At 51.5% G+C, this 72,089-nt stretch overlaps 1 protein-coding gene across 1 annotated transcript; it reads right to left on the bottom strand.

Moving 5' to 3' along the window:
- Positions 1 to 12,275: 12,275 nt before the first annotated feature.
- TEX264 (testis expressed 264, ER-phagy receptor) lies at positions 12,276 to 49,658 on the bottom strand. The gene is made up of 4 exons (XM_073564471.1): positions 49,270 to 49,658; positions 31,533 to 31,754; positions 18,454 to 18,610; positions 12,276 to 15,688 (listed from the first exon to the last, which is right to left on the bottom strand). Exons 1-4 carry the CDS (start codon positions 49,534 to 49,536, stop codon positions 15,408 to 15,410), a joined length of 927 nt encoding a protein of 308 aa, XP_073420572.1. The 5' UTR covers positions 49,537 to 49,658; the 3' UTR covers positions 12,276 to 15,407.
- Between the last annotated feature and the right edge of the window lie 22,431 nt (positions 49,659 to 72,089).

The following is a 72,089-nucleotide window of genomic DNA, read 5'->3' as shown; positions in this document are numbered from 1 at the left end:
CCATATTAATGTCTATGGATGTAGATGAGGACAGTGAATCCCCCGGAGGTGGATGTGGGGGGCACATACTTTCTCCATATTAATGTCTATGGATGTAGATGAGGACAGTGAAGCCCCCGGAGGTGGATGTGGGGGGCACATACTTCCTCCATATTAATGTCTATGGATGTAGATGAGGACAGAGAAGCCCCCGGAGGTGGATGTGGGGGGCACATTCTTCCTCCATATTAATGTCTATGGATGTAGATGAGGACAGTGAAGCCCCCGGAGGTGGATGTGGGGGGCACATACTTTCTCCATATTAATGTCTATGGATGTAGATGAGGACAGTGAAGCCCCCGGAGGTGGATGTGGGGGCACATACTTTCTCCATATTAATGTCTATGGATGTAGATGAGGACAGTGAAGCCCCCGGAGGTGGATGTGGGGGGCACATACTTCCTCCATATTAATGTCTATGGATGTAGATGAGGACAGTGAAGCCCCCGGAGGTGGATGTGGGGGGCACATACTTCCTCCATATTAATGTCTATGGATGTAGATGAGGACAGAGAAGCCCCCGGAGGTGGATGTGGGGGCACATACTTTCTCCATATTAATATCTATGGATGTAGATGAGGACAGTGAATCCCCCGGAGGTGGATGTGGGGGGCACATACTTTCTCCATATTAATGTCTATGGATGTAGATGAGGACAGTGAAGCCCCCGGAGGTGGATGTGGGGGGCACATACTTCCTCCATATTAATGTCTATGGATGTAGATGAGGACAGTGAATCCCCCGGAGGTGGATGTGGGGGGCACATACTTTCTCCATATTAATGTCTATGGATGTAGATGAGGACAGTGAAGCCCCCGGAGGTGGATGTGGGGGGCACATACTTCCTCCATATTAATGTCTATGGATGTAGATGAGGACAGAGAAGCCACCGGAGGTGGATGTGGGGGGCACATTCTTCCTCCATATTAATGTCTATGGATGTAGATGAGGACAGTGAAGCCCCCGGAGGTGGATGTGGGGGGCACATACTTTCTCCATATTAATGTCTATGGATGTAGATGAGGACAGTGAAGCCCCCGGAGGTGGATGTGGGGGGCACATACTTTCTCCATATTAATGTCTATGGATGTAGATGAGGACAGAGAATCCCCCGGAGGTGGATGTGGGGGGCACATACTTTCTCTATATTAATGTCTATGGATGTAGATGAGGACAGTGAAGCCCCCGGAGGTGGATGTGGGGGGCACATACTTTCTCCATATTAATGTCTATGGATGTAGATGAGGACAGAGAATCCCCCGGAGGTGGATGTGGGGGGCACATACTTTCTCTATATTAATGTCTATGGATGTAGATGAGGACAGTGAAGCCCCCGGAGGTGGATGTGGGGGGCACATACTTTCTCCATATTAATGTCTATGGATGTAGATGAGGACAGAGAATCCCCCGGAGGTGGATGTGGGGGGCACATACTTTCTCTATATTAATGTCTATGGATGTAGATGAGGACAGAGAAGCCCCCGGAGGTGGATGTAGGGGGACACATACTTTCTCCATATTAATGTCTATGGATGTAGATGAGGACAGAGAAGCCCCCGGAGGTGGATGTGGGGGGCACATACTTTCTCCATATTAATGTCTATGGATGTAGATGAGGACAGAGAAGCCCCCGGAGGAGGATGTGGGGGGCACATACTTTCTCCATATTAATGTCTATGGATGTAGATGAGGACAGAGAAGCCCCCGGAGGTGGATGTGGGGGGCACATACTTTCTCCATATTAATGTCTATGGATGTAGATGAGGACAGTGAAGCCCCCGGAGGTGGATGTGGGGGGCACATACTTTCTCCATATTAATGTCTATGGATGTAGATGAGGACAGTGAAGCCCCCGGAGGTGGATGTGGGGGGGCACATACTTTCTCCATATTAATGTCTATGGATGTAGATGAGGACAGAGAAGCCCCAGGAGGTGGATGTGGGGGGCACATACTTCCTCCATATTAATGTCTATGGATGTAGATGAGGACAGTGAAGCCCCCGGAGGTGGATGTGGGGGGCACATACTTTCTCCATATTAATGTCTATGGATGTAGATGAGGACAGTGAAGCCCCCGGAGGAGGATGTGGGGGGCACATACTTTCTCCAGCCGTGTATACTCCCTGTTTTCTCTCCGGTTCCTATCGGAGACATTACTTTGATTCTTCGCCCACCACTTTCCTTCTTCACAGCATCCGTGCAACTTTAATAACAGGGAAATAATGAGCAGCGGTGTACAGAGCAGCAGCGCCTGACTGCAGCAGGGGTGTACAGAGGAGCAGGGGTGTACAGAGGAGCAGCGCCTGACTGCAGCAGGGATGTAACGACGCTTCTGGGGGGTGCAGGCGATCACTCACCCCACACACTGCAGGACGACCCCCGGGGGACGCTGTGAGGTCACAGGCTGTAACGTGTGACATCATCAGTGCTGCATTATGTCAGCGGCGCAGTGTAGAGCGAGCGGCTCGCACCGTCTCCATGGGAACCGCATCCTTCCCTCCGGACACATTAAGCTGTTAGAGGTTTTTACTTTAAAAATCTTAAAGGGGAAAACAGAAAAAAGCTGACGATCCCGAGAGGCCATGGCGTGTGCGCCGTCATCCTCCCAAGGTCCGGCTCTGCGTACAGGAGGGGACAGCCGAATCCACGGTCTCCCCATCCACAGTAAAAAACATGACCCAAGACCCCCACATGCAGGACCTTTCCCAGCGGCATGGCCTGCCTCTACGGTAAGACCCGGGGCACTTATGCTGTAACGGCACATCACACCACCACTCGCTGGCTGCGGTCGGTCCTGGGATGAGAGGAGATCCTCAGCGCCCATCTTCTGGATCCAGGAGAGCACAGCTGGACCTGTCCTCTTGGGGCGGCCATACCTGAGAGAGATGGCAGCGGAGCACATATTCTGCCCTCTGCTAATCCTCATGACCTCCCTATAAACATGGCAGCTGAGGACAGACAGGGGCAGGAGGAAATAACATGCCGACACTCTTCTGCCCCTCCAGACCCGTCTTCTCCAGACTCTCCCCAATCAGACCCTTCTGCCCCTCAGACCATTACTTCTCTCCAAACCCTTCCGCCCAAAACCAGACCCCTCCAATGTCCTGTATAGCCAGTTTCCGTCAGTCTTCTGCAAGCAAGCTACCTCCAGGCCCCACTGCAGTAAGAACACAAGGATCAGCGGACCCTCCTTTCCTGTCATCTAGAGCAGGGTTCCCCAACTCCAGTCCTCAAGGCACACCAACAGATCATGTTTTCAGGATTTCCTTAGTATTGCTCAGGTGATAATTGCTTCACCTGTGCAATACAAAGGAAATCCTGAAAACATGATCTGTTGGTGTGCCTTGAGGACTGGAGTTGGGGAACCCTGATCTAGAGATGAGAGAACCCACTGCTTTGACTGCCGTTCATCTGTTTATGGCTCCTGAAGTGCCCCTGTCAGCAGAATTGTGCTCAGTGACTACAGGCAGTGTCAGGTCGGCGCCGTTATACTGATAACTGGTGATGAAATCCGTCTTGTGGTTTTTGTGGAATCTGGATTTGTAGTTTTCCGTTAGATATTCTCGTGCTCCGGGGCGGGGCTACGGCGGAGCTGTGGGCGGAGCGCAGTTTACATATTCATCCGTATGGTTTATGACAGGTCACTGATCCCCCCCCACTATTTTCCACACTGTATATCTTATGGTTTTGAAGAATTACATTCAGCAGGCGGCAGTGTCTGCGCTGCAGCATGATCAGATCTACAATATCCATTTAATTATTTTATTTAGTTATAGAAATGTTTTATTCTGCAGACATTTATATTTCAAAATGGCAGCGGCCGCGCCTGTGTAATAGCATAATTTGGAATGTGATAGCTGCTACTGTGCAGCTGCTTTTGCCGGCGCCATTTTGCAAAGGGGAAAAAAAAATTGTCTCCACCAAGATGGCGCCTGCGCAGGAGCATCTATCGGATAACTGTAATTAGTATAAGGCTGCGCTCACACGTCGCGGGTGTTTTCGCGGCGTTTTTTAACGTGCGATTTTGCAGCGAAAACGCAAAAAAACAGCTTCCCATGCAATCCTATGGGATTCCGCAATGCTGTGCTAAAGCTGCGGATTTTCCCACGGTGGAATCGCAGCGCGGAAAAATCTGCATCATGCTCATTTTGCGGAAATGCGGGGAATCCGCCCACATAGGAATGCATTGTTCTGCTTACTTTCCGCATGTGGCTGTGCCCACCATGCGAAAAGTAAGCAGAACATTTGCGGATGGTACCCACGGTCCAGAGGAGAGGAGACTGTCCTCCGGGCTGTGGGTGCCATATCCCTGTAAAAAATAAAAAATCTGGTTATATTCACCTTCCGAAGTCCCGCGCAGCGTCCCCAGGCCTCCATGATACACACGGCAGCTCCCGTTCCCAGTAATGCATTGCGATAATGACCTTTGCTGACGTCGCTGTCTCGAGATACTGTAGCGGTCTCGCGAGACCGCAACGTCAAAGGTCATTGCCGCAATGCATCCCTGGGAACGGAACTTGCCGGGAGCATTGCGGAGGCCTGGGGACGCTGCGTGGGACGCTGGAAGGTGAATATAACCCAATTTTTTTTTATTATTTTTAACATTAGATCTTTTTACTACTGATGCCGCATAGGCCGCCTCAATAGTTAGAAGTTGGTCACACTTCGTGAGCAACCTGTCAATCAGTTCTCCAAGCGATGCTACAGATCGCTTGCAAATCGCTAGTTTTTCCACCGGAAAATCGCGGGAATCTAAATTGCAATTTTCCCGTGGAATGGAATTCTGGAATTCCCGCGGTAACTTCCACTACGTGTGATCTTAGCCTAAAACGACACCAACCTGACCCTGCCTGTAGTTACTGAGCACAATCCTGCCGACTGGCTCCCATTAATAGGACCGTCCACTACATCCTTGGGAGAGGTCATCAGTAGTAAATCGGTGAGGGTCGGACATCCACAAACCGAATCGTGCAGCGGTCTGGGAAGCAGCTCTGCACATTATGCCCCTTCTGGGCTCCTGCCGCTCAGGTCACATTCACACTTTATCCGCCTCTAAGACTCTGAACATTCAGGAAGTTTCTTTTCCAATATACATTTTTTAAGACTACTGCAGGTGTAAGAGTAGAAGTATCCTGCAGATTCAGGTCCGGGGAAGACACCAATAATCTCTGATAACAAGCAGAGCCCAGATGGCGGAGTCGCTGACCCAGTAATTGGTGCAAGTTTCCCCTGTGAGATTCAAGTTGTTCGGTGAGGATTAGACGCATCGATTTCGCTCTGTTATTGTCCATGTAACAACAGTCATCAATGATTCAAACCTTCACCCCCAGCAGCGCGGCCGGCCTCTGTTCACACACAGCTTTATGCTGCGGCTGTTCTGTTTGCATCATTCACAGAGTAATCCATGTTATGCCACCAATAAATTAGGAAACGCCGGTGTCCAAGAGGCTCCTAAAGGAAGGACATTGTAAGTAACACCCTACAAAGCAACATAAAACTGCATTCAGGAAGGTGGTATGGAAAGAAGCGATACAAAAACATGACAAAAAACAATAGTCACTGTACATACATTACATTCCTGATCCCGAGTTATATCCTGTATTATACTCCAGAGCTGCACTCACTATTCTGCTGGTGCAGGCACTGTGTACATACATTACGTTACTGATCCTGAGTTACATCCTGTATTATACCCCAGAGCTGCACTCACTATTCTGCTGGTGCAGTCACTGTGTACATACATTACCTTACTGATCCCGAGTTACATCCTGTATTATACTCCAGAGCTACACTCACTATTCTGCTGGTGCAGTCACTGTATACATACATTACTGATCCTGAGTTACATCCTGTATTATACCCGAGAGCTGCACTCACTATTCTGCTGGTGCAGTCACTGTGTACATACATTACTGATCCCGAGTTACATCCTGTATTATACTCCAGAGCTGCACTCACTATTCTGCTGGTGCAGTCACTGTATACATTACATTACTGATCCCGAGTTACATCCTGTATTATACTCCAGAGCTGCACTCACTATTCTGCTGGTGCAGTCACTGTGTACATACATTACTGATCCTGAGTTACATCCTGTATTATACTCCAGAGCTGCACTCACTATCCTGCTGGTGCAGTCACTGTGTACATACATTACTGATCCTGAGTTACATCCTCTATTATACTCCAGAGCTGCACTCACTATCCTGCTGGTGCAGTCACTGTGTACATACATTACTGATCCTGAGTTACATCCTGTATTATACCCGAGAGCTGCACTCACTATTCTGCTGGTGCAGTCACTGTGTACTTACATTACATTCATGATCCCGAGTTATATCCTGTATTATACTCCAGAGCTGCACTCACTATTCTGCTGGTGCAGTCACCTTTCTACATACATTACATTACTGATCCTGAGTTACATCTTGTATTATACTCCAGAGCTGCACTCACTATTCTACTGGTGCAGTCACTGTGTACATACATTACTGATCCTGAGTTACCTCCTGTATTATACTCCAGAGCTGCACTCACTATTCTGCTGGTGCAGTCACTGTGTACATACATTACATTACTGATCCTGAGTTACATCCTGTATTATACTCCAGAGCTGCACTCAATATTCTGCTGGTGCAGTCACTGTGTACATACATTAAGGCTAGTTGCACATTAGCGTTTACGGCCGCGTCGGGTTGCGAACGGCCGCCACTAAGCCCCGCCCCCTTCCGCGCCTCCGCCGGTAGCTCCACCTACGGACGCATGACGCTGCATGCGTCCTCTATCTTTAGCACTGGGGACGCAGGCTGTGCGCAGTATGCGTTTGGCGGCGCATGTGTCCTTTTGACGCTGCGCCGACCAGCACCAAACGTAACAGGTTGCAATTTGGTGCGTTCGGCGCAGCGTCAAAAGGACGCATGTGCCGCCAAACGCATACTGCGCACGGCCTGCGTCCCCAGTGCTAAAGATAGGGGATGCAGGACGCATGCAGCGTCATGCGTCCGTAGGCGGAGCTACCGGCGGAGGCGCGGCTTAGCGGCGGCCGTTCGCAGCCCGACACTGCGGCCGTAAATGCTAATGTGAAACTAGCCTAAGTTAAGCAAGTTGAAGATGAAATGATCTAAAAGGCCTAAAGTTACAGATGACACATTTCCTTTGTAATTTAGGAAAAAACAAAATATATTTAGTCATTTGTTGTGAATTCGCTTTCTGCCCTACCTCTGGTTACTAGTGGAGCTGGTTATATTGACAGAGGGGTCGCGAGTTCTTTCTGGGCTCCCTCTGGTGGTTACTGGAGGTAATGGAGCTGATCTAATTAACAGAAGCCTGCCACCTGATAATGAGAAGGACGACTAGAGATCTGGAGTTTCTGACTGGATTTAAGACAGCCGACTCCCTCTATCCCTGCTGGTGATTTTTTCCTGCCTCCTGAGTTTCCAGCTCAGTCCCTGCATGCTCAGCTAAGTGTTCTTTTGCTATTGTTCACATTTGATCTGGTTTTGTCTATTTCAGTTTTGTGTGGTCAGCCAGCCCCGGGGGGGCTGTGCTGAATCTCCATCCATATGTTACTGCTTGTGCCAGTTTGTTTTTGTCCCTTATTAGATTGGTATATTCTGAAAGCAGAGCAAAAAGAGGCCAGAGTGCTGATATAGTGGGCAAAGTCGTGCGACTTCAGAATTTTTCTATCAGACGTGTTGGGCATTTTTTGCAGGGTTTTTTGCGTGATTGCAGACAGTGTCTTTCCATTCCTGTCCTGTCTAGTCAGTGTGGGCCCCATCGTTTGCTCAGTCTATTTTCCTACCTGCGTTTGTGTTTTCATCTTGTCTCACCGACAATATATGTTTGGGGGCTGTCTATTCCTTGGGGGTCTGCTCCAGGGCAGTTTAGAATTCCCCTTTCTTGCTTTAGGCTTATTTAGCTCTCCGGCTGTGACGAGGCACCTAGGACCACCGTAGGTACGCTCCACGGCTGCTAGTTGTGTGGATAGGATCAGGTGTCTGCAATCCGCTTAGTTACCAACCTCTCTGGTTTTCTGTGGCTTAGCTTGGTCTTGCTCTCCTCCTCGGTGACCCAATCATAACAGTCATCGTTTAAATTTTAAAAAAATCGCTAAAGTAAAATGGGCCAATGCAAAAGTTTGGAAACCCTGTAGCGCCCCTTTTTGCAATTATTACAGCTTTTTGCAGCAAGACAAGAGGTCAATTCTTGTTTATTTTCCTCCTTGGTGAATTCCTCCTGTTCTGTGAGATTCCTGCGCTGTCTCACTTCCTCTGCTATTTTGAGGTCTCGCCTCAGATTTTCAATGATGCTCAGATCAGGGGACTGTGAGGGACATTGTAAAACCTTCATCTTGCGCCTTTTGAGGTCGTCTATTGTGGATTGTGACAAGTGTTTAGGATCATTCTCCATGTGTAGCAGCCATCCTCATCCTCTTCTTACCTTCAGCTTTTTTACAGGTTGTTATATTTGCATCAAGAATTTGTAGAAATGTCATTGAATCCATTCTTCTCTCTACCTGAGAAATATTCCCCGTGCCACTGGCTGCAACACAACCCCAAAGCGTGATTGATCCACCCCCATGCTTAACCATTTCACGGCACAGCCCTTTTTTGTTTGTTTTCCGCTCGCCTTCTTCCCAGAGATATTACTTTTTTATTTTTCAGTCAATATGGCCGTGTGAGGGCTTGGTTTTTTGTGGGACAAGTTGCACTTTTGAACGACACCATTGGCTTTATCATATAGTGTACTCGAAAACAAGAATAAAATTCCAAGTGCGGTGAAATTGAAAAAAGTGCAATTCCACAACGGTTTTTGGATTTTTTTTTTGCTATGTTCAGCAAGTGCTAAAAACTGACGTGCCATTATGATTCTCTAGAGCAGGGGTCTCAAACTCAGCAGAGTAAATGGGCTGCACATAAAAAAATTGAGCTGGGGAGGCCGCATTCCTTTCAAATTAATACACCCCGTACACGTGCGGCTCAGCTCCGTACACCCCGTACGCACAGGGCTCCGCACACCTCATACGCACAGGGCGCCGCACACCTCATACGCACAGGGCGTCGCACACCTCATACGCACAGGGCTCCGCACACCTCATACGCACAGGGCGTCGCACACCTCATACGCACAGGGCGCCGCACACCTCATACGCACAGGGCGCCGCACACCTCATACGCACAGGGCGCCGCACACCTCGACCGCACAGGGCTCCGCGCCGCACACCTCGACCGCACAGGGCTCCGCGCCGCACACCTCGACCGCACAGGGCTCCGCGCCGCACACCTCGACCGCACAGGGCTCCGCGCCGCACACCTCGACCGCACAGGGCTCCGCGCCGCACACCTCGACCGCACAGGGCTCCGCGCCGCACACCTCGACCGCACAGGGCTCCGCGCCGCACACCTCGACCGCACAGGGCTCCGCGCCGCACACCTCGACCGCACAGGGCTCCGCGCCGCACACCTCGACCACACAGGGCTCCGCGCCGCACACCTCGACCACACAGGGCTCCGCACACCTCGACCACACAGGGCTCCGCTCCGCACACCTCGACCACACAGGGCTCCGCTCCGCACACCTCGACCACACAGGGCTCCGCTCCGCACACCTCGACCACACAGGGCTCCGCTCCGCACACCTCGAACACACAGGGCTCCGCTCCGCACACCTCGAACACACAGGGCTTTGCTACATCCACCCTGTAAACCCCTCCTGACCCCATGCGTAAACTTACCTTCATCCAGTACCCTGACAACGAGCACAGCTGAGTCCTGCATACACGGAGGCCCCTGATCATGTGACCCCTGACTCCTCCCCTCCTGTGACCTCATCACAGGTCCTGTGCAGTGTGCACACAGAACAGTCAATGCCATCGCCGCTCCTGAATACGTGCCTTCCCCCTGCCTCAGGGAGTGAGACGCGGTGCACTGCGGGCCGCAAATGCCTGCCTCAGGGACCACATGCAGCCCACAGGCCGCGTGTTTGAGACCTCTGCTCTGGAGGTTTGCCTTTTGTTTTGCTATGCCGTTTATCCATCGGATTAATTATTTTTATAGCTTGATAGATCGGGCGATTCTGAACGCGGCGATATCAATTTATTATGAATGGGGAGAACGGGGGGGCGTGATTTGAACTTTTAGGCTAAGTGCACACTTTGCAGAAATTTTCTGCTCAAAAATCTGAATCCCTTCCCAGAAACCGCACCTATTTTTCCGCTTGCGTTTTTTGCGCGGTTTTGATGCGTTTTTTTTCCGCAGCGGTTTAAAACCGCATGGAAGAGGCTCAAAACGGGGAAAATCCACAAAATTAATGAGCATGCTGCGTTTTTTACCGCGATGCGTTTTTTTTGCGGTAAAAAAACGCATCAACGTGCACAAAAAGTGCAAAGTGCATAGAAATGACTGTGCAGCTTATTTTTAGTGGTTTTATAGCGAAAAACGCGGTAAAAACCGCTAAAAAAAACGCTGTGTGTGAACACAGCCTTAAATTTTTTTTAAAATATTTTTTAAAAAATGTTTTTCACTCTTTGCACACTAATAGTCTCCATGGGATAATAGAAGCTGCAGTTTTCTGATCGCCTCTACTACATACAGGTGATCGGATTATCTGTGTGTAGCAGAAATGCTCACTTGCTATGAGCAGCGATTGTTGGGTGGCGCTCATAGCAATCCAATACTGACAACCACAGGGGTCTCTTGCAGACCCCGGGATGTCATGTCAAACCATTGGCAACCCACGGTCATGTGACACGGGGGCCTATAAGCGGGATTAGTGACATGCTTCTGGGGCAATCAAATTAAATGCCGCTGTTAGAGATTGACAGCAGCATTTAACTGGTTAACATCCGCGGGTGGATCGCGATTCCACCCGCGGCTGTTAATGGCACATTGTCAGATGTTCAAAACAGCTGACATGCGCAGGGAAAGATATGGGCTCAGCGCCGGAGCCCACATCAAAGGAAGGGACGCGACATGCGCCGTACATGTACGGCGCATGTCATGAAGGGATTAATGGTTCGTAAAAATGTTCTTTTCCTGACATTCTGTGCCCTTTTTCTCCATGCATAGCTTTGATAATTGTGTCCAAAAAGTTCTATTTTATGCCCATCAGTCCACAGGACTTGTTTCCACAATGCATCAGGCTTGTTTAAATGTTCTTTTGCATACTTTTGACACTGAATTTTATGGTGAGGATGCAGTAGAGGTTTTCTTCTGATGACTCTTCCATCAAGGCCATATTTGCGCAGGTGTCTCTGAACAGTAGAACAACATACAACAACTTCAGAGTCTGCTAAATCTTTCTGAAGGTCTTTTGCAGCCAAGCGGGGATTCTGAGTTGCCTTGCTAGCAATAATACGAGCAGCTCTCACTGACAATTTGTTTAGTCTTCCAGACCTTATCTTGACCTCCACTGTTCCTGGTAACTACCATTTCCTAGTTAAATTTCGAACTGAGGAAAGGGGACAACTTGAAAATGCTTTGCTATCTTCTTATAGCCTTCTTCTGCTTTGTGGGCATCCGCCATTTTCAGAGTGCTCGGCAGCTGCTTAGAAGAACCCATGGCTGCTGGTTTTTGGCACATGGTTAGAGGAGGCTGGGTTTTTATAAAGCTGGGAAATTTGTATCACCTGGCCTTTCCTAACGATGATAGTAAAACAGTCATAACCCTAACAGGCTAATGAAGGTCTGAAACCTCGGTCAAAGATATCTGGGCACAGAAATCTCCAGGGGTGCCCAAACTTTTGCATCGACCCATTTTTCTTTTTGTAATTTTTAAAATGTAAAAGATGACAATTATTTTATTGCCTAAAATACAAAGGGAATGTGTCATCTTTAACTGTAGGCCTTTTAGAGATATCTTGATCTCGCTTAACTGTTCACAAAAACAGTAATTTTTATCAGGGGTGCCTAAACTTTTACATGTCACTGTACATACAGTACACAGGTAATAAATAGCAGATCAGCTGGGTAATCACTATTGGGACAGTGGGCTCTAGAGTCACAGGAGTGCAGCTCTGATTACCGCCCATCCATAAACAATGGCAGTGCCAGGAGCAGTCGGGCTCTTTGCTTTACGGTCATCTTCCAGTTAGGAACCGTCCAGACGTCTCCAGCTCCGGTCCGCCATGTTTTCAATACTTGGAGTGATGGGAAGACGTTTCTATTGTCCGGATAGAATCGCAGGACACAGATGGCGCCTCACAATGAGCGGCACAGAACGCGGAGACGTGAACAGGTCACAGAATGAGGAGCGGTTTATTCTAGAAAGGCTACAATTACCGGAAATTATACAATTTCTGCAGACAAGCAATAATCAGAATAATAAAAAAAACAAAGAGCAATACAATCAAAGTCAATAAATAAATACAGACAAAACCGACGTGAAAACTGCGCCAATAAACAAAACACGAATGGAGGAAACTCGGCTGTTCAGACGTGAGGAGACACCGACGCTCATGCCGAGCGGCCAATTTATTGCTGGCGGTGCCCATTTATGCAACATAGCCGCTGCGCACAGAAAAAACCCCTGGGCGGGATCTACAGGAGCTGAAGTTGTGGTAGAACATGGCGCAAGGGTTACACAGCTCATGTGTTCGATCATGGCACACAGGTCCAGGACTACAGAGAAGAACCCGACGTGCGGCCATGTGGGTGAGCAGGAAGGCACATGGTCAGCATAGAACAGGAGGCCTCCAGGGAGACGGAGGGTCATCAAGGGGCTGAGCAGATGCCAGATTATCAGATATATCCGACTTCTGTTCCTGAGAGGTTATCCAGATTATTGATGGCCAGGAAAAAGCCTGGACACGGGGAGAGGAGAGACCAGGAAAAAGCCTGGACACGGGGAGAGAAGAGGCCAGGAAAAAGCCTGGACACGGGGTGAGAAGAGGCCAGGAAAAAGCCTGGACACGGGGTGAGAAGAGGCCAGGAAAAAGCCTGGACACGGGGTGAGAAGAGGCCAGGAAAAAGCCTGGACACGGGGTGAGAAGAGGCCAGGAAAAAGCCTGGACACGGGGCGAGAAGAGGCCAGGAAAAAGCCTGGACACGGGGCGAGAAGAGGCCAGGAAAAAGCCTGGACACGGGGCGAGAAGAGGCAAGGAAAAAGCCTGGACACGGGGCGAGAAGAGGCCAGGAAAAAGCCTGGACACGGGGCGAGAAGAGGCCAGGAAAAAGCCTGGACACGGGGCGAGAAGAGGCCAGGAAAAAGCCTGGACACGGGGCGAGAAGAGGCCAGGAAAAAGCCTGGACACGGGGCGAGAAGAGGCCAGGAAAAAGCCTGGACACGGGGCGAGAAGAGGCCAGGAAAAAGCCTGGGCACGGGGGCGAGAAGAGGCCAGGAAAAAGCCTGGGCACGGGGCGAGAAGAGGCCAGGAAAAAGCCTGGGCACGGGGCGAGAAGAGGCCAGGAAAAAGCCTGGACACGGGGCGAGAAGAGGCCAGGAAAAAGCCTGGACACGGGGCGAGAAGAGGCCAGGAAAAAGCCTGGACACGGGGCGAGAAGAGGCCAGGAAAAAGCCTGGACACGGGGCGAGAAGAGGCCAGGAAAAAGCCTGGACACGGGGCGAGAAGAGGCCAGGAAAAAGCCTGGACACGGGGCGAGAAGAGGCCAGGAAAAAGCCTGGACACGGGGCGAGAAGAGGCCAGGAAAAAGCCTGGACACGGGGCGAGAAGAGGCCAGGAAAAAGCCTGGACACGGGGCGAGAAAAGGCCAGGAAAAAGCCTGGACACGGGGAGAGAAAAGGCCAGGAAAAAGCCTGGACACGGGGAGAGAAAAGGCCAGGAAAAAGCCTGGACACGGGGAGAGAAAAGGCCAGGAAAAAGCCTGGACACGGGGAGAGAAAAGGCCAGGAAAAAGCCTGGACACGGGGAGAGAAAAGGCCAGGAAAAAGCCTGGACACGGGGAGAAAAAAGGCCAGGAAAAAGCCTGGACACGGGGAGAAAAAAGGCCAGGAAAAAGCCTGGACACGGGGAGAGAAAAGGCCAGGAAAAAGCCTGGACACGGGGAGAGAAAAGGCCAGGAAAAAGCCTAGACACAGGGAGAGGCCAGGAAAAAGCCTGGACACAGGGAGAGAAGAGACTGCGGAAAAGAATTTCAAACAAGCCGAACCAGGAGAATCTGCACATTGGATGAAAGCCTCCTTGGGTTTGGATTTTTGTTGAAACTACAGCACCAATTCATCAAAACTTGGGATTTGTCTTCCAATCATGGAGTAGGTTCCCTGGAGTAAAACGCAACAAATTAATGAAGAGGTGCACGCCTCTAAACAAAATCGTCGAATCGTTCAAGTACCACCACAAAAACTGCACTTCAGTCAAGGACGGACATACGTGGCAAAAACAGTGATGAATTTATGGGCTGCACTTGCCCCTGGTTTTGGAAAAGTAGAGAGAACTGGTGTAAAAAAGAGATGCTTTATTTGTGTAAAACTATGAAGCTTTACGTCAGAATTTGGGCAAAGAACAATTTGATGAGTTGAGGCCTTTGCGTCCTTCAAAAAGCTGCAATATCTCAAGAGTAAACATGGCCCCTGTAATAACCCGGTTGGCTTGCTTGAAGTCCATGGCTCGGCATGAATCCCTTTAATATCGGCACAGCTTAGACACCAGATTCTGTGAATCTGCCACCAGGGATCAAGCAGGTAGTGCGACATTCCTAAAACCCGGCATCAAGTGGCCCAGAATGATCAGGAAACCTCTAGAACAGTAAAGAAATTCCTTGGAGAATCTCCTCTCACAATGGTCATCTTTATAAGCTTAGGAACATCCGATAATCTAGAATATCTGATAATCTGGCAGCGTTCAGGAATTCTACCACTCACACGTGTGCCTATAGCTTTATGGTTCTGTGCCTTCCCCTCCATTCGGCCCAGTCGGGTCAGAGATTTCCGTGCCTCTATATCAGGACACAACAGGGGATCCGGGGGCTGCGTCTTCATCGTGTGCAGTTTAGTTCTAAACCTTCTTCAACCTTGAAGCCTGCTGACTCCCTGAGGATTAAATTGTCTCCTCTGTGCATTCATCAATACATGTGAAGCAAAGTGGTGTAGTCTTTACGTGACGCTCGTCTCCCTGGTCCACGGCCAGCGCTCCTTGCTCAGACAATATTCACCTTGCCAGAAAACAAAAATAAAAAGTTCTCTTGGATGGAAAGTTAGATCTTGAATACAGAAAAAAAAGTTAAAAATGAAACTTTAGTTTTTCTGCAAAAAACGTCGCGACTGTCAGTAACGTAAACCTCCCCGCAGGATGGGAGGACGGGAGTCATCTGCCGCCTCCGGATGTTCACGCTGGGAGGAGCGCACTGAAGGATTTACTAACGGCTATAATCTTGGAGACGTCTACGAGGACTCATTACTGCATATCTGTCCGTCATTCCTCTGCTCTTTCTTTATCCCAGCTCTCCGGCATTTCACTCCATTCTGTTTTTGTGCCCTGTTGAGCTTTAGCGGCCGCCGCGTTACCGTCCAGGTTCAGATCTTCGAAGGAAGACGCGCTGGCCTCGGAAGACGCGCTGGCCCCGCATTCGCTGGGGCTCTTCTCGCTGTCGGTTTGATCCTTTCGTTGGGGGCTTTCAGCCTCGGTCTCTTCCTGATTTTCCGACACCAGCTCCAGGCTTAGGGTGTCCTCTAGCAGGGGGTCCAGCTCGGCACCTGGGGAAATAAGGGGACATGATTAGACTCAAGACATACTGGCCATTAATCAGGGTCTTCCCAGCAGGCCCCGGACCCCTATACAGAGTTCCGTAACTTTATTATACACTGTAGCCCGATTCATCATTTGGGGGTTTTGGGTCATTGCTTGTCTTGTTGTTCTGTCGGATTTTGCACCAAATTCATCATGAAGAATTATTGGATTTTACCACATTTCAGCAAGTCTCAAATAATGAAGAAGCTAAAAATATCTAAAAGAACCGCAGCCACCTTGTCCTGAAAGCTTAGAACACAGAAGACGAAGACAAGAAAAAAAAATTGTGTAAAAAACAGAAAAATACCTAAAATTGTAAAGAGCTATTGTTCATCTGGGCCTTTGTAAGTCTGACTACAGTGAATGGGAAATTCTTCCAAATCTGTCCTGACCCAGGCCTGCTAATGAGGCGAATGCGTTTGTTACAGTGTATCGGTGGAGGAGAGAGTAATCAGCCCGGGGTTCAGACTGCAAAACCTCAGAACGACGTCCGCGCGTAGCACGACTGCACCCCGGAGATTGTCACATCTGCAGCACAATTGTGATTGGTGCAAATTGTAGCTGCAAAATTCACTTCTTTTCATTGGATACATTTATGAAGCAGATTTTATGCCACGTATCTAGGAATGAGTGCACTGACACACTGTAACAAAGCTGCAGCAGGAACCTTGGTAATGGAGAAAATGAAACACCGAGTCAGGTAAGAAGTTGCAGAAGCTTTCCTGACCGAAAAGACGTTTCTACACTTTGGCCTCTTTATCTTTACATGGGACTGCAAACATCCCCTATATTTCATTTCCTCCCCTGGCCGCAGACTCCGAGGAGGGGTCGTTAAGACTAGGATGCCTTTTTTCCCCCCACAACGGCTGCTCTCCTTCTCTTCTCTGATGTAACATCACTAATTTTAGTACGACTACCCCGTCTCTCGCTCACAGGTGGCCCCCAGCCCGGCAGATTATACCATGCCATTTATTGTGCCCTACGCCCATGTGGTGCGTCAGCTTCCAGCTGCCTAATAACAGACGCAGATAATAATAGAGGGCCGATGAGGGGTGTCAGCTCCACGTCCTGCCCGCCCGCCTGCACATTAACAAAATCTGCACCTCTCGTGCTGCCTGACGACCAGGACAAGTAATGACCTTGGCTGGGAGAGATGGCCGGGAGCCGGGGCAGAGGGCACCGTAACACGAGGAGGTGACAGTGACAGCTGGTACTGCCCACGGCCGCCGCTGACACTGCTCCAGGGAGTCATTAAGTGCAAAATAATGTTAACTACGGCTGACACAGCTGGAGGACTCTGTCTACCATCCTGACTCTGCCATGTCCAGACCCCCCATCAGGAGGGCGTCAGGATGCAAAGCATTGCACCCTGGGAGGTGCAAGCATGGCAGAGCGGGCAGGAGGCAATTAGGAGGCACAACCTTTATCGCCCTTGTGTCAGTATGTGCCCCCCATCCAGACAGCTGAGATTATCCCACCTATATCAGGTCTAACATGGCCCCCTGTACAGAGACAGCAGGGTGCACGCAGAGGGGACGGAGATCTACCCAATGTGTGGTCTGCGGAGCAAACTGCTGACCCCTCCGTGTTATCCTAGGACGCTCCAGAGTTTATCGGCCACGTGAGGCGACTATGGATCTTTTCCTTCCTCCTGACACACATCTCCTTAGTTCTCCGGCTTCTCAGCTCCCCGGATCTTCCCTGGACTGGAGCGGCTGCAGGACTTCGGATATTCCCCTGGAAAGTTGGTTTGGAGTCCCCGCTCCTAGCAAAGTACCAGGCTGCTCGAGGAAATACATTCTTTGGGTCCTATGTACAGCTCATGACACAGATAAACCAAACTCCTGCAAGAAACAGATCCGTCCCATGACTGACCCCACAGACTGACGGACCCCCGACACGAGAGGTCCTGGCCTAAGACGGGACTTACAGGGATGCAACCGAACCCCGCAGATACCTTAGATGGACCATGTGCAGCCTCGTACGGAGGCTCTTATCACGCCGGTGAGTCAGGTGTTGGAGAACTTTGGTCTCTCCGGACAAATGACCATTTTCATATCATGGATTTTTGCAGTTTGCTGCCTTCACAGTGGCACCTGTAATCTATACAGCCGTGTACACCATGACATGAATACTCCCCATGATTGTCTCCTCCGGAGCTGAAGTTCTCAGGATCAATGGCTGCACCATCATTGTGGATAGATGGCGCAGTACAAATGATGGCCCTCACCAACTCTGTGGACAGTGATACTAAGAGGTCGTCGTATTACGGGAGAGGTTCACTGTAACAGACATACAATCATGGCGGCATCTTAAGGGGGCAAGATTCCGTCTTCGCATTTAGACAGGAGGCCGGGGGTAAGCGGCACATGTGGATGAGCAGGGCGGCCACTTCTTCCCTCCATGGTGCCGAGTGCTCAATTTCTTCATGGCTTTCAGCACAAGGTTATGTGGAGCCCCGCCACAATGGGGGAACCAAGCCACAGTGAGAGGTGGCCCCTCTGGCAGACGTGGGGCGGCTGTGGGGGCTTTCATCTCCCTGTAGCTCCTCAGATCCATCAGCAGCAGTTGCTAAAATCGTTGTATATTAGCGGCCGACTTCCACATCATCAGGGTCTCCTCCTGCCCCACGATGCTGAGAACCATGGATTACATCCCTGCAGGTTTGGAGGAGGTGAGGCCCAGTCGCCATGACAGGAGTCACCTGAGGTGCTCGGTTTACGGCACGTACCTTCATCCTCGGGCAAGGGCGGCTCGCCTCTCTCCTTCCGCAGCAGCTCCTTCATCTCAGGTACGTAGAAGTCATCTTGGCGCGACAGGGGGCACATGAAGATTATCTTATCCCCTTTATAGATCTCCACATAAGGGTGGGCAGACAGCTTCCGCTCCTGGAAGAGAAGAGGGGGAAGGTCACCATAATCATATGTGGGCACATTATATACACGGAGACGTTCACATATTAAGGTCACAGACTCTCAGAGCAATCTGCATGGCGGCGGATTAAGGGTTTGCCGCAGCAGAGCATGGTCGTGCGGGGTCTCCCCCCTCTGCAATATCTCTCAGCTCCCCTTATGGCCTAATTAGAGGCGGCAGCCCCGCTGAGCCCTGCGGTGGTGCTGGAGCTCTACCCAGGAGAGCAGAGGCTTCGTCCTCTCATTAGCGGCCCCTTCCGCTCGGATATATGGAGGATGGGGATTATACGGGCTGGATCCTAACAACAGACATGGAGGAATGAATACGTCTATGAGACTCCACGATCAGGGAGCACGTCGCCACCTTTATCAGTATTACACGAGGATCTGTCTGCTGGCGTCTGGGTGACAAAATGGGATCAACTGGTGCAGAAAAACCGGAGAAGAGGGGGTGATGGAGTACTGGTGCATGCTGGGAGTAGTAGTCCAACTACAGCTGTAGAGGACAAGGGCCACAGATTGGACAAATCCACCGTGGGCTCAGAATGGATGACATCAGTATAATCATGTCATACATTGTCACGCAGCCATTATACACCACGTGTCAGGGAAGATGTGGCACCCACCTACTGTTTTATGGCACCAGTTATGTCTTGCCTCCATATTCGTTACAAAGACCCCCTGGTCCAGGACCCTCCTATACACCTTGGCAGTCTCTGCTGGAGCCGAGGTGACACCCACCATGATCGAGATCACTAATCCATCTGGACAATTCGGCCTAAGCCTATGGATACCAGCACGTCACCGCTTATCACATGTCTATGGCGGTATATATATATTAGTGTGAGAGTGGGGGGCCGGCGGCAGCTGTTCTCTCCTCGGTGGAGGAGACATCACTACTCACTGCAAACTTATTAAAATTTTATTCCCAGCTGGATCTGACTCATTAAAATACAAGTTCGATCCTGACAGGAGCAGCGGCGCGGGTGGCCCCACCATTGACGCCTGGGGAGGGCGGCAGACCCCTCTGGTGGTGTGAGAGATGTGGGGAAATTAGGGGAGCAGAAGCGAGAGAAGCGAAGGGAGCCGGAGAGAAAAAGAAAGGTGGATGCAGAGGGGCACTAAGGAGGATAGCAACGAGTGTGGGGGTGCAGGGGATGACGAGGGGGACATGGACTGTCCACATCTAATAGCCGTATTACGTACCAGAGGACCATAGGCACAGACTGTGATAGCAAGGAGCTCCTGAAACGAGGGGCGCATGGGGTCTGCAGGAGGACACATGTCTTATAGAGGGGGATCCTCTGTGTGGAAGGGTCTGCGGATCTCACAAACATGAAGAGCTTGTGCGGAGCGCCTTCCTGAGGTTAAGAGAGAGATTTAGGGTAACGCTGTCCCCCTCCTTTCTCACTCCCCGGGGACGGTTTCATCCTTCACTGTCCGCCGATCCTTCCTCCCCTGCTGCTACCAGAAGCCGCAGGAAAGTACAAAGATGGAAACAATAAGGAAGCAGTGCGGGGATCCGGATGGAAGCCGCAGCGCAGAATAAGTGGATGAGAAGATGAGGGACAAGCAAGAAATAACGAGACGAGAGGAAACGGGGAGACGAGGCAGGCAGGACAGCGCACGGCGGGGGGAGAGACATGAGCGATGCTCTGCAGCGCCTGCTCACACCTCCCCTCCTCCACCGCTCCCTTCTCTTGGTCTCATATCTCATTTTCACCTGAGAACAAACAGTAGGTGGCAATTTACACTTCCCTTCCCGCAGCCAGAAACGCGAGGGCTTCAAAGCGTTAACATGACTCCTCATAGAGACCGCACTCCGCAGGAGCGGCACCGGCGTCTCCCCATGAGCGTGGCATATACCAGACCTGTCCGGGAGAGCGCCACCGAGGAGGGCAGTGCAGTGCCACATGGGGACCCGTTGTACAGGTCCAAGCAGCGCTGCAGCAGCTGGCCAGGCATCATGGGGTGTATGCAAGTCAGGAGGGCGTGCAACTTTTATAACTGACCCCTGATCATGACAATCTCTTAAATGTCACTGACAAAAAAAGATTGTTAAATGGCAGCCATCATTTCTGACAGACGTTGCCCGGTACACCCTCACAATGAGATCGCAGGGAGCCAAATCGCTTGTTGCACACCACACTGCACGTGCATCGTGTGTACTGCACGTGCATCGTGTGTACTGCACGTGCATCGTGTGAACTGCACGTGCATCGTGTGAACTGCACGTGCATCGTGTGAACTGCACATGCATCGTGTGTATTGCACATGCATCATCTGTACTGCACGTGCATCGTGTGAACTGCACATGCATCGTGTGAACTGCACATGCATCGTGTGTACTGCACATGCATAGTGTGTACTGCACATGCATCGTGTGTACTGCACATGCATCGTGTGTACTGCACATGCATCGTGTGTACTGCACATGCATCGTGTGTACTGCACATGCATAGTGTGTACTGCACATGCATCGTGTGTACTGCACGTGCATCATCTTTACTGTACGTACATCGTCTGTACTGCACATGCATCGTGTGTACTGAACGCGCATCGTGTGTACTGCACGCGCATCGTGTGTACTGCACGCGCATCGTGTGTACTGCACGCGCATCGTGTGTACTGCACGCGCATCGTGTGTACTGCACGCGCATCGTGTGTACTGCACGCGCATCGTGTGTACTGCACATGCATCGTGTGTACTGCACATGCATCGTGTGTACTGCACATGCATCGTGTGTACTGCACATGCATCGTGTGTACTGCACATGCATTGTGTGTACTGCACATGCATCATCTGTACTGGACATGCATCATCTGTACTGCACTTGCATCATCTTTACTGTACGTGCATCGTGTGGATTGCACGTGCATCATCTGTACTGCACGTGCATCGTGTGTACTGCACATGCATCGTGTGAACTGCACATGCATCGTGTGAACTGCACATGCATCGTGTGTACTGCACGCGCATCGTGTGTACTGCACGCGCATCGTGTGTACTGCACGCGCATCGTGTGTACTGCACGCGCATCGTGTGTACTGCACGCGCATCGTGTGTACTGCACGCGCATCGTGTGTACTGCACGCGCATCGTGTGTACTGCACGCGCATCGTGTGTACTGCACGCGCATCGTGTGTACTGCACGCGCATCGTGTGTACTGCACGCGCATCGTGTGTACTGCACGCGCATCGTGTGTACTGCACGCGCATCGTGTGTACTGCACGCGCATCGTGTGTACTGCACATGCATCGTGTGTACTGCACATGCATCGTGTGTACTGCACATGCATAGTGTGTACTGCACATGCATAGTATGTACTGCACATGCATCGTGTGTACTGCACGTGCATCATCTTTACTGTACGTGTATCGTCTTTACTGTACGTGCATCGTCTGTACTGCACATGCATCGTGTGTACTGAACGCGCATCGTGTGTACTGCACGCGCATCGTGTGTACTGCACATGCATCGTGTGTACTGCACATGCATCGTGTGTACTGGACATGCATCGTGTGTACTGGACATGCATCGTGTGTACTGCACATGCATCATCTTTACTGTACGTGCATAATCTGTACTGCACATGCATCATCTTTACTGTACGTGCATCATCTCTGTACTGCAGGTGCATCATCTCTGTACTGCACATGCGCTCTATGTACCGTACATGCGTTGTATGACTGTTTCCTAATACTTTGTTCTGAGGTAAGCGGCACCATCGGAGCCCGACACTGGTTGGGTAAGAACGAGACTGACCCCCATTTGCCGCCATTATAGTCAATTATGCCCCCATCACATCCCGGGCGTCTGATACATCACATGAAATGCAGAAGAGAAGCGGCAACATCCATCAGCGGCTTTTACACATTGATGACATCTCTGATGACGAACCGGGTGAAAACAAAACTATTAGCCGAATCCCCCATGTAAGTCCACGAGGGGTTGAGACGCAGAACTCTGAAGGAAAAGTCAGTAAAGAGTCTCGAGAAGCTTTGATCTATGGGAGAAAACCTTTACCACCACCTACAGGCGACAGTCCAGTACTGCGCTGCCTCCAGTAGAACACTGCAAGTATATGAGATTATATAAACACAATGCCTTGCGAAAGTATTCGGCCCCCTGGAACTTTTCAACCTTTTCCCACATATCATGCTTCAAACATAAAGATACCAAATGTAAATTTTTGGTGAAGAATCAACAAGTGGGACACAATTGTGAAGTTGAACGAAATTTATTGGTTATTTTAAAATTTTTGTGGAAATTCAAAAACTGAAAAGTGGGGCGTGCAATATTATTCGGCCCCTTTACTTTCAGTGCAGCAAACTCACTCCAGAAGTTCATTGTGGATCTCTGAATGATCCAATGTTGTCCTAAATGACTAACGATGATAAATATAATCCACCTGTGTGTAATCAAGTCTCCGTATAAATGCACCTGCTCTGTGATGGTCTCAGGGTTCTGTTTGAAGCAGAGAGCGCATCATGAAGACCAAGGAACACAACAGGCAGGTCCGTGATACTGTTGTGGAGAAGTGTAAAGCTGGATTTGGATACAAAATGATTTCCAAAACTTTAAACATCCCAAGGAGCACTGTGCAAGTGATCATATTGAAATGGAAGGAGTATCATACCACTGCAAATCTACCACGACCCGGCCGTTCCTCTAAACTTTCATCTCAAACAAGGAGAAGACTGATCAGAGATGCAGCCAAGAGGCCCATGATCACTCTGGATGAACTGCAGAGATCTACAGCTGAGGTGGGACAGTCTGTCCATAGGACAACAATCAGTCGTACACAGCACAAATCTGGCCTTTATGGAAGAGTGGCAAGAAGAAAGCCATTTCTCAAAGATATCCATAAAAAGTGTCATTTAAAGTTTGCAACAAGCCACCTGGGAGACACACCAAACATGTGGAAGAAGGTGCTCTGGTCGGATGAAACCAAAATCAAACTTTTTGGCAACAATGCCAAACGATATGTTTGGCGTAAAGGCAACACAGTTCATCACCCTGAACACACCATCCCCACTGTCAGACATGGTGGTGGCAGCATCTTGGTTTGGGCCTGCTTTTCTTCAGCAGGGACAGGGAAGAAGGTTTAAATTGATTGGAAGATGGATGGAGCCAAATACAGGACCATTCTTGAAGAAAACCTGTTGGGAGTCTGCAAAAGACCGGAGACTGGGACGGAAATTTGTCTTCCAACAACACAATGATCCCAAACATAAAGCAAAATCTACAATGGAATGGTTCACAAATAAACGTCTCCAGGTGTTAGAATTGCCAAGTCACAGTCCAGACCTGAATCCAATCGAGAATCTGTGGAAAGAGCTGAAAACTGCTGTTCACAAACGATCTCCATCCAACCTCACTGAGCGCGAGCTGTTTGCCAAGGAAGAATTGGAAAGAATTTCAGTCTCTCGATGTACAAAACTGATAGAGACAAACCCCAAGCGACTGCAGCTGTAATCGCAGCAAAAGGTGGCGCAACAAAGTATTAAGTTACAAGGGACGAATAATATTGCACGCCCCACTTTTCAGTTTTGAATATCGACAAAAATTTAAAATAACCAATAAATTTCGTTCAACTTCACAACTGTGTCCCACTTGTTGTTGATTATTCACCAAAAATTGACAGAAAAGTTCCAGGGGGCCGAATACGAGGCACTGTATATTATATACATACTACCGTTCAAAAGTTTGGGGTCACCCAGACAATTTTGTGTTTTCCATGAAGACTCAGACTTTTATAAATCAAATGATTTGCCAAACGAATGTGAAATCTCGTCCGGACACTGACAAGGTTCGAAAAAAAGATTTTTATTTGAAATAATAATTTTCTCCTTCAAACTTTGCTTTCCTCACAGAATGCTCCTTTGCAGCAGTTCCAGCATTGCAGACCTTTGGCATTCTAGCAGTTAATTTGCTGAGGTAATCTGGAGAAATTTCACCCCATGCTTCCAGAAGCCCCTCCCACTTGTCGGTTTGGCTTGATGGGCACTTTTTGGTACCATACGGTCAAGCTGCTCCCACAACAGCTCAATGGGGTTGAGATGTGGTGACTGCGCTGGCCACTCCATTACAGATAGAATACCAGCTGCCTGCTCCTTCCCTAAATAGTTCTGGCATAATTTGGAGGTGTACTTTGGGTCATTGTCCTGTTGTGGGATGAAATTGGCTCCAATCAAGCGCTGTCCACAGGGTATGGCATAGCAAAATGGAGCAATAGCCTTCCTTATTCAAAATCCCTTTTACCTTGTACAAATCTCCCACTTTACCAGCACCAAAGCAACCCCAGACCATCTAACTACCTCCACCATGCTTGACAGATGGTGTCAGGCACGCTTCCAGCATCTTTTCAGTTGTTCTGCATCTCACAAATGTTCTTCTGTGTGATCCAAACACCTCAAACTTGGATTCGTCTGTCCATAACACTTTTTTCCAATCTTCCTCTGTCCAATGTTTGTGTTCTTTTGCCCATATTAATCTTTTCCTTTTATTAGCCAGTCTCAGATGTGGCTTTTTCTTTGACACCCTGCCCTGAAGGCCAGCATCCTGGAGTCGCCTCTTCCCTGTAGACGTGGACAATGGTGTTTTGCATGTACTATTTAATGAAGCTGCCAGTTGAGGCATCGGTTTCTCAAACTACAGACTCTAGTATACTTTTCTTGTTGCTCAGTTGTGCAACGGGGCCTCCCACTTCTCTTGCTAGTCTGGTTAGAGCCTGTTTGTGCTCTCCTCTGAAGGGAGTAGAATCATAGAATCGTAGAGTTGGAAGGGACCTCCTGTTCCAACCCCCTGCTCAAAGCAGGATTTGCTAAATCATCCCAGACAGATGTCTGTCCAGCCTCTGTGTGAAGACTTCTATTGAAGGAGAACTCACCACTTCTCGTGGCAGCCTGTTCCTCTCATTGATCACTCTCACTGTCAAAAAGTTTTTCTAATATCTAACTTGTGTCTCCTCCCATTCAGTTTCATCCCATTGCTTCTAGTCTTTGCTTGTGCAAATGAGAATAAAGTTGATCCTTCTACAATGTGACAGCCCTTTAGATATTTGTAGACAGCTATTAAGTCTCCTCTCAGTCTTCTCTTCTGCAGCTAAACATTCCCAAATCCTGCAACCTTTCCTCATAAGACAGGGTTTGCAGACCGGTCACCATTCTGGTCGCTCTTCTGAACTTACTCCAGTTTGTTGATGTCTTTTTTAAAATGTGGCGACCAAAACTGGACACAATATTCCAGATGAGGTCTGACCAAAGAGGAGTAGAGGGAAATAATGACTTCACGTGATCTAGACTGTATGCTTCTGTTAATACATCCTAGAATTGCATTTGTAGTACACACTGTTGTAGGAAATCTTCAGTTTCTTGGCAATTTCTCACATGGAATAGCCTTCATTTTCTAAGAACGAGAATAGACTGTTGAGTTTCACATGAAAGTTCTTTTTTTCTGGCCATTTTGAGAGTTTAATGGAACCAACAAATGTAATGCTCCAGACTCTCAGCTAGCATCATGGAAGGTCTGGTTTATAGCTTCTCTGATCAGCCAAACTGTTTTCAGCTGTGCTAACATACTTGCACAAGGGTTTTCAGGGTCTTCTAACCATCCATTTGCCTTCTTACACAGTTAGCAAACAGAAAGTACCATAAGAACACTGGAGTGATGGTTGTTGGAAATGGGCTATAAACCTATGAAGATATTGCATTACATACCAGTCGTTTGCAGCTAGAATAGTCATTTACCACATTAACAATGTATAGAGTATTTCTGAATCATGTTAGAAATTTCCTTATTTTTGAAAGAAAAGCTAAGTGACCCTAAACCTTTGAACGGTAGTGTGTATATATTATTGTAGGGATTTGTACTCAGGTGCGCTAGAGGAAAACAGGAGGCGTGCTTCTTTAAAAAAAAGTTAGTGTAGGTTTATTTACTCCATAAACCCAGCAGAAACAACAAACAGTAAATGCCTTAAGAGCAGGCAAAACTGCACAGATGTCCTTAGCCGGGCTCTCTGCTCCCTCAGGCGTGTGGGCACACAGGCTGGGCAATGTCCAGCACGCAGGCTCGTCTGGAGCCATACACACAGGAGGCCTTCTACCTTCCAAGACACACCCCATGTGCCACACAACAGCCTCCATTATAAAGGCTGTAACCACACCCACAGGTGAGGCATGTGGGTAGCCAGCATTGCCGCCCGCGCACAAACACAGAGGTTCCATCTTGGGTATTCAGACTCAACCCCTTGGATGGGAAATCTAGGTGACTGGACTCACCCATCTCTCCTAGTCACCTGGAAGCCTTCCCAATGTACAATACAAACCCTCGGCAGTAGATCTGCTGAGCTAACAAGCTCAGGCTTCCATCACAGGGCCACTCACCTCTGTGATACATACCGCCCATTAACCACATAACCAGTCGCCATGCCTCGATATATATACAGTATATCTGGTGTGGGGTCATCGCCAATCTACTAAAGAATTTAATGGTCAAAAAATGCAGAAATTAAAAAAAAAACAAACAACAAAACACATTAGTGCTAACTACAGGGCTGTGGAGTCGGAGTCGTGGAGTCGGAGTCGGTGCTCATTTTGGTGGAGTCGGAGTCGGAGTCGGTATAAAATGGACCGACTCAGACTCCTAAAATATATAATAAATTGGGTACAGTAATTCAATGCAGGATGTGCTGAATATTTTTTCATAGGAGTTTGGGAAAGTTATGAAATGTCCTATAAATGGCCGTTCTATTCCTGATCTAAGGCTACATTCACACACAGCGTTTTTCCTGTGTTTTTTCAGGATACGTTTTTCAGCTGCAAAAGCTGATCATCTTTTTAAAAAACCGCATCACCTGAAAGGTTTTTGAGCTCATAGATAATGTTTTCAATAGCAAAAGCAGATTATAAATCTGCTCTATCCATTTATCCATATCTGTCTATCCATATCGTATCTGTACCAAAAAGAATGAAAACCGGGTAGTACACCAATATATATTCTGTTCTGTCTAAATATCTTGATTATTGGATCATAAAAATGATTAAATGTCTGAGGTTCACATTGTACTACAATAAATTTTTCACTTAAATATAAGCAATATGTGTGGGAGTCAGAGTCGGTGTAAGGGAAACTGAGGAGTCGGAGTCGCAGGTTTGGCTTACCGACTCCACAGCCCTGGCTAACTACTGAGCTACTGTGCTGCCCTATATATAGTACAATGCTAACCACTGAACCACCGTGCTGTGCTACATAGTACAATGCTGATCACTGAGCCACCATGCTGCCTTATATATAGTACAGTGCTAACCACTGAGCCACTGTGCTGCCTTATATATAGTACAGTGCTAATCACTGAGCCACTGTGCTGCCCTATATATAGTACAGTGCTAACTACTGAGCCACTGTGCTGCCCTATATATAGTACTGATCTGTATATCGTGCACTCAATCACTGTGTGATATTTCCATGCAATTCATTCTCCAATTAGTCGTAATAATACTACCCAAGATGATGACGGGGTCTTCAGAAGAAAAGCATTGAAACGCTGCTGTTAGAGACGGACTTCAGCATCTTACTAGTTACAGTATGAGGAGCTCTGATTGCTGCTGTTAGAGGCAGGTGATGGCTGCATAACATCTGTATCTGCCCTGTACGGAGACGGCTCAGTCCCCAAGACCATAACAGGCAGCTGCACCCGACCCCCCATGTACAGTCATGGCCACAAGTTCTGAGAGGGACACAAGATTTTAGTTTTCACGTTTTGCCTCTTCAGTGTTTTTGCTCTGTTAGTTGCTGTTTCTATGGTTACTCACAGACAATTATAAACATTCCGCACCTTGTTACATTTTGACAAATCCATAAAGTTCCTGTAAAGCCTCAATATTCCCAGCGCTGCCCCTTACCCGCCACACTCCTGACCCTTACCCGCCACACTCCTGACCCTTACCCGCCACACTCCTGACCCGCCACACTCCTGACCCTTACCCGCCACACTCCTGACCCTTACCCGCCACACTCCTGACCCTTACCCGCCACACTCCTGACCATTATCCGACACCCCTTTTTCCCTTCCCCCGGCAGCTGGATATCAGTTTCTGGGCAGATCCTGACAGATAAACGCTCATTCTTGTCTCAGAGCTCGGAGATATTAAACTTTTTCCGGGTTTTGTCACTTTTTGATGAATGATCACAGATTCTCAATGGGAGGAGATCTGGGGAGTTTCTGGCAGTGGACACACGTCAATATTTAGTTCCCTGAGTCATCGTGAGGGGGAAAAAAAGCATCATCTCCACATTATCCTGGATGATGACAGAAGTTGTTCTAGGAGGCGGATTAGACCCCATTCTTTATTCATGGCCATGATCTTAGATATAATTGTGAGCCCTTCTATTGATGACAAGCCCCCGGTCATTGTGAATAATCCCCCTCCATGGATTAGAAGCCCCTGGACATTGTGAGTGATCCCCTCCATGGATGAGAAGCCCCCGAATATTGTGAGCGATCCCCTCCATGGATGAGAAGCCCCCACACGTTGTGAATGACCCCTCCTTGGATGAGAAGCCCCTGGACATTGTGAGTGATCCCCTCCATGGATGAGAAGCCCCCACATTGTGAGTGACCCCCTCCATGGATGAGAAGCCCCCACACATTGTGAGTGACCCCCTCCATGGATGAGAAGCCCCCACACATTGTGAGTGACCCTCTCCATGGATGAGAAGCCCCCACACATTGTGAATGACCCCTCCTTGGATGAGAAGCCCCTGGACATTGTGAGTGATCCCCTCCATGGATGAGAAGCCTCCACACATCGTGAGTGATCTCTTCCATGGATGAGAAGCCCCCACACTTTGTGAGTGATCCCCTCCATGGATGAGAAGCCTCCACACATCGTGAGTGATCTCTTCCATGGATGAGAAGCCCCCACACATTGTGAGTGATCCCCTCCATGGATGAGAAGCCCCCCACACATTGTGAATGACCCCTCCTTGGATGAGAAGCCCCTGGACATTGTGAGTGATCCCCGACATGGATGAGAAGCCTCCACACATCGTGAGTGATCTCTTCCATGGATGAGAAGCCCCCACACATTGTGAGTGATCCCCTCCATGGATGAGAAGCCCCCACACATTGTGAATGACCCCTCCTTGGATGAGAAGCCCCTGGAAATTGTGAGTGATCCCCTCCATGGATGAGAAGCCTCCACACATTGTGAGTGATTCCCTCCATGGATGAGAAGCCCCCGCACATTGTGAGCAAGCCCCTCCATGGATGAGAAGCCCCTGGACATTGTGCATGAGCCCCTCCATGGATAAGAAGCCCCCACACATTGTGAGTGAGCCCCTCCATGCATGAGAAGCCACCACATATTGTGAGTGAACCCCTCCATGGATCAGAAGCCCCTGGACATTGTGAGGGAGACTGTTATGAATGGGTCACTGAGGAGGATAGCAGGACCAGGCTAAGCCACCAAAAAACCAGAGAGGTTGGTAACTAAGCAGATTGCAGACCCCTGATCCTATCCACACAACTAGCAGCAGCCGTGGAGCGTACCTACGATGCCCTAGACGCCTCAGCACAGCCGGAGAACTAACTAAGCCTAAAGCAAGAAAGGGGAAATCTAAACTTCCCCGGAGCAGACCCCAAAGGAATAGATAGCCCCCAAACATATATTGTTGGTGAGACAAGATGAAAACACAAACGCAGGCAGAAAAATAGACTGAGCAAACAATGGGGCCCACACTGACTAGACAGGACAGGAAAGATACCGTCTGCAATCACGCAAAAAAAAACCTGAAAAAACCAACAAGTCTGATGCACAAAAAAACACTGAAGTCACACGACTTCGCCCCCACTATATCAGCACTCTGGTATATACTGAAAGCAAAGCAAAAAGAGACCAATATAACAGGGGACAGAACAAACTGACACAAGCAGTAACATGTGGGCGGTGATTCAGCACAGTCCCAGCAGGAGCAAGCTGACCCGCACAAAGCAGAGATAGACAAAACCAGATCAAATGCAAAAAGATTAGAAATGAACCACTTAGCTGAACCATGCAGGAACAGAGCAGGAGACATCAGACCTCAGAAGGCACAGGAAGGAAATCACCAGCAGGGATTGAAGGAAGTCAGCTGTCTTATATACTCCAGTCAGAAACCCCAGATCTCCAATCGTTGTCATCATTATTAGGTGGCAAGCCTCTGTCAATCTGACCAGCTCCACTACCTCCAGTAACCACCGGAGGGAGCCCAGAAAGAGAACTTGCAACACCTCTGTCAATCTGACCAGCTCCACTACCTTCAGTAACCACCAGAGGGAGGCCAGAAAGAGAATTCACAACAGGAGACCGTTCATGGATGAGAAACCCCTGCACATTGAGAGTGAGCCCCTCCACGGATGAGAAGCCCCCACACATTGTGAGCGAGACCCTCCATGGATGAGAACCCCCCACACATTGTGATTGAGCCCCTTCCATTGGCGATCCGATAGATGCTACTGCGCAGGTGCGGCCTGAGCCATTTTGAGACATAAATGTATTCAGAAAATGCAAAATGCGGGCTTCAACAAAATGCCGGCGAAGCCCCCCCCCCCCCCCACAGAGCACCACCGCCGAACCTGCCGCACCAGCCTGGGGAGTGTGATCATCACCCAGCAGCGTTGGACCGGGACTGCCGTAGAATCACCTGACTCGTGCTGTCGCCACAGTATTTAAGTATATTTTGACTACAGTATAAGACGCACCCCCATTTTCCCAAAAAATTTTTGGGGAAAATAGTGTGTCTTATAGTCTGAAAAATACGGTAAATGACGCAGTAAATCAGTATGTATTAATGTTCACCGGTGAACTCTCACGGTCAACCCCCTCCCTGCTGGCGCTGCGACCGTCTATTACCTTGACGTATTTCTCCAGCGCAGGATGAACCCTGGTGGTGGCCAGCTGAATGGAGAAAGGGGTTGTGTAGGGGAACGTGGCCATCACCGCGTGGTTAACCTCAGGCAACACGCAGAACTTGAAGCCATGTTTCCGGAAGATTCGGACGTGATCGGGCAGCGGCTTCTCATCGCCCTCGCTGAGGATACTGCCGACAATGTACCGACAGAACTCGACTGGGACCTGCCGAAAAAAGAAAAAAAAATTACCTACAACCCCGAGAGAACGGACACTGTGTCCTCAAAATCTGTAAGAGTAGCTCTACAGTCTCCTCCCCCAGTAATGGCTGATAACAGGGAGTAATAGATTGTAGTCTCCTCCCCCAGTAATGGCTGATAACAGGGAGTAATAGATTGTAGTCTCCTCCCCCAGTAATGGCTGATAACAGGGAGTAATAGATTGTAGTCTCCTGTCCTACAGTCTCCTCCCCCAGTAATGGCTGATAACGGGGAGTAATAGATTGTAGTGTCCTGTCCTACAGTCTCCTCCCCCAGTAATGGCTGATAACGGGGAGTAATACATTGTACTCTCCTGTCCTACAGTCTCCTCCCCCAGTAATGGCTGATAACAGGGAGTAATAGATTGTAGTCTCCTGTCCTACAGTCTCCTCCCCCAGTAATGGCTGATAACGGGGAGTAATAGATTGTACTCTCCTGTCCTACAGTCTCCTCCCCAGTAATGGCTGATAACGGGGAGTAATAGATTGTAGGTCTTTTTTATTATTATAAAATCCTTCACGACGTTACAAAATAAAACACAACAGAACAAACATAGAACAAAAACTCCAATCAGAAACAATATGACAAAATCAGACACAAACACAAAGAAATAAACCAGAAATGGAAACAATAAGGGAAATTCTCGACCTACAAAACGGGAAAAGAAAATTAAAGAAACAAGAAATTAAAAAACTAAAAACAAAAAAAAAAACAAAAAACAAAAACAAAACAAAATTACACCAGCACCCCCTTAAAATAATAAATAAATAAAATCATGTAAAACCCCCGACCCAGCTCCATTCACACTATTATATACAACCCTGAACTACATTTACACCGTCCTATATACAATACTATATACACTATATACAATATAAACATATGACACCAGTCCGAATATTGTACAAGACACCAGAACACACCTAATACCCTCTGGTCCCACTGCCTTACCTCACAGCCTCCCCCTTACACTGCCACATTCACACTTACGACAAACCTAATTACAAACATAGTATACAAAATTAACAAAATTTATATATTTTTTTCTTTTTTTTTTTACACTATATATAAAACACATCTACTCTAACTATCCCACCACCCCTGATCCAGCTCTGGCCACAAAGTTCAGGATTTCTCCGAGCTAGGATCAGGCCCCAAAGTTTTTCCCAGGCGGGGCCTGGACCAGGCCAGATCAGTCTCTTATCACCGCTGTTGAAATCCCCCCATCCCCCCACCCAACCTAAGACCCTCTATTATACACAATATATACAATACATACATTACGCTATATACAATATATACATAAACCAACGTTACAGAACATAACCTACGTACTCACCACTTAAGGCTCAAGTTCGATGCTTGCAAACCTTCTATTCAGGAGACTGAAATTCAAAACAAAACTCTAGAGTGAAAAGGCATCAGCCCACCACCAGGATATAGGAGTACTAACGGACTAAGGCACCCCGAAGGAGAAACCCCTCCAGAGATGGGCCGCCCTCCGGGCACCCAGTCTTTCATACTCCAGAGAACGGACCTTCACCAGGGCACCTAGGATGCTGCTATAAACTTCGTCTACATGGAGGATTTTACTCTGCGTCGAAACTAAAACTCGTGCGCTCCACGTAAAGTACCTGACCACTGCGCTGACTATAAAGTGACTCTGTCCCTTCTCCCGAGGTCTCCGAACGCTCCATAGGCCCACTCGGCATAGGACAGAGTAGCCAGCCGCGGCCAACCAATGGAAGCTCCCACCCTGTTGTACACCTCTGTATTAAAGGGACAATGAAGCAGGAAGTGCTCCATGCCTTCCAGCATGTTGGCACAAGCCTCACGGGGGCAATTCCTGTCCTCGGAGCTCCGGTACTTCAGATTGTCCCTCACATACAACTTACCTTGGAAGCAGCGCCAAGTCAAGTCCCAGTACTTGTTGGGGATCCTATAAGAATTTAACAAACTCAACCCAACCTCTAGATCCCGACTTGGGCAGTCCTTGAGGACCAATGGACTCTGAAAATGCAAAAGCAAGACCCGCATGTCGAGGAGTTTCCTCGGGAGGGACCTCACCTCCCACATTCCCAGACCCCACCGGCGCATCATCTTTAGGGTAACATAAGCCGGGAGATGCCCATGCGGTGTGCGAAGATCCTTCAATCTTCCCCCTGTCTCCCATTCCTGGAAGAAAGGCTGAAACCATCCCTTGCAGGAGAATACCCACGGAGGAGCCCTCTCTTTCCAGAGGTTTGCCACGTTGAACTTCAAAAAGGTGTTCACAAGGGACACCACGGGGTTCACCATATTCAACCCCCCTAGTCTCCTCGTGCGGTAAGTGACCTCCCGCTTGACTAGGTTCAGTCTATTCCCCCCATAACATCTGAAAGAACAGACTGTAGACCTGAGTCCAGAGAGGCTCTGGCAAGACACAGACGCTGCCCAGGTAGATTAGTAAGGGGAGCAGGAAAGCTTTGCACAGGCCAACCCTTTCCCTCAGGGTCAAAGACCAACCCTTCCATTGGTCCACTCTTTGAGCGACACCTTTGATCCTGCCTTCCCAGTTTTTCGTAGGGTAATCACCCTGGCCAAATTCGATGCCTAGGACTTTGGCGTGTTCTTGGGGTTCGGGGAGGGTGTCCGGAAGATCAAACCCGGGATCCCCGCCTCCCAGCCAGAGACTCTCACACTTGTCCTGGTTGACCTTGGACCCGGAAGCCTCCGAGTAGCTCTCCACTTCTGACATCACCACCATCGCCTCCTCTCGCGAAGAAACAAAAACGGTGACATCGTCCGCGTAGGCCACTACCCTCAGGATAGCCTCTGGCTCCACCCCGCCCATCCTCACCCCCGCCAACGGTCCACACTCGATCCTTCTGAGGAAGGGATCGATCGCAAACGCGTAAAGCAAAGGGCTAAGAGGGCAGCCCTGACGGACACCAGATCCTACCCCGAAAGGTTGTCCAATCCACCCATTTACCAGAGGGAAAGTCTCAGCCCCAGTGTATAAGGTCTTAAGCCAATCCACAAACCCCCCAGGCAGACCGTACCTCAAAAGAGTGGACCAGAGGTACTCGTGGTCAACCCGGTCAAAAGCCTTTGCCTGATCCAGGGTCAGCAGGAACCCCTTAAAAAAGGCCCGCCCTGCCTTGCTCCACGGCCTCTCGGACACCCAGAACAGCACTGAAAGTGCTACGGCCAGGAACGCAACAGTTCTGAGCCTTGAAAGGAGCCGCGGCACAAACTTCACCAGCCTGTTGAAATGTATCTTAGCCAAAACCTTCCTGTCCACATTGAGAAGTGCTATGGGACGCCAATTCTCAACCCGTGACGGATCCTTACCCTTTGACAAAATGATCAAAGCTGACCTCCTTAATGATCTCGGCAGGGTGCCCGAGGAGAGACACTCATTAAACACCTGAGTCAAGAGGGGGACCAAGGAGTCCCTAAAGGTCCTAAAGAACTCGGATGTTAAGCCGTCCGGACCTGGTGATTTTTTGGGCCTGAGCCCATCGATCGCCAGTCTCACTTCCTCTTCTTTGATTGCTTCTGCCAAAACGTCCAGCGAGAGGTCAGCCCCTGGCTCCGGAACAGCTTCAGCCAGGAAAGCCGACATCCTGTCACGATCCAGTTCCCTCCTTCCCAAGAGGTGTGAGTAGTATGAACTGACGACCTCCAAGATCCCTGATCTGGACCTCTTCAAGGATCCCGTACTGTCCATCAGCCCTGTCACTATCTTACTATTCACTGACATCTTGCAGCTTCTGTAAGGGTCGGGCGAGTAGTACTTCCCGTAGTCCCTCTCAAAAACCAAAGATGCATGCCTATCGTACTGACACCTCTTCAGCAAGGACTTCACACCGGAGATCTCCTCGCGGCTACCTCCAGTCGAGACAAGATGCTCGAGTCTCCTCAGGCTCTGATACAGGCGATCCCTGTTCAGGCTTCTGAGGTTCGAGAGTTGCCGGAAGAATTTCGCCACCAGATGTTTGAACATCTCCCACCACTCTGACTTAGTGTTACTTAGGCCCAGCAGCGGTACCTGGCTCTGAAGAAAATCCTCAAAAGACAGTCTTACAGCTTCTTCCTCAAATAGTGATGAATTCAGCTTCCAATAACCTCTTCCCATCCTAGGAGTCTCTGTAACGTTCAGAGAAAACATAATCAAACAGTGGTCGGAGAACTCCACCTCCACAACCGACAACGGCGAGGAGACTGCTTCCTCCTTCAAATTAAACCTATCTATCCATCCTAGACCTGCACTGACTACCTCTAAAAAAGGTGAATCCCGTGCTGCCTGTGTTGTGCCGGATGTGGACATCCACTAGGCGTGCCTCACTTACTATCCTGTTTAGCGCGACGCAATCATAAGTCAGCCGGTCCCCAGAACCTCCTCTACCACAGGGTCTCGTGACGTTGTTGAAATCCCCTCCAAAGACCACCTGCCGACTTGAAAATAAGAAAGGTTTGATCTTCAAGAAGAGACATTTGCGGTCCCACTTGGATTGGGGACCGCAGATGTTAATGAGCCGAAGCTCCTGTCCCCCCATGGAGACATCTAGGATCAAGCATCTCCCCATTTCTAATTCAATTAATCGTCTGCATTCAACCGCTGCGGTCTTAAAAAGGACCGCCACCCCGCTATACGGCTCGGCCGCAAGAGACCAGTAGGAGGGCCCATGCCTCCACTCCCTCCTTGCTTTATGCATGGTTCATAGGTCAGTCAACCTGGTCTCCTGCAAAAACAAAATGTCGGCATCAAGTTGGCCGAGAAAACGAAAGGCCGTGTACCTTGCCGCTTCTGACTTTATGCTGGCAACATTAATGGTTGCCAGCGTCAACGGTGTGGGTGCCGCCATCATGATTGATTGGATTAGATAGCCTTTTTCTTCCCACCCCCAACAGCTTCACCCTCTTCCTCAGACAATGATGAGCTTTTAGTGCGCTTAAGACACACAGACTCATCCATTCTCTCCTTGCATACACTCTGGCCCTTGTCTGGTGGTCCCGAGGTAGTCCCCCCCCCCACAGAGGGCCCTTTAATTGCTCCCTGAGAAGAAGACTCAGCGACCTCCTGAGCCCCAACATCCTCGTCCGCAAACTCCGGCTCCGGGCTCCCGTCCTCCCCCTCTGCAGGGGAGTTCTGGAGGGCCCCGAACCGGTTGGAGAGATCCACCAGAGGGGGGGGGGGCGGCTGGACCTTCCAATAGCACCTGGATCAGGGCAAGAGAATCAGAGGGGTCGCACTCCAGAGCGGAGGCTCGAGACCCGGACCCACTCCTACCCTTGGTTGTTTTCCGGTTACCCTTTTTCCTTTGTTGTGACCATTCCCCCCTCTCCCTCATCCAGACTGTCACCGGATGAGGGTTCCTGGGAGGACATGGCGTCCGCCTGCTCCTCCCTTTCAAGTCTCCTGACTTCCTCACTCAATTCGCTGTCTTTAGGATCCTCAGCTGCAAGTGAAGTACCTGGGTCAGGGTTTAGGGTCATTACTCCCTGCCCCCTGTTCCCATGGCGTTGCTCCTGCCGCCTGATGTTGGATGGCGGCAGCTTGCTCCTCACCGGTTCCCTGCCTCCTCCGCCCCTACTGGTCCCTTCACCGGCAAGATTAGTCCCGGCTTTCGCCTGTCCCGCACTCGCCGCTTTCAGGTCTGCATTGGCAAAGGAACGCGGACAGCGACTGAATGGATGACCGAGGTCACCACACAAGTTACACCTAATCCTGCCACAGGTAGCAGCGAGATGGCCAAGGTCCCCACACAGTGCGCATTTCTGGGTGGTACACTGCGCACTGAAGTATGTGGGGCTGCCGCACCTGTGATAGACCTTAGGCTGCCCCTGGTAGAAAATCAGGATCCTGTCCCTCCCCAAAAATGTAGAGGAAGGTATATGGGTAACAGTGTTTCCTGAAACCTTCAATTTCACCATGAAGGTCCAGGTCCCTGACCAGATACCATGGTCGTCGCGGGTCTTCTCAGGAATGCCGATGATGACGCCATATCGACCAATCCAGGTGGAGATGTCCATGCAGGAAAGTGACTCGTTACTGGTCAAAACGGTCACCTTCCTGACCGAGTTCTGGCGGGATATTGCGACAGGGACGAAACCTTGCCATTCGGGGCGACCCCGAGCCAGCTCATGGCGAGACCAAAAAAGCTCAAGGCCCTCCGGTCTCACGAAGCTGACATCGAAGTAGGAGGTCCCATAGGGATGGATCAAGGCAAAGATGGCATATGCCGCGAAGCCCATCCCCAGCAGGAGCTCAGCAACCTTTGACCGATCAGGACAGGCATCCTTGCTTACCCACTGGAGACGGGCCACGTTCCTACGGTTACTCCTCTGCCCCGGTGTCGGCAGAGACCAGACAGTCTCTGCCCCTCTATCTCGGAAGGCGGAAAGACCGTGTCTCTCTATCCAGAAAGACAGATCAACCTCCCTCCCCTCTACATTGATGGAACTCTCCCCTTTCTTCAGGGCGTCCAGGAAGCGCTGCTGCAAGTCACCGTCCTCGGAGCCAAAAGACAAGGGCGCACTACTACCCCCAGCAGTGACAGCCCCCGAATAGCTAGGGGCTGAAGCCCTCGCCACCGCTGGGGGGGCAGTGGGACCACTACCTACTTCCCCTCCACCAACACCAGTGCTGCTCTCCTCATTCACGCCACCAATACTCCCATCATTTGCGGCACCACAACTATCATTCACTCCCCCACCTGTCCCATCATTCACTCCACCAATACTCCCAACGTTTGCGGCACCACAACTCCCATTATTCACTCCACTACTACTCCCATCATTCACCCCATTACCACTGTTCTCTGCACCTTCCACAGTCACCTCCATTCCCTCCTCCCTTGTGTCTGCAGTCTCTGCACTCACACCTGCTGGGTCGGAGGAGGGGTGCAGCACCACACCCGTTTTAATTGGCTCAGTGCTGACATTGTGCCGTTCTTTTGGAGCACTGTGCCCCTTATTGTCCTGGGCTGCCTGCCCTGTAGCCACAGACTTCGGGGTGCTGGTATCATGTTTAGGGGCATGCTGTCCCCCCGTCACAGCAGAGCGCACAGTGTTCCTTGCTGATGATGTTCCCTGCTTTTGCTGAGTATTTTTTTTTTCCCCGTGGCTCTGTCTCAGCTGCGCGCCTCCTCTCCTCTGTTGAAGCGCACTGCGCCCGTCACAACAGTCCGCCCCCCTTTCGCCGCACCATGCTCCTCGGCCCTGCCCCTCACAGCCCCGGCGTCGGTCGGCTCAGCTGCAGTGAGCAGGGATGGAGTCTGCCCACACCGTCCCCCTTTCGCAACGGCGTGGACATTCCCCCCCCGCTCTCCTCGGCCCCGGTGATAACCGGCTTAGCCGCAGCAGGCAGGGAGGGAAACTCCACGGGGTCCCCTATGTCCGGCGCCGTGAGTACCTCCACAGCCTCACCCCCTGCACTGTTCCCCGCACAGACGGCAGCATTGCCGGACGTCCTCCTCCTCTCCCCACCTTGCCTATGCCCCAGACCCACTGCAGAGCCCGTGCTTTTAGGTTTGGTGGGGTTTACACAGGAGGTGGTAGGTGTAACATCAGACATTGGTACATATTTGTAACTCACCACCTCCTGTGTCATCTTCTTTGTCTTCCTCCTCTTTTTGGTATCCTCCGCTGGCTCGTCCTCCCCGAAGGAGAATCTGGTCAGATCTACAGGAGACTCTAGCTCTCTGATCTCCCTCAACAGACCGCACGCCTCCTCTTCCTCCGCTGACACTCCAGCATGGGTTGTCGGAGTCCTCTGCAGTGCCGGGAGGCCGCTTCCTGGTTGGCTCTGCGACTCTTTCTCCCGGCTTGTTCCAGCACGTGAGACTCCAGCCACGACTTCGTCGTCCTCCTCCTCCTCGCTTAGGACGCCGGCTGGCAGTTCTCCCGAGGTATTTAACCCCTTCATTTCTTAAACCTCTCCAGGAAGGGACCTGCGCTTTTCTCAATCCCCTCCCGGAGGAGCACTAACCGGACCACCTCATCTCTGAGGGCTTTAAACTTCTGGGAGGTCGCGGGTCCTTCCTTGTTAGAGGCACGGGTGTTCAGGATCCGTGCCTCCCGCAGCTGCTCCTTCAGCCCAGTCAGTGCTTTGCCGGCGTCCTTGTACTCTCGCAACATGGTGACCATTCGGGAGGAGAAGGAGCTCGTGGACTCGCTAGAGGTCATCTCCCCCCATGATGTTGCTGGGCTCTTCTTTCTGGGGCCTGGGGTGCCCCTGTCTCCCTCTCTGGGCGGACGATGAGCCGTCTCGGGGTTGGAGTAGGTGGGTACGATCTTTCTCATCCAACCAGATCTCCTCACGCCCTCCTGGGCCGGTTGCTGCTGCTCTCTGTCCCCCGCCGGCACAGACCGGGGAACAGAAGCCTGGGAAGCCATGCCTGGCTCCCAGGAAGCCTGCCTCTCCCTGGGGAGAAGAGAGGCAGACTCTGGGCCTCCTCCTGGAAGTCCTGGAGCTCACAAGACAGGTGCTGCTCTCAGCAGGGTGTGACTGATTGTGGGCACCTGTCCTACAGTCTCCTCCCCAGTAATGGCTGATAACAGGGAGTAATAGATTGTAGTCTCCTGTCCTATAGTCTCCTCCCCAGTAATGGCTGATAACAGGGAGTAATAGATTGGAGTCTCCTGTCCTACAGTCTCCTCCTCCAGTAATGGCTGATAACAGGGAGTAATAGATTGTAGTCTCCTGTCCTACAGTCTCCTCCCCCAGTAATGGCTGATAACAGGGAGTAATAGATTGTACTCTCCTGTCCTACAGTCTCCTCCTCCAGTAATGGCTGATAACAGGGAGTAATAGATTGTAGTCTCCTGTCCTACAGTCTCCTCCCCAGTAATGGCTGATAACAGGGAGTAATAGACTGAATAACAGATGATCTGTTGCACCCACTGGAGCTGGTGACACGAGTAACATAACAATCCTCCTCCCTGTATTCTCTGTGTGTAATATACTGTATATACATTATACACACAGTGGCTTGGCATTTTGCTGCCTCACAACCTGGAATTTCACGGTTTCTTTGAGGGTTTGAATTAGTTTATGTACCCCTGATGAAGCCACATCCCTGAGTGGTGATACGCGTGGAGTCTTTCCATCCTTGCCATTTAGCTTTAATATTGTTATAATTTTCTTGTGTGCATATATCATCCTTTTTTTGGCATAAATCCTTTTTTACTTTCGTGCCAGCAGTATATGGTTCTCCGTGTCATATCCTGGGGGCTATATATATATGTGACATACAGTGCCTACAAGTAGTATTCAACCCCCTGCAGATTTAGCAGGTTTACACATTCGGAATTAACTTGGCATTGTGACATTTGGACTGTAGATCAGCCTGGAAGTGTGAAATGCACTGCAGCAAAAAAGAATGTTATTTATTTGTTTAATTTTTTTTTAAATTGTGAAAAGTTTATTCAGAGGGTCATTTATTATTCAACCCCTCAAACCACCAGAATTCTGTTTGGTTCCCCTAAAGTATTAAGAAGTATTTCAGGCACAAAGAACAATGAGCTTCACATGTTTGGATTAATTATCTCTTTTTCCAGCCTTTTCTGACTATTTAAGACCCTCCCCAAACTTGTGAACAGCACTCATACATGGTCAACATGGGAAAGACAAAGGAGCATTCCAAGGCCATTAGAGACAAGATCGTGGAGGGTCACAAGGCTGGCAAGGGGTACAAAACCCTTTCCAAGGAGTTGGGCCTACCTGTCTACACTGTTGGGAGCATCATCCGGAAGTGGAAGGCTTATGGAACTACTGTTAGCCTTCCACGGCCTGGACAGCCTTTGAAAGTTTCCTCCCGTGCCGAGGCCAGGCTTGTCTGAAGAGTCAAGGCTAACCCAAGGACAACAAGGAAGGAGCTCCGGGAAGATCTCATGGCAGTGGGGACATTGGTTTCAGTCAATACCATAAGTAACGTACTCCACCGCAATGGTCTCCATTCCAGACGAGCCCGTAAGGTACCTTTACTTTCAAAGCGTCATGTCAAGGCTCGTCTACAGTTTGCTCATGATCACTTGGAGGACTCTGAGACAGACTGGTTCAAGGTTCTCTGGTCTGATGAGACCAAGATCGAGATCTTTGGTGCCAACCACACACGTGACGTTTGGAGACTGGATGGCACTGCATACGACCCCAAGAATACCATCCCTACAGTCAATCATGGTGGTGGCAGCATCATGCTGTGGGGCTGTTTCTCAGCCAAGGGGCCTGGCCATCTGGTCCACATCCATGGGAAGATGGATAGCACGGCCTACCTGGAGATTTTGGCCAAGAACCTCCGCTCCTCCATCAAGGATCTTAAGATGGGTCGTCATTTCATCTTCCAACAAGACAACGACCCAAAGCACACAGCCAAGAAAACCAAGGCCTGGTTCAAGAGGCAAAAAATCAAGGTGTTGGAGTGGCCTAGTCAGTCTCCTGACCTTAACCCAATTGAAAACTTGTGGAAGGAGCTCAAGATTAAAGTCCACATGAGACACCCAAAGAACCTAGATAACTTGGAGAAGATCTGCATGGAGGAGTGGGCCAAGATAACTCCAGAGACCTGTGCCGGCCTGATCAGGTCTTATAAAAGACGATTATTAGCTGTAATTGCAAACAAGGGTTATTCCACAAAATATTAAACCTAGGGGTTGAATAATAATTGACCCACACTTGCATGTTTAAAATTTATTAAAATTTAACTGAGCAACATAACTTTTTGGTTTGTAAGATTTATGCATCTGTTAATAAATCCTGCTCTTGTGTGAAGTTTGAAGGCTCTAACTTATTTGCATCTTATCAAACCTGCTAAATCTGCAGGGGGTTGAATACTACTTGTAGGCAGTGTATCTTTTGGGGTTGTTGATTACATTGCACTTCTCTTTGTCTAGGATCTGTATGTATATGTTCCTTGCACTTTCTATTGACTACTCTAGTTATTGCACCTTACAGCGCAGCGTACCTCTCTTATTACAGGGGTTATCATGGTCTATTTCCCTTAGAAGCATGTTGCCTTTTCGCACTACATTCAGGACTGTGGAGTCAGTAAGGCAAACCGCAGACCCCGAAGCCTCGATGTCCCTGACTGACTCCACAGCCCCGGTCACCGCTGACATGGGCACCACGTGCAGCAGATTCATCTCCACTAAAAGCCGAGATCAGGAACAGAACAGACGTTTATAGGACGTTTCACAACTTTACCAAATTATTCTGGAAACATTTACAGCACATCCCGCACCCAATGTGTTCTAGATGACAGGAGTCAGAGTCGCTCCATTTTATAGCGACTCCACAGCCCTGGTTACTTTGGAGATACGCATGGGACTTATGAAGGGAACTGCTTGTACCAGAAATTTTAGTGGCTTCACCCCAAAAGGAGTGAATACATCTGCACACGCCAATATTAAGCTATTTGATCCCATTAAATTCATTTGTGCCGATACTTTTCTTACTTCACCAACTGAGACTATTTGGTGCTGATGTATCACACATAAATCTGATTACACAAATATTTACACAGCGATTGTAATGTAACAAAATAGGTAAAAAGCCAAAGGAGGGGGGTGTTGAATACTTTTGCAAACCACTGCTTGGACACGGCAATTTGTTTGTAAATACTTCTGGGCCCCAGGATAGACAGGTTGTTATGGTCATGCTAGCAGCAGGGCACATTTATCTAATTTATATGGCGCCATTAATTCCACAGCGCTTTACATACATTATTACCGCTGCCCCCGATGGGGCTCACAATATAAATTCTCTATCACTATGTCTTTGGAATGTGGGAGGAAACCGGAGGAATTTCACAGAAACACGGGGAGAACATACAAACTCCTTTAAGATGCTGTCCTTGGTGGGATATGAACCCAGGATTCCAGCGCTGCAGTGCTAACCACTGAGCCACTGTGCCGCCCTACACGTTCATGTAATTTACCATGGTGGTCTCTATGAAGCCCCCAACTAAAGGAAGAACAGAACCTCACAGAATAAGAGTAATGCTGATACTGTGTTATATCATTTCTTATCCTCCAGAGCTGCAGTCTCTATTCTGCTGTTATGTTGTGTTTTATCCTCCAGAGCTGCGATCACTGTTCTGCTGACTGAATCTACCACTCCCTTGTAATGATCGATAAGACAAGTGTTGTGCAGTTGCAGATTTGGAGATTTCTGAAGTCAGGGGTCCATGGATGCAGCTGCTCAGGCTCCTGGGGCCCCTTTCCCATCATCCCTCACATTTGGGGTCCTTCTTGTAGCTATATCCCAAGTCTCCATCTTCGCAGAGTTGAGGCCCTGGTAGTGAGCTGCACCTGGGCTCCTTCGCTGTGCATCATGCAGCCCCCGGAGACCTCGTACATCGGCCCCGGGAGAGGAGCTGCTGCTATAATAAGCTGGAGGTCCCAGTGGAGGAGCTGGTATTTCTGCTCTGTACCCACAGTCCTGGGTGCAACCGATTGTAAATTATTACACCAGAAAAAGACACGGTCTAATAACAGGCAAATACACATGCAAGACACAGCAAGCAGCACCAGGGGAGACGAGGGACGGGGCAGAGCGGCCGGAGGGGCGAGGTGAGGGACGGGGGCACAGCGGCCGGAGGGGCGAGGTGAGGGACGGGGGCACAGCGGCCGGAGGGGCGAGGTGAGGGACGGGGGCACAGCGGCCGGAGGGGCGAGGTGAGGGACGGGGGCACAGCGGCCGGAGGGGCGAGGTGAGGGACGGGGGCACAGCGGCCGGAGGGGCGAGGTGAGGGACGGGGGCACAGCGGCCGGAGGGGCGAGGTGAGGGACGGGGGCACAGCGGCCGGAGGGGCGAGGTGAGGGACGGGGGCACAGCGGCCGGAGGGGCGAGGTGAGGGACGGGGGCACAGCGGCCGGAGGGGCGAGGTGAGGGACGGGGGCACAGCGGCCGGAGGGGCGAGGTGAGGGACGGGGGCACAGCGGCCGGAGGGGCGAGGTGAGGGACGGGGGCACAGCGGCCGGAGGGGCGAGGTGAGGGACGGGGGCACAGCGGCCGGAGGGGCGAGGTGAGGGACGGGGGCACAGCGGCCGGAGGGGCGAGGTGAGGGACGGGGGCACAGCGGCCGGAGGGGCGAGGTGAGGGACGGGGGCACAGCGGCCGGAGGGGCGAGGTGAGGGACGGGGGCACAGCGGCCGGAGGGGCGAGGTGAGGGACGGGGGCACAGCGGCCGGAGGGGCGAGGTGAGGGACGGGGGCACAGCGGCCGGAGGGGCGAGGTGAGGGACGGGGGCACAGCGGCCGGAGGGGCGAGGTGAGGGACGGGGGCACAGCGGCCGGAGGGGCGAGGTGAGGGACGGGGGCACAGCGGCCGGAGGGGCGAGGTGAGGGACGGGGGCACAGCGGCCGGAGGGGCGAGGTGAGGGACGGGGGCACAGCGGCCGGAGGGGCGAGGTGAGGGACGGGGGCACAGCGGCCGGAGGGGCGAGGTGAGGGACGGGGGCACAGCGGCCGGAGGGGCGAGGTGAGGGACGGGGGAACAGCGGCCGGAGGGGCGAGGTGAGGGACGGGGGAACAGCGGCCGGAGGGGCGAGGTGAGGGACGGGGGAACAGCGGCCGGAGGGGCGAGGTGAGGGACGGGGGAACAGCGGCCGGAGGGGCGAGGTGAGGGACGGGGGCACAGCGGCCGGAGGGGCGAGGTGAGGGACGGGGGAACAGCGGCCGGAGGGGCGAGGTGAGGGACGGGGGAACAGCGGCCGGAGGGGCGAGGTGAGGGACGGGGGAACAGCGGCCGGAGGGGCGAGGTGAGGGACGGGGGAACAGCGGCCGGAGGGGCGAGGTGAGGGACGGGGGCACAGCGGCCGGAGGGGCGAGGTGAGGGACGGGGGAACAGCGGCCGGAGGGGCGAGGTGAGGGACGGGGGAACAGCGGCCGGAGGGGCGAGGTGAGGGACGGGGGAACAGCGGCCGGAGGGGCGAGGTGAGGGACGGGGGAACAGCGGCCGGAGGGGCGAGGTGAGGGACGGGGGCACAGCGGCCGGAGGGGCGAGGTGAGGGACGGGGGAACAGCGGCCGGAGGGGCGAGGTGAGGGACGGGGGCACAGCGGCCGGAGGGGCGAGGTGAGGGACGGGGGAACAGCGGCCGGAGGGGCGAGGTGAGGGACGGGGGAACAGCGGCCGGAGGGGCGAGGTGAGGGACGGGGGAACAGCGGCCGGAGGGGCGAGGTGAGGGACGGGGGCACAGCGGCCGGAGGGGCGAGGTGAGGGACGGGGGAACAGCGGCCGGAGGGGCGAGGTGAGGGACGGGGGCACAGCGGCCGGAGGGGCGAGGTGAGGGACGGGGGCACAGCGGCCGGAGGGGCGAGGTGAGGGACGGGGGCACAGCGGCCGGAGGGGCGAGGTGAGGGACGGGGGCACAGCGGCCGGAGGGGCGAGGTGAGGGACGGGGGCACAGCGGCCGGAGGGGCGAGGTGAGGGACGGGGGCACAGCGGCCGGAGGGGCGAGGTGAGGGACGGGGGCACAGCGGCCGGAGGGGCGAGGTGAGGGACGGGGGCACAGCGGCCGGAGGGGCGAGGTGAGGGACGGGGGCACAGCGGCCGGAGGGGCGAGGTGAGGGACGGGGGCACAGCGGCCGGAGGGGCGAGGTGAGGGACGGGGGCACAGCGGCCGGAGGGGCGAGGTGAGGGACGGGGGAACAGCGGCCGGAGGGGCGAGGTGAGGGACGGGGGCACAGCGGCCGGAGGGGCGAGGTGAGGGACGGGGGAACAGCGGCCGGAGGGGCGAGGTGAGGGACGGGGGAACAGCGGCCGGAGGGGCGAGGTGAGGGACGGGGGAACAGCGGCCGGAGGGGCGAGGTGAGGGACGGGGGAACAGCGGCCGGAGGGGCGAGGTGAGGGACGGGGGAACAGCGGCCGGAGGGGCGAGGTGAGGGACGGGGGAACAGCGGCCGGAGGGGCGAGGTGAGGGACGGGGGAACAGCGGCCGGAGGGGCGAGGTGAGGGACGGGGGAACAGCGGCCGGAGGGGCGAGGTGAGGGACGGGGGAACAGCGGCCGGAGGGGCGAGGTGAGGGACGGGGGCACAGCGGCCGGAGGGGCGAGGTGAGGGACGGGGGCACAGCGGCCGGAGGGGCGAGGTGAGGGACGGGGGCACAGCGGCCGGAGGGGCGAGGTGAGGGACGGGGGCACAGCGGCCGGAGGGGCGAGGTGAGGGACGGGGGCACAGCGGCCGGAGGGGCGAGGTGAGGGACGGGGGCACAGCGGCCGGAGGGGCGAGGTGAGGGACGGGGGAACAGCGGCCGGAGGGGCGAGGTGAGGGACGGGGGAACAGCGGCCGGAGGGGCGAGGTGAGGGACGGGGGAACAGCGGCCGGAGGGGCGAGGTGAGGGACGGGGGAACAGCGGCCGGAGGGGCGAGGTGAGGGACGGGGGAACAGCGGCCGGAGGGGCGAGGTGAGGGACGGGGGAACAGCGGCCGGAGGGGCGAGGTGAGGGACGGGGGCACAGCGGCCGGAGGGGCGAGGTGAGGGACGGGGGCACAGCGGCCGGAGGGGCGAGGTGAGGGACGGGGGCACAGCGGCCGGAGGGGCGAGGTGAGGGACGGGGGCACAGCGGCCGGAGGGGCGAGGTGAGGGACGGGGGCACAGCGGCCGGAGGGGCGAGGTGAGGGACGGGGGCACAGCGGCCGGAGGGGCGAGGTGAGGGACGGGGGCACAGCGGCCGGAGGGGCGAGGTGAGGGACGGGGGAACAGCGGCCGGAGGGGCGAGGTGAGGGACGGGGGAACAGCGGCCGGAGGGGCGAGGTGAGGGACGGGGGAACAGCGGCCGGAGGGGCGAGGTGAGGGACGGGGGAACAGCGGCCGGAGGGGCGAGGTGAGGGACGGGGGAACAGCGGCCGGAGGGGCGAGGTGAGGGACGGGGGAACAGCGGCCGGAGGGGCGAGGTGAGGGACGGGGGAACAGCGGCCGGAGGGGCGAGGTGAGGGACGGGGGAACAGCGGCCGGAGGGGCGAGGTGAGGGACGGGGGAACAGCGGCCGGAGGGGCGAGGTGAGGGACGGGGGAACAGCGGCCGGAGGGGCGAGGTGAGGGACGGGGGAACAGCGGCCGGAGGGGCGAGGTGAGGGACGGGGGAACAGCGGCCGGAGGGGCGAGGTGAGGGACGGGGGAACAGCGGCCGGAGGGGCGAGGTGAGGGACGGGGGAACAGCGGCCGGAGGGGCGAGGTGAGGGACGGGGGAACAGCGGCCGGAGGGGCGAGGTGAGGGACGGGGAACAGCGGCCGGAGGGGCGAGGTGAGGGACGGGGGAAGAGCGGCCGGAGGCGTGGAGACGGGAACAGGACAGCAAATTCACAAACTCCAGACATAACCAGTCCCCAGCAAATACATGCTCCTTATTTACACAATGAGTACAACGATGCGTCCACACCAATGTGCTTCCTCAACACACTGTGGTCTCCCCTGTCTCCTCTTCATACACTGTGATCAGCCCACCTACTGTACATACAAAGTAGTCTGCCCCGTCCCCTCATCCTCTGTACACAGTGGTCGGCCCCATCATCCCTCTGTAGGCAGTAGTCTGCCCCGTCCCCCCCCTCTGTACACAGTGGTTTGCCTCGTCCTCCCCCCTGTACGCCATGGTCTGCCCCGTCAACCCCTGTGCACGCAGTGGTCGGCCCCGTCCCCCCCTGTCCCCAGTGGTCTGCCCCCCTCTGTACGCAATGGTCGGCCCCATCCCCCCCTCTGTACAGTGGTTTGCCCCGTCCCCCCCCTCTGTACACAGTGGTTTGCCTCGTCCTCCCCCCTGTACGCCATTGTCTGCCACGTCCCCCCCTGTCCCCAGTGGTCTGCCCCGTCCCCCCCTGTGCACGCAGTGGTCGGCCCCGTCCCCCCCCTGTCCCCAGTGGTCTGCCCCCCTCTGTAAGCAGTGGTCGGCCCCGTCCCCCCCCTGTCCCCAGTGGTCTGCCCCCTCTGTAAGCAGTGGTCGGCCCCGTCCCCCCCCTGTCCCCAGTGGTCTGCCCCCCTCTGTAAGCAGTGGTCGGCCCCGTCCCCCCCCTGTCCCCAGTGGTCTGCCCCCCTCTGTAAGCAGTGGTCGGCCCCGTCCCCCCCTGTGCACGCAGTGGTCGGCCCCGTCCCCCCCGTGCACGCAGTGGTCGGCCCCGTCCCCCCCGTGCACGCAGTGGTCGGCCCCGTCCCCCCCGTGCACGCAGTGGTCGGCCCCGTCCCCCCCCGTGCACGCAGTGGTCGGCCCCGTCCCCCCCCGTGCACGCAGTGGTCGGCCCCGTCCCCCCCCCCGTGCACGCAGTGGTCTGCCCCGTCCCCCCCTGTCCCCAGTGGTCGGCCCCCCTCTGTACGCAGTGGTTGGCCCCGTCCCCCCCCCTGTGCACGCAGTGGTCGGCCCCGTCCCCAGTGGTCTGCCCCCCTCTCTACGCAGTGGTCGGCCCCGTCTCCCCCCTGTGCACGCAGTGGTCGGCCCCGTCTCCCCCCTGTGCACGCAGTGGTCGGCCCCGTCCCCCCTGTCCCCAGTGGTCTGCCCCGCTCTCACCTTCATGGGGTTGTCATAGTAGACTCCTAGGGACACGAGTTTCGGCGCCAGGCTGACGCTCTCCGTGTACAGGTTCCCGCTCTCGTCATACGGCCCCACACGGAACTTGTAGGCCACGACCACCCCGCGGATGGGGGGCGGCCCGGCTCTCACCTCCACCTCAGTCAGCAGCCCCGAGTACACGGCCAGCCCGAAGAGCGTGAGGAGGAGGAGGGCGACCAGCGCGGCGATCAGGGAGATCAGCACCCACTCCGGGACGGCGCCCATCCCGGACACAGCGGCGGCAGCTGGGAGAGGAGGCAGAGACCGGAGCCACCTCACCTGTCCCCGCTCTGCTGCCCGACACACACGGTCATGTGACCGCCCTCTGACGTCACCGCGTCAGGTGACCGCGCGCCATTGACAGCAAAGGCGGGAAGAGCGAAGTGACGACTCCTGACAGGACGGAGACAGGGACCGACTGCCGCTCTCACCGACTACCACTACCCACACCGACCGACCACTGCTGCCCTCACCGACAGACCGACCACTGCTGCCCTCACCGACAGACCGACCACTGCTGCCCTCACCGACCGACCGACCACTGCTGCCCTCACCGACCGACCGACCACTGCTGCCCTCACCGACCGACCGACCACTGCTGCCCTCACCGACCGACCGACCACTGCTGCCCTCACCGACAGACCGACCACTGCTGCCCTCACCGACAGACCGACCGACCACTGCTGCCCTCACCGACAGACCGACCGACCACTGCTGCCCTCACCGACAGACCGACCGACCACTGCTGCCCTCACTGACCGACCGACCGACCACTGCTGCCCTCGCCGACAGACCGACCACTGCTGCCCTCGCCGACAGACCGACCGACCACTGCTGCCCTCACTGACCGACCGACCGACCACTGCTGCCCTCACCGACAGACCGACCGACCACTGCTGCCCTCACTGACCGACCGACCGACCACTGCTGCCCTCACCGACAGACCGACCACTGCTGCCCTCACCGACAGACCGACCGACCACTGCTGCCCTCACTGACCGACCGACCACTGCTGCCCTCGCCGTCCGGCGCAGGAAGGTGGCTCTGAATGACGCCGTTCATGTTACTTTGTAACTGACTGGAAAAATGGGGAGAAAAATTCCAAGTATGGAGACTTGTGCCTTCCTCAGTGCCGCGGTTGTTCTGATTTTCTGGTGACCTGGGATTTTCCGGGACGTACCATTACGTGCAGTGAGGTGCAGTACACTGCGGCCGTGTGAGGGTTTGTTTCTTGGACCTTTTTATTGGTAACATTTTGGGACACAAATCATTTTATTTGCTTATTGCATTTTTTATTTTTTAGGCCGGTTTCACATTAGCGCTTTTTAAGCGCACGCACGGCCGGGGGTAGCTCCGCCCCCGAGCCGGCTCTCTGCCCGGCGTGCCCGCCCCTTGCTTGTATCGCCGCCTACTAGCGGACAGCGGCGCCTGCGATCGGCGCACCCTATCTTTAGCATAGGGTGCGCAGGCCGTGCGCTAGTTGCGCTTTGACCTGCGCTGCGCACTTTTGACGGTGCGCCATGCGCGCCAAAATCAAACTTTTCGGATTTTGGCGCACACGGCGCACCGTCAAAAGTGCGCAGCGCAGGTCAAAGCGCAACTAGCGCACGATCTGCGCACCCTATGCTAAAGATAGGGTGCGCCGATCGCAGGCGCCGCTGTCCGCTAGTAGGCGGCGATACAAGCAAGGGGCGGGCACGCCGGGCAGAGAGCCGGCTCGGGGGCGGAGCTACCCCCGGCCGTGCGTGCGCTTAAAAAGCGCTAATGTGAAACCGGCCTTAGCAATGTTGCAGTCTAGGGCTGGTCAGACCTCATCTGGAATATTGTGTCCAGTTTTGGGCGCCACATTTTAAAAAAGACATCAACAAACTGGAGCAAGTTCAGAAAAGAGCGACCAGAATGGTGACCGGTCTGCAAACCCTGTCTTATGAGGAAAGGTTGCAGGATTGGGAATGTTTAGTTTGCAAAAGAGGAGACTTAATAGCTGTCTACAAATATCTAAAGGGCTGTCACACTGTAGAAGGATCAACTTTATTCTCATTTGCACAAGGAAAGACTAGAAGCAATGGGATGAAACTGAATGGGAGGAGACACAGATTAGATATTAGAAAAAACTTTGACAGAGTGATCAATGAGTGGAACAGGCTGCCACGAGAAGTGGTGAGTTCTCCTTCAATGGAAGTCTTCAAACAAGCTGGACAGACATCTGTCTGGGATGATTTAGCGAATCCTGCTTTGAGCAGGGGGTTGGACCAGATGGCCCAGGAGGTCCCTTCCAACTCTACCATTCTATGATTCTAGGGCTGTGGAGTTGGTAAGCCAAACCTCCGACTCCCACACATATTGCTTATATTTAAGTGAAAAATGTATTGTAGTACAATGTGAACATCAGACATTTAATCATTTTTATGATACAATAATCAAGATATTTAGAACATAATATCTATTTATTGGAATACAACTTTAGAACACAAAAAACTAATAAATTGTAAATATGTGATACACTGTAATACAATATATGTAATCAGTATGTGTATATATATATATATATATATATATATATGTAATAAACTATGTAAGTGGTAAAAAAACAGTTTTCAACAAAAACATACTAAATAACATTTGTGCAGTCTATGAATTTGTTCTGAGAAATAGAATTGCCTCCATCAGATCCTCCCTCATTGATGACCTCACATCTGACCTAATAATGTTAAGGCCAGAGAACAACCTCTCTACAGTAACTTGTGTTGGAGGCAAAGCCGTAACCACATGGAAACATCTCTAACAACTTCCGGGTATAAAGGAATTGCCTCGTGCACAGTTTTGATGAACGGTTGAATTTTTCTATTTCTTTGAAAGTGAAACATTTTGCTGAAATATGGTCAATCTGCTGGTATAGGAGACGGAGTGAAATCTTTTTCCTTGCGGCAACGCTTTGCCTGCTCCATGTCATCCAAATACTTGTCAAAGTCAAACTCATCTGATGAGGATGAAGATATGGCAGCAGTAGCGCTGTCAGGACCCAAGTCCTCTTGTGCCTGGCAGTCCTACTGTAGGCCACTCATCCTAACTGCTACCTCAGTCAGAGCTTCTTTTCCTTTAGTAAGCTGTTGATCATCAAGCAATATACGATGACTCGGGTCCACATAAACAGCTGCCAGAAAAATTTTATTTTCCAATAGCTGTGTCTCTCTCCGTTTCTTTGAAACAGAAATGCCATCTGCGATTAAACCTCCTCTTTGGGACAGGCAAAATAGCAAGTTCTTCCACTCCCTTATGAAAATGACAGGAGTTAAATCCTCAGCTTGTAATTTTTTAGTCATGGTAAAAGGTTGATTAAGCAATTCCTTCAATTCAGCCACCTGTGTCCATTGACCTTCATTTAGGGTTACCTGAGGGTTCGTCATATCTATAAGAAACGGTTTTAGTTCAAGCAATCGCTCAATCATTAAATAAGTGCTGCCCCACCGAGTGGCTTGATCGACAATTGCCCCTTTCCCAGCACATCTCTTCAAGATGGAATCAATTTTAGGGGTTCTGGCGGCAATAAACAATTTCCTCACTTTTCCAATCAGATTTCCAGCATGTCCCTCTTGCAGACTATAGGGCCCGTCACACACAGCGATATCGCTGTGTGTGACATGGATCAGTGACCGGCCCCTCTGCCGGGTGTCGCTGATCGCGCTCGAACGTCCTGGGTCGTTTTTTGATCGTTGGTCTCCCACTGGCCAGCGTGCATCGCTGCGTGTGGCAGCGAGAGACCAGCGATCAGCAACGCTGATTTCCAAGTTAAACAGCGGGTAACTAAGAGCCCCGCGCGGCTCTTAGATACCCGCTGTTTACATTGGAAACCAGCTTGCTCACTGGTCCTGATCGCTGGAGGGGCTGTCTATGTGACAGCTCACCAGCGATCAGCTAATGATATCCCAGCGTTCCCATCCAAGTCGGATCGCTGGGACATTGATACGTGTAACGGGGCCTTATCTCATTGCCAGCTGCAGCGTGTGCACAACACAGCGCATGTGATGAGTAGGAAAGAGGTGTGAAGCAGCTTCAACAAGATCATCTATTTCTAAAGTATAATTTTGCTGTTCTTCTGCTGTAATATCTGTTTCTTCCTCAGTTACATGAACAGCACTGTGGCCTTCCATCTCTAACATACTGAATCCTACATTTTCTTCTAGCTGTTGTTCATTCCTCTCATTCATCAGTGTAATTGTACTTATGTTAGGAGCATTGTCCGTTACAATAGCAAGAACCTGTTCCTGTGTGAATGTAGCCTTAGATCAGGAATAGATCAGCCATTTATAGGACATTTCATAACTTTCACAAATTCCTATGAAAAAATATTCTGCATTGAACTACTGTACCCAATTTATTATATATTTTCGGAGTCGGTCCATTTTATACCGACTCCACCAAAATGAGCACCGACTCCACAGCCCTGCCCAAAATCCACAATTCTGGCACCTCAATGTTTCACTTTTTGCTGTTTACATATGAGGTTAGTTTTACATTTTGATAGCTGGGATGTTTTGGATGTGGAGATAAAGAAAAAAAATAAGAATTTAAAAAATTTACTCTGTGGTGAGTCAAATTATTATGACCTTTCATTTTGTTGTCCCCCGTAGGAGACTTTGTTCACTTTATGCTGCATTACCTCGGTATTGCTGCAGATACTGGCTTTTACTCTGCCTTTCACATTTGGTCTTCATTGGAGCATGGTCGTCTCCCGGCAATAAGGGAGGCTCCACTTCGGACCCCGCTCCAAAGATGGGGACCTGATGTGATGTAATAGTCGTATGTTGGGATTATAGGGGTATTGTGACCGGGGCTAGCCTCTTTAAATATGCAAGATGGAGGCAGCCGGGTCTTATCAGGACCGTCCTGTATATCTGCAGACAGGTAAAGTGCACATCATTGGTGAAGATTTCACCCAGGACTAGTAACATCCAACTACACAACCGTCAGCAGCCATGCATCCACCCGCACAGCCACCCTCTGTATACCGCAGGTGTCCGCTCTGCTGGAGGAGCCCCGAGCATCTGTATACAGCAGCTGGAGTATCTGCAGGGGTTTATGGGCTGTGATGTTCGGTACGAGTATTGCATTCTCACACTATGGCTATGTGCACACAACGGCTTTTTCAGGCAGATTCTGCCTGGACAAACCTACTTAAGAACACTCAGAACAAAAATCTGCATTTCCAGGACGTCCTATCCTGACAGCACCATGGGGGTTGTCCTTCCATCCTTCCAGGGACAGGAAATGCACGAGAGGTTAAAAGGTCCCCTCCCACACCACACTCCAGTGTTTTTCCTGTCCCTGTAAGGACAGGCATGGGAGCACCGCAGCCGCGGCATACAGGAAGAAGCTAGAGGATCTTACCGGGGCCAGGAGGTGCGGGGTCCTAACCGCCAACTCCTCCGGGTCGGACGATGTAAGCGGCACCCCCCTAAGGAGGGGTTCTCCGCCAGGTGTCCCGTGGAGCATCGCTCTGGGACTCATCCCCGCTTCCCCAGCGCGGCTCCCGCGAGGCCCAGAATGCAGAGCGGCGGCGCGTCACTTCCGGGCGCCCAGGAATGACGACTTCCGGTCGGGGCACGGAGGACGCGTCACAGGGCGGCAGAAGGAGCGTTCCTGCGCAAGACAAGGTAGGATAAGAGCGGGGGGAAGCGGGAGACCAGCGCACCGGCTCCAGGCAGATTGAGAGGTGACAGACGCCTAAAGTTTCTGTCAGACGCCGCCAGCATGGACACTAGGACCAGTAACCAGCCAGAACCAGCGTCCGTGACTAAAGGGCACAGGGGCAGGATGGCCAGAGACAGATTTTTTTTTTTTTTAAAGGGAGGACTCCTGTCTTTCTAGGATAAAGCAACGCCAACGCCAGCAACAGCCAGGACATCAGGCAAGCCTAAATGCCCCATCTGTGCCAGCAAACTGCCGAGCGCATGGAAGGTACGAGGCCTCCTCCGCTGTCCTCTCGCTGCTCGCCCTGTTTTCCTGCCTCTCATCAGCGCCTCCTCTGTTTCCAGAAGCCCCTATGCGAAGATTGCACACTCCGAGTCGTCAGAGGCGAGCAGGCAGCCTTTCTCACGGAGATGCGCGCAGTAGTCAGAGATGAAGTTCAAGCCTCGGTCTCCGGAATACTACCTACTCAGTCTTCCGGCCGGTCCCAGTCCAAAAGACCTAGATGGGAGTCCGACCTATCATCGGAAGAAGAGATACGGGGCACGGACTCGGAGGAAGAGGGCGACATTACCTCGGAACCCCTAGAAACAGGGAAGAGGTACCTCTTCACATCAGAAAACACGGAAGAGCTGCTCAGGGCAGTAAGAAGTACGATGCAGATCGAGGAAACCCCGAAAGAACAATCCATCAAGGACACAATGTTCGGGGGACTTAGAGCCAGGATTCGTCAGGTCTTCCCAGTTAATGACCATATCCGGGCAATGATCCTGGAAGAATGGGAAGATGCGGAGAAGAGACTGATCGTGCCGCGAGACTTTAAGCTGCGACTTCCATTTAACCAGGAGGACATCAGCACTTGGGACGAGGTGCCTAAGATCGATTCACCGGTGGCCAAGGTGTCGAGAAAAACTTCGATTCCTTTTGAAGATTCTTCCAGTCTCAAGGAGCCCATGGACAAAAAGACCGACGTGCTCTTAAAAAGAGCTTGGGAGGCCTCAGCGGCAGTGATAAAAGCAAATATTGCCGCTACATCGGTCGCTAGATCCATGCGCCTATGGATCGACCACTTGGAACAACAGTTAAAGGATAAAACCCCTAGGGGTGATATCCTTGAGAGTATTCCCCTGTTGAAAATCGCGACCGGTTTTCTGGCAGATGCTTCTGCAGAATCGGTACGGTTTGCGGCCAGAAATAATTCCCTATCCAACGCGGCCCGTCGAGCCATATGGATGAAAACCTGGTCGGGGGACTACCAATCTAAAAATAAGTTGTGTTCCATACCCTTCTCAGGCGGGAAGGTATTTGGGCCAGCTTTGGATAAAATTCTAGAGAGTGCCTCCGACGACAAAAAAGGTTTTCCAGAGGAAAAACCAAAAAGGCAATTTCCCTTTCAGAGATCCCGCCCATACCAGAGGCAGGAATATAGAGGGAAAGGGAAATCTTCTCGCTGGGAGTACTCGAGGGGGGGGAGAAGTAGAGCTCTCCCATCTCGCTCCGGACAAAGTTCCAGGAGCAGAAGGCAATGACGCCATGCCGGTAGGGGTGCGCCTAAAACACTTTGCAGGGGCATGGCGGCGCATCTCCCAGAACCCATGGGTCCTCAGTACAATTGCCCAGGGCTATACCCTCGAGTTCACAAGATCCCCTCCAGCACGATTTGTGGTTACAAAACCCCGTTCCGAAGCCATGGTAGACCCTATATGGGCAGACATAAAACACCTGTTAAAAACGGAAGTAGTAATTCCTGTCCCAAAGGTAGAGAGAGGTCAGGGCCACTATTCTACACTCTTCACAATAAAAAAACCATCGGGGGAAAGCCGAACTATCATAAATTTAAAGCCATTGAATCAATGGGTTCGTTACAAAAGGTTCCGAATGGAATCCCTGAAAACCGCCATCCCGCTAATAGACCAGAACGCGTCCATGTGCACTATAGATTTAAAGAACGCATATTATCACGTTCCCATCCATCCTTAATCTCAGAGGTTCCTGCGTTTCGCCCTAGAGAAAAGAGGCAAACACTACCACTTCCAGTTTCAGGCTCTTCCGTTCGGCTTGGCATCAGCACCTCGTGTTTTCACAAAACTGGTGGCCGAAGTCGTGGCAGACTTAAGACAAAGAGACATAATCATCGTGCCTTATTTAGACGACTTCTTGGTAATATCCCGGTCAGCGTCCGAATTAAAAGAACAACTCAGCTCAATAATTTTCAGCCTCGAGAGCCTAGGTTGGATCCTAAACAGAGAAAAATCAGATCTGCGGCCCAGCACCCAGAAAAAATTCCTAGGGGTAATGCTAGACTCCAGAAAAAGGGTCTCGTTTTTGCCGGAGGTGAAGAAGAAGACCATCATGGACAAGGTGCGGCAGTTCGGCCAACACCAGATTTCGATAAGGACCGCGATGGAAGTCCTGGGCTTCCTAACCGCATGCATACCCTGTGTCATGTGGAGCCAGGCTCACACAAGAATCCTACAAAAGGAGATCCTTACGAAATGGGACAGACGGCAGTCCTCGCTGGACAAGAAGTTCCGACCGTCTCCGGCGCTGAGATCATCTCTGAAATGGTGGATCAGCAACAGAAACATCAGCCGGGGAGTTCCTTGGATCCTGTCTCCATGCGTGACCATCACTACAGATGCCAGCAGGGAAGGATGGGGAGCCCACCTAGAAGGAAGATTCTTACAAGGGACATGGCCCAGGAATATCAGCTTACAGTCCTCAAACTACCGAGAGCTGCGAGCAGTCTGGGAGACTCTGAAGAGAAGCGGTTCAAGACTACAGAACCAACATATAAAGATCATGTCGGACAACGTGACCACAGTAGCCTTCCTACGCCACCAGGGGGGCCCAAGGCACGGGAAACTTCAGAAGCTAGCAGCTCGCATCCTCACCTGGGCAGAAAACAATTCTCGCTCCCTATCAGCAGTGCACCTGGAGGGCTCCCAAAACAGGATAGCCGACTATCTAAGCAGACAAGAAGTCCGAACCACCGAATGGGAGCTAAAAGAGGAGATCTTCAAGGATCTTTGCCATCGCTGGGGGACACCCCAGCTGGACCTCTTCGCGACAAGGAAAAACGCCAAGCTGAAGAGGTTCTACTCCCTCAACCCGGCGGACCATCCGGAAGAAATCGACGCCCTGGACCAGAATTGGGGAAGGGGATTCCTATACGGGTTTCCACCGATTGCCATAATACCGAGGGTCCTCAGGAAGATCCAGGAGGAAGGAGCTCGGGTGATGCTGATCATACCTTTTTGGCCCAGGCGGAGTTGGTTTTCCCTCCTCAAAAAGATGGCTCAGAGGGGGCCACTCCACCTACCAACAATACCAGACTTGCTCTCCCAGGGTCCAGTGTTACACCCACACCCAGGAAGCCTGCAACTGGCAGCATGGATCCTGAGAGGGACATCCTAAAGTCCAATGGCCTCTCGGACCAGGTGATCTCCACATTGCAGGCCAGCCGAAAACCGGTGACAAGAGCGATATATTGTAAAATCTGGAAGAGATTCTGTACAGAAAGTGGTAGTGCCCCTCTAGACCTATCTCGGCCTGATATCCCTCGGATCCTGGACTTCAGGCCGGATTCGATAAGGGCCTGACCCCGAGCACACTCAAAGTCCAGATAGCAGCCTTGAGTACCTTCTTTAATTTCTCCCTATCCTCCCATCCTTGGATAGCGCGATGTACTAAAGCCACCCAGAGGCTAAAGGGGGTTTTACACTAAGCGATATCGCTATGTGTGATACTTACCAGCGACCGGCTCCCCCGCTGTCCATCGCTGATCGCGCGAGAATGTCCGGCTCCATTTCTCGTCGGGCGCTTCCTGCTGTGACGACGAGCGACGCGTGGAGGCGGGCGGGAGGACGCAGGATCGCTGTGTGTGAAAGGTGAGTATCGTGCGCTGCGTCGCTGCTGCATCGCTGTGAGATCTTTCTGTATGAAAGCTCACTAGCGATCATTTAGCGATGCACCAGCGATCCTGACCTGGTCGGATCGCTGGTCGGATCGCTGGTGCATCGCTAAATGTAAAAGGGCCTTAAGACCCACATTGATGACAACTGTCCCCCCATGGGACCTAAATCTGGTACTCAACGCGCTGTGTAGGCCCCCTTATGAGCCAATTTCAGAAATAGACATTTCAAAGCTCACACAAAAAACTGCTTTTTTGGTAACTATCACCTCAGCTAAACGTTTAGGTGAGATCCAGGCCCTCTCAATCCAGAATCCCTACATTCAGATCTTCGAGGACCACATAACGCTCAAACTAAATCCAAGATTTCTCCCTAAGGTAGTATCGCCGCAGAATCTAAACCAAGAAATAATCCTGCCCTCGTTTTGTCCAGCCCCAAAGAATGATAAAGAAAAAATGTTTCATTCTTTGGATGTTAGACGCACGGTCGCCCGTTACCTGGAAGTCACCCGGGACTGGCGACAGGACACAAAACTATTTGTCCAGTATGGCGGCAAAAATAAAGGTAGAAGTGCGGCTACACAGACTCTAGCGAGGTGGATAACAACAATAATCTCCTCGGCGTACGAGGCAGAGGGCTTGCCGGTACCTGAAGGGCTTAGGGCTCATTCCACCAGAGCGATAGCGACTTCATGGGCAGAGAGGGCGGGTGCCTCAGTAGAACAGATATGCAGGGCCGCCACCTGGTCTACACCAAATACTTTCTGTAGACACTATAAGTTGGACACTCTATCAGCTAGCCAGGCGACCTTCGGTCGCAGAGTGCTACAAGCAGTAGTCCCACCCTAAACGAATTCCTACTTTGGTATTCCCCATGGTGCTGTCAGGATAGGACGTCCTGGAAAACGGAGATTAGACCTACTGGTAATGTTATTTCCAGGAGTCCATCCTGACAGCACTGGTAGTTCCCTCCCTATGATTTGTTTTGGTATCATTATGCTTGTACTAAATCTAAATAAAATTTAATTGCATCATACTGGTGTGGTACTTGGAAAAATCACTGGAGTGTGGTGTGGGAGGGGACCTTTTAACCTCTCGTGCATTTCCTGTCCCTGGAAGGATGGAAGGACAACCCCCATGGTGCTGTCAGGATGGACTCCTGGAAATAACATTACCGGTAGGTCTAATCTCCGTTTTCTCTGTGAAAACCACCCCCTGTTCACATGTTCAGGCTTTTAAACATCTTAACTGCTTCTGGTTTATAAAAACACCAAGAAGCTAAAATAAATGACAAATCCTTTGGTGGCATTTTACGCTCAGAAAACGCTCTGTACTTTACAATGCAAGGCAATGGGACGGCGCCAAAGAGGCGCAGATGCCTTGTGGAGCGTTTTTCCATCATTTTTGCTTAAAGGGAACCTGTCGCCTCGTTTGCCGCTATGAGATGCGGCCACCGCTTTTCGGGGCTTATCTACAGCATTCTATAATGAGGGCAGAGCAAATTCATGCAGTGCGCAGGTGCTGGGCCTCTCTGACCTTTAACGACGCCCGCGCACTGCAGTACTTTGCCCTCAACAGGGCAGATCAGTACGCCTGCGCAGGAGCGCGGCACGGAGCAAGCAGGATGACGACATTGCATGAAGATGGGAGGCGCCGGACCCAGACCTGCGACGCCCATCGGACTGGACCGCCCCCGGGTGAGTATAATAAAACTTGTTTTTCATCTCTTTCAGGTTGGACCGGGGGCTGATCCACAGCACTGTAGATAAGCACCGAAATGCGGAGACCGCATCTTATAGCGGAAAAACGAGGTGACAGGTTCCCTTTGAATAACCATCAGTTCTTCAATATTCAATGGAATGAAAAAAATCATAACAAAAACCATGAAGGGAGATCCTCCCAAAAAATCACCAGCTGCCAAACCAGTCAGAAAAACACCCAGAAATCGACTGAAAAGAAAACTAACTGGTAAGTGACCAAACCGACTGTCTTTCCACTCAGCTGACTTTTGATGTTTGTGCGTCCTTGTATGCCGCGATATGACGGTATCGCATGTAGTTCCGCTTTGCAGACATCAGACCTGTGCGTCCTGCGAGCAGGAATGATGCAAGGGTTGAGCCATGTGCTGCAGACACCTGGGACTTGTTAGCTCACTCTGGTGGCACTTTCCTCTGTGGTGAAGGTTCATGGCAAAGTGGTTGGACTGGCAGCATCTGCAGTGATCCTGCAACTATCATCTTCAACGAAAACACAACCCTTTGTGTGTTTTATAACCCGTAGTTCAGCTTCCTGTATGTTTAACCCCTTCAGTTTTCCCTTATTTATTGTTTACCATAGTTACATTGGCTGAAAAAAGACCCGGTCCATAAAGTTCATCCTCCCTCCACCAATTATACATTTTGTCACTAAATTAACTATAACCCACAATATTAAGTGTACTCTGGAAATCATTCGGCCCTTGTATGACTTATTCCTGCCAAAGGCCATACTCATTACTGATGGAAGAAAGGTGATTCCAACAGCTAAATAGGAAAGGGTTCTTTACAGTTAAGGGGGTTTTACACATAGCGATATCGCTAGCAATATCGCTAAAGCATCACCGATTTGGTGACAGCAGCGATATCGCTATGTGTGATACCTCCGACCGGCTCCCCCGCTGTCTGTCGCTGATCGTGCAGCTCCATTTCTCGTCGGGCGCTTCCTGCTGGTGCCGACAAGCGACGCGTGGACGGGAGGATGTCAGGATCGCCTCGACTGAAAGGTAAATAACGTCCGCTGTATCGCTGCTGCATCGCTGTGAGATCTGCCTGTGTGGCAGCTCACTAGCGACCATTTAGCGATGCACCAGCGATCCTGACCGGGTCGTATCGTGGTCAGGATCGCTGGTGCATCGCTAAATGTAAAGGAGCCTTTAGACCAGTCAGACTGTGGAATGCCGACCACAGGAGGTAGTAATGGCAGACACTACAACAGCTTTTATACAACACAGTACAAACTCCAGTAGCTGAAGTGAGTACTATGTTGTATAAAAGCTGTTATAGTGTCTGCCATTACTACCTCTTGTGGTTGGTGTTCCACAGTCTGACAGCTCTAACTGTAAAGAACCCTTTCCAATTTAGCTGTCGTAATCGCCTTTCTTCCACCTGTACTGAGTGCCTCCTGGTCCTTACTGTGGTCTTTGGCAGGAGTAAGTCCTGTGCCATCCTTTGTACTGACCACACATGTACCATAGTTATTCATGTTAATGAAATCTCCACTGAGATGTCTTTTTTCTAAGCTAAACAAGCCTAACGTTTCCAACCTCTCATCATATAGGAGGGTTCCATCCTGTGTAATAGAGGAGAGGCTGCCATCTTGTGTACTACGAGAGGCTGTCATCATCCCGTGTAATGTAGGAGAGGCCTCCACCATCTCGTGTAAGGTAGGAGAGGCCTCTACCATCATGTGTAAGGTAGGCAAGGCTTCCATCCCATTTAATATAGGAGAGGCCTCCACCATCCCATGTAAGGTAGGAGAGACCTTCATCTTCCCGTATAATATAGGATAGGCCTCTATCATCCCGTGTAATAATCTAGTTGCCGCCTTTGAACTGAATGTAACTTCGGAATATTCTTTTTAAAATGTGGAACCTCCATCCTTGATGATTACATTTATCTACATTAATCTCATCTGACAAGTGTTTGCCCATCAGGTGTCTCATCTAGATCGTTCTGTAATATTGAAATGTTAGGATCAGATTTTATATCTTACATAGTTTGGTGTCGTCAGCAAAGAATAAGAATCAGACTGACAATTTACTCTCAATCAATCCACTAGGTCATTAATAAAGAGATTAAAAAGAATCTGTCCAGGTACAGATCCCTGAGGTCCCCACTGGTCCCGTCACAGATCCCTGCGGTCCCCATCCCACTGTAGCGATCACAGTCCCGGGCCTACATTTCTATTATCAGACACACAGGCATATTAATTAGATTGTGCCAGATCAGGACTAGGCTCCATGACACTTTTCCCCCTACCCCTTCTGTTATCCAGCTACTTCCTCCTGGTAGGTCCTGATTTTCCCCATCTCCACTCTCCTCCATATCACTGGCCCAGCCAGAGCCACTCTGTGAGCTCTAAACTCCTCTCCAGGTCTACAGTGCTCCTGAGTATTGCCAGCTGCACATATTGATCCATTATCTGGGCTTTCAAACAACTCGCTGACATTGAGCACAGATATATATATATATATATACACACATACTCTCTTCTACCTCTGTCCTCCATATCTTCACTCCACAACACGGACAGTGCCACTGCTTTCTACAACGCCACCCTCACATCAGCCATAGACTCAGTTGCTCCTCTCATGCATGGCAAAGTGCGACAAACCAATAGGCAACCCTGGCACAACAACCTCACCAAAAAACTTCGACAAGTATCCAGGGTTGATGGCAACGAATGTCCCATAAGTACAGGGTGATAAGGAGACAAGGGAAAAACTCAGCTCCAACACCCTGGGCGTAAACTCAAAACATAATATTATTAAAAGGAGAAACACAAGAGCACACAATAAGTCCCATATAGAAAAATGCAAATTTTTATTAATATAAAATTAGTAACAATAATACAAAAATGGATAGCCACAGGTGTGCTCATAAACAGTATGGACAATATGTCCCATGACCCAAACTCACACCCTCCAGATGAAAAACCCGGTGGATATGTACCGTGAACCCAACATCACGTCTTAGATCGAAGTACCAGCCCAGCAAGTCTAAAGTGAACAATCTAAATTGGGAGAGGAAGAGGAAGGGGTCACAGAGTGGGGCCTCCGACACGCGTTTTGCGACGTCCCCTGCCGCTTTATCAAGGAGGAGATAAAGCGGCAGGGGACGTCGCGAAACGCGCATCAGAGGCCCCACTCTGTGACCCCTTCCTCTCCCCCTCCCCGGTGAGTTATTCCTTGGTCTCTTTATATGGTACCCTTAACTAGCACCGGATTCATTTCTCTGACTCTTATTGTGTGTGGGCATTGGCTTGGATGTATTTGGCCATTACTATTTAGATTGTTCACTTTAGACTTGCTGGGCTGGTACTTCAATCTAAGACGTGATGTTGGGTTCACGGTACATATCCACCGGGTTTTTCATCTGGAGGCTGTGAGTTTGGGTCATGGGACATATTGTCCATACTGTTTATGAGCACACCTGTGGCTATCCATTTTTGTATTATTGTTACTAATTTTATATTAATAAAAATTTGCATTTTTCTATATGGGACTTATTGCGTGCTCTTGTGTTTCTCCTTTTAATAAAAGTATCCAGGGTTGCGGAGTGGCGTTGGAAGAAAAGACGCCTGCCAGACGACTTCACTGCTTTCAAACAAGCTACACTTGCCTTTAAATCAGCCCTCACCTCTGCTAAGCAGACCTATTTCACAAACCTTGTATCTTCACTATCCCAAAACAACTGTTCAGCACATTTAACTCTCTCCTCCGCCCACCACTGCCACCTCCAACTCCCCTCATCTCTGCGGAGGACTTTGCCACCTACTTCAAAAACAAGATCGGCCAAACAAGGCAAACCTTTACAGTTCCACCACCCCAACCGCTCCACATACCTGACCTCTGCCCTTCCCTAATAACCTCCCTCTCCAACATCACTGAAGGAGAGCTTACTCATCTCCTTTCCAAATCACACCTCACCACCTGTGCACTTGACCCCATACCTTCCCCAACCTCACTAACATGATCATTCCAGCCCTAACCCATCTCTTCAACATATCCCTATCTTCTGGTACCTTCCCCTCTGCCTTCAAACATGCCACCATAACACCCATCCTCAAAAAATCAAACCTTGACCCAACTGCTATGCCCAGCTATCGCCCCATATCACTGCTCCCGTTTGCTTCCAAACTCCTTGAACAGCACGTCCATACTCAACTTTCCTCCCACCTCTCATCTAACGCCCTCCTTGACATCCTCCAATCTGGCTTCCTCCCCCACCACTCTACTGAAACTGCCCTGACCAAAATTACTAATGACTTACTTACAGCCAAAGCTAACAGATAGTTCGCCATCCTCCTCCTTCTCGACCTGTCCTCTGCCTTTGACATAGTTGACCACTGCCTACTGCTACAAATTCTTTCTTCCCTTGGCATCAAAGACCTTGCCCTGTCCTGGATTTCCTCATACCTTTCTGCCGCACATTCAGCGTTTCCCACTCCCACACTACCTCCTCATCCCGCCCCCTCTCTGTTGGAGTCCCACAAAGCTCTGTCCTGGGGCCCCTACTTTTTTCCATCTATACTCTTGGCATAGGACAACTCAAAGTCCCATGGCTTCCAGTACCACCTGTATGCAGACACTTAGATCTACCTCTCTGGCCCAGATGTCACCTCTCTGCTATCCAGAATCCCTGAGTGTCTATCAGCCATATCCTCCTTTTTCACCTTTCGCTTCCTAAAACTCAATGTAGACAAAACTGAACTCATTATCTTTCCTCCATCTCGTGTATCTTCCCTACCCAATCTATCTATTATGGTAAACGGCATCACGCTCTCTCCCGCACCTGAAATCCACTGCCACGGAGTAACTCTCGACTCTGCCTTGTCCTTCAAACTTGCCACCTCCCGTCGCCTCCAACTCAAAAATATTTCCAGAACCAGTCCCTTACTCAGCCCTCAATCTACTAAAACTCTTGTACATGCCCTCATCATCTCCCGCCTTGACTACTGCAACACTCTCCTCTGTGGCCTCCCTGCTAACTCTCTTGCACCTCTCCAGTCTGTCCTCAACTCTGCTGCCCGACTAATCCACCTCTCTCCTCTCCTGTCTCTCCCCTCTGCAAATCCCTCCACTGGCTCCCAATTCACCTACGCATCCAGTTCAAACTACTAACACTGACAGACAAAGCTATCCACAACCTTTCCTCTCCCGATATCTCTGAACTAATCTCCCAATATCTTCCCTCACGTAATCTTCGATCCTCCCAAGACCTCCTTCTCTCCTCCACACTTATTATTCGTTCCTCACACAACTGCCTCCAAGATTTCTCCCGAATATCCCCTATCCTCTGGAATACCATGCCCCAACAGGTCTGATTATCCACCACCCTCGGATCCTTCAAACGGAACCTGAAAACCCATCTTTTCAGGAAAGCTTACAGCCTGCAATGACCATTCTGCCGCCTCACCACCGCCTGAGCTGCTGCACCCCCGACCTTCTGTCTCTTCCCCTCTATTCCGTAGAATGTAAGTCCGCAAGGACAGGGTCCTCTCCCCTCTGTACCAGTCTGTCATTGTAAATTTGTTTACTGTTAAAGATATCTATAACTTTGTATGTAACCCTCCCTTCTCATGTACAGCACCATGGAATTAATGGCGCAATATAAATAAATAATAATATATTCACTAGAGATGGGCGAACTCGAACAGTAAAGTTCAGCATCCGTACCGAGCACCTACTGTTTGGGGATGGACACCAAACACAGACTTCACCAGGAAGCCTGTGTTACTGTTTGGGTTCGGCTGCCTGAACATCAGGTGTTTGTCACGCTATCAAGTACATGACAGCGCGGCAAACACAGCTTCTGATAGGCGATTAAATCATCCCCGCCAGTCAGAGAGCCGAGGTTCCCACGCTGTCAAAAGACAGAGTGATCACTCAGTTGTGATCGGAGGTATAAAGTTTACCTCCGGATACTCGTGTCAGCACATGGGACTACAGCTCCCTTTACCCGATGCCTGCTGCCACTAATAACAGCGAGAGCAGGAGCGTCTGATGGGAGTATTCATTAGCCGGCTCCTGCGCTAATAAAAAAAAAAAAAAAAAAAAAAAAGCCTTGGGTTCCCCTGTATTTTTGATGACCAGTCAGGCAAAACTCAGCTGGGGGCTGCAACCCTCAGCTGTCAGCTTCAGCAGGCCGGTTATCAAGAATAGAGGGGTCCCCCCCCCCCATATTATTTAAATTAAAAAAACAAACACCGTTGGGTCCCCCCATTATTGACAACCAGCCTTGCAAAAGCAGACAGGTGGGGGCTGGTATTCTCAGGCTGGTAAGGGGCCATGGGTATTGCCCCCCCAGACTTAAAATAGCAGCCCGCAGCTGCCCAGAAAGACACATTATTAGATCAGGGCTCTCAAACTCAGCAGAGTAAATGGGCTGCACATAAAAAAAAAAATATAAGCTGGTGGGCCGCATTCCTTTCAAACTTAATACAGTCACAATTGATAGCGGTATCTAAGGGGTTAAACAGCCACGATCGGTGCTAATACCGATCGTGGCCGTTCAAATATGTACATCGCAGCTGATGATAGCGTCGACTCTGCATGTGAGCCGGCGCTATCATCTCGCTGTACACGCACAGCCACCTGCAAAATCCAGCAATGGGGGGGGGAAAGTCGCGCCTCCACTCTCTGCGCGCTGGCGTGATGTCATTACACAGCCCCAGAGGGATGTCATCACGCAGGGCCACAGCGCACTCCTCCTCTCTTCTAGCGTGAGCAGTGCCGTAACTACAAAGTTATGGGCCCCCTCCCCCCATGCCAAAATACACGCACGGCTCCGCTCACCTCATACACCCCGCACACGCGCGCGGCTCCTCACCATCCACCCCGCTCCGCACACTTCGTACACATATGGCTATGCTCTGTCCACCTCGTACACACATGGCTCTGCTACATCCACCCTGTAAACCCCTCCTGACCCCACACATAAACTTACCCGCATCCAGCACCATGGCAACCAGCACAGACAGCAGCGTCCTGCATGCACTGAGGCCCCTGATCATGTGACCCCTGACTCCCCCCCCTCCTGTGACCTCATCCCAGATCCTGTGCCTACAGAACAGCCATTGTGCGCTCCTGAATGCGCGCCTTCCCCCTGCCTCAGGGAGTGAGACATGTGGTGCACTGCAGGCCGCAGAGGACTGCCTCAGGGGCCGCATGCGGCCCGCGTGTTTGGGACCTCTGTATTAATGCACCAATTCTGGCGTTTGTCCGGCTCTTCCCACTTTTCCTGTATCGGTGGCAAGTGAGGTTTATATTTGTGGGGTTGATGTCACCTTTGTATTGTCCGGTGACATCAAGCCCATGGCTTAGGAATGGCGAAGCGTCTATAAGACACCCATCCATTACTAATCCTATAGTTGTATGGTAAATAAAGACACAGCCAGAATAAAAGTCCTTTATTAGAAATAAAACAAAACACATTTACTTTTATTTAAAAATAACAAACACAGTTATACTCACCTAACGCCTAATTCCACCAAAGCCCTCATCTCCTGTAATAAAATAAAAAACAATAGTGTCCCATACCTGTCTGTTGTTCTATCCCACGCTGTAATCAATGTCTGGGGGATAAACAGCTTTCAACCTGGACGGTGCCAAGATGTGACCGTCCAGCCTGAGAACCACTGGTGAATGAGCGGTCAAGTCCCCTTCTTCAAGCAGACAGCTGAGGGTTGCAGCCCCAGCTGTGAGGTTTGCTGGCTGGTTATCAAAACTACAGGGCAACCCACGCTGGGTTTTAATTATTGGTGGAAGACGTCACCAAGACTGAGCTGAGAGGGAAGAATCGGGGAAACCAGCGAGCGATGAACATCGGTCAGTGCAGAAGATCTGTAAGGGTCGTGGAGCCGTCGTACGCATTGGAGTACTGCAAGGATCCGGTTCCCAAGTACCAAGATTCACAGTGATGAAACTTGAAAATCTTGGGCCACAATGCAAAATCTCCAACAGGGCCCCCACCTATCACAGGTCATTAATAGCACTCGTTTTTTTCAAATGGGCCAAAGGGAGCGTTTGGGTCCCTCTAGGCTCCAGGGTCTGGATGTGACTGTAACCCCTGCTCCCCCATAGCTATGTTCCAGTGCAGAGGCCGCTGCCACCGTCTTCCATCCTGGGACCAGAAAGTGCAGCACTCTAACATTAATGCTGGAAAACATTTAGTGGCAGGAAGATGCTGAATCAATTGGGAACAAAGGATTCACATCCCCTTTACTAGGTGGGAGATTAAAAATAGACCATGATCTGCATTCTAAGCCAGGCGTTTAGATCAGAGCTGTTAGATCCAGTGGGTCCTGATGAAGCTGCGTGTGAGGGAGACGTTATCTGGACAGTGCGTGGCAGCACGGTGATATAAATGCTGCGTAAAGACAGGATATAAAGGTTTATCCACATACAGGTGTCAAAGCAAGGGATAGAAATGATGACACCTTCCAATATCAGAGAACAGCTCACGGTCTCCTCCACAATTAATGATCGTGCTCCTCCTGTATCATCTTAGTCTACGGGGCTGTTCACATGTCCTTGAAGGTAGATTTTCCACAAAGAAAAAAAAGTTGGACTAGTTTTGATCCTAGTCACCGATCAAACTTGCCCATTCAATACTAAGGGTCCGTGAAAAGCTAGTGCACCGATCCGACGGCGTCCCGGCTGCATCAGGCCCCTGCTAAGAGAAGCTTAAAGTAAAGCAAAAAAAAAAAATCAAATTCAGGACAAGATGGAAGAAAAAGCGATGTGGCAGACAGCTGAGGCACGAGTCTAATCAAAGTAGTTGTCCAGGATTACAATAGTTTGGCTGCCATGTTCACAATAGAGAGTCAACCGGCGGTGTACAGGACGACTGTTCCCCGGAGAAGGCAGCCTTCAATGTGCTTATATTGGGCAACCCCTTCACAAGGAAGCCGGCGGGTATTGTTTATACTGCTGTCAGCACAATAATGCACATCTCTACAGGCCCGAGTATCCACAGCACAGCTACGTACAGAGTTAATGCTGCACACAAATCTGGCTGACCTGGGAATAAGGCAGAGAGACCCCAATGCCAGGGATGTGTCACATACTGGGCTGCGTGCCCTTTATAACCCTGCCCACACCAAATGATTGGCAGCTCTGTATAATCCCACCCACACAAAATGATTGGTAGCTCTGTATAATCCCACCCACACAAAATGATTGGTAGCTCTGTATAACCCCGCTCACACCTTGGATTAGCAGCTGTGTACACTGTGCATAGGCAGACAGCTGCCAATCAGTGGTGGGGTTATGCACAACTCATGACTATGGAGGATACATGGCAGTCATCAATTGATAATCTCCTGCTGATAATACTGCAATTAGCTCTACAGTGACATAATTGGCATCAGCATTTCTGCCCCCACATCATGCTGCTCTCAGACTAGGTGGTCAAAAACCCGGTGGACAGATTCTCTTTAATGAACCTATTCAGACCGTTATATTGTGAAACCCTTGCTGCCTACAGAAGAGTAAAGCATCAGCCACCCTGTTCATACAGTGTAGTGTCCATTACATCAAGTAACATGGCAGGCACCGGCCCTGTGGCCCACCCACCCATAACTGAGGGGCTCAGGTCCCGTGGCCCACGCGCAACTGAGGGGCTCAGGTCCCGTGGCCCACGCGCAACTGAGGGGCTCAGGTCCCGTGGCCCACGCGCAACTGAGGGGCTCAGGTCCCGTGGCCCACGCGCAACTGAGGGGCTCAGGTCCCGTGGCCCACGCGCAACTGAGGGGCTCAGGTCCCGTGGCCCACGCGCAACTGAGGGGCTCAGGTCCCGTGGCCCACGCGCAACTGAGGGGCTCAGGTCCCGTGGCCCACGCGCAACTGAGGGGCTCAGGTCCCGTGGCCCACGCGCAACTGAGGGGCTCAGGTCCCGTGGCCCACGCGCAACTGAGGGGCTCAGGTCCCGTGGCCCACGCGCAACTGAGGGGCTCAGGTCCCGTGGCCCACGCGCAACTGAGGGGCTCAGGTCCCGTGGCCCACGCGCAACTGAGGGGCTCAGGTCCCGTGGCCCACGCGCAACTGAGGGGCTCAGGTCCCGTGGCCCACGCGCAACTGAGGGGCTCAGGTCCCGTGGCCCACGCGCAACTGAGGGGCTCAGGTCCCGTGGCCCACGCGCAACTGAGGGGCTCAGGTCCCGTGGCCCACGCGCAACTGAGGGGCACAGGACGCCATGCACAAGCACTGCATAATCCGCTGCACACTTTACATGACATTTTCCTCAGAAAACCCAGAAAAAAAAAAATCTTTGCTACCGTTCCCGTAGCCACATCGCCAGGTCAAGGATCCAGCAACCCTGTAAAGAGCCATAATGCAGAAATCTGAGCAATGCAAGGGCTTGTCTCTAAGGGGCCACGTGCAGACCACTAGCAGCGTCAACCAGCAAGAGGCGTCTGCTGGAAAGACCAAGATAAAACAGAAAACACATCAGCTCTCAGGAGAAGAGGGAAGCAGGAGGGTAAAGCAGCGGACCGCTTCATTCAGACTCATAATTGAACTGCCAATGGCCCCAATACTGCGGCACTCTGTTTGCCCCCTTGTCTATGTCGGCTCCTGCTCGCAGCATCCCAACCACAGCCAGAAGAGACACTAAACCATAGGTGAGGGTCCGAGAAAACTACGGATTACACACGAACCAGACGTGTGACTTGCGAGAAATATGCACCGGTGTACTTTACCAAAAGCCGGCAATTCATTTTGCGGTACAGTAAAATCACACTGACATGTTTAACCCCTTAATCCCATATGACGTACTATCCCGTCCATGTGCCCTGGGACTTAATTCCCAAGGACAGGATAGTACGTCATAGCGATCAGCGGCGCCCACGGGGTGAGTGCCGCTGATCGCGGCCAGGTGTCAGCCGATTATCACAGCTGACACCCGGCACAATGAGTCGGGCGGTCACGAACCGCTCCCGACACGTTAACCCTTTGCACACCGCAATCAAACACGATCGCGGTGTACCGGGGGTTAAAGGGAAGCATTGGCAGGGAGGGGGCTCCCTCCGTGCTTCCCTGAGCCCCCCACAGCAGCGCAATGTGCAGCGCTGCTGCGGGGGGCTCCTTCCCTGCAGGCCCCCGAATCCAAGATGGCGACGGGGACAGTGATGTCCCACCTGGGAAAATGTAATAAAGTTTAAAAAAAAGAAAAAAAAAAGTGTTAAAATAATTTAAAAAAAAAATAAAAAAAAAAAAAAAAAAAAATCGCCAAATAAATTAGAAAAAAAAAAAAAATATTCCCCCAATAAATTCATTTTTTGGAAATAAAAAATAAATAAAAGTACACATTTGGTATCGCCGCGTCCGTAACGACCTGCCCTATAAAACTGTCCCATTAGTTAACCCCTTTAGCGAACCCCTTAAAAAATAAAAAAAAACGAAGCAAAAAATGATTAT

This window comes from Dendrobates tinctorius, unplaced genomic scaffold, assembly GCF_039654945.1.
Source record: "Dendrobates tinctorius isolate UK_male_01 unplaced genomic scaffold, ASM3965494v1 ptg000455l, whole genome shotgun sequence".
In the NCBI taxonomy this organism is placed as follows: domain Eukaryota; kingdom Metazoa; phylum Chordata; class Amphibia; order Anura; family Dendrobatidae; genus Dendrobates; species Dendrobates tinctorius.
Note: the sequence above shows the minus strand (reverse complement) of the source record. Positions and strands in the feature narration are given on the sequence as shown.

Bases quoted from the DNA above. Each gene is read 5' to 3' on its own strand.
- TEX264 (XM_073564471.1), bottom strand. From the start codon at position 49,536: ATGGGCGCCGTCCCGGAGTGGGTGCTGATCTCCCTGATCGCCGCGCTG. The intron at 31,755-49,269 runs GTGAGAGCGGGG...TTTTTTCGGCAG, and splicing joins ACTATGACAACCCCATGAAG to GTCCCAGTCGAGTTCTGTCG. The intron at 15,689-18,453 runs GTACGTGCCGTA...TTATTTCCCCAG, and splicing joins GCCCTTGCCCGAGGATGAAG to GTGCCGAGCTGGACCCCCTG.